Here is a 72,089-nt window from a genome sequence, read left to right as displayed (position 1 = left end):
AAAGTCAGCCTAAAACATCTTGGCGTAAAACGCCCAAACTGGCACCAGAATTGGAGTTAAACGCCCAAACTGGCACCCAAGCTGGCGTTTAACTCCAGGAATAGACTATGCACGTGAAAGCTTCAATGCTCAGCCCAAGCACACACCAAGTGGGCCCCGAAAGTGGATTTTTGCACTATCTGCACTTAGTTACTCATTTTTTGTAACCCTAGGCTATTAGTTTAGTATAAAAACTACTTTTAGAGATTTATTTTATATCTTTGGATCATTTTTGATCTTTTGGATAATTTTGGAACTTGTATGTTCACGTTTGGAGGCTGGCCTCACGGCCATGTCTAGACCTTTTTCACTTATGTATTTTCTACGGTGGAGTTTCTACACCCATAGATTAAGGTGTGGAGCTCTGCTGTTCTTCATGAATTAATGCAATTACTACTGTTTTCCTTTCAATTCACGCCTACTCCTTCTCCAAGATATACTCTCGTACTTAATTCAGTTAAGTCAGAATGAAGGGGTGACCCGTGACAATCACCCAATCTTCGTTACTCGCTTAGCCAAGATCGCGTGCCTGACAACCACAAAGCGGTCTACATGATGTTCAACGTAGTCATTGGACAACAGTCGGAGTATATTCTCTTGGGTTCACAATCAACGATCCACATTGTCTCTCCTGACAACAGAGCATCTGAATCTGAGATTAGAACCTTCGTGGTATAGGCTAGAACCATTGGCAGCATTCTTGAGATCCGAAAAGTTTAAACCTTGTCTGTGGTATTCCGAGTAGGATCTGGGAAGGGATGACTGTGACGAGCTTCAAACTTGCGAATGTTGGGCGTAGTGACAGTGTGCAAAAGGACAATGGTCCTATTCCGACGCTAGCGGGAACCGACAGATGATTAGCCGTGCGGTGACAGCACATATGGATTTGTTTTCATCTGAGAGGATCATACAGCTTGCCATGGAAGGAGGTAACGCATGGTTGGAAGAAGGCAGTAGGAAAGCAGAGGTTCTGAAGTAACAAAGCATCTCCATACGCTTATCTGAAATTCCCACCAGTGAATTACATAAGTAACTTTATCTTTATTATATTTTATTTATATTTTAATTATCAAAACCTCATAACCATTTGAATATGCCTGACTGAGATTTATAAGGATGACCATAGCTTGCTTCAAGTCGACAATCTCCGTGGGATCGACCCTTACTCACGTAAGGTATTACTTGGACGACCTAGTGCACTTGCTGGTCAGTTACGCGAAGTTGTGAAGAAGTGTTGAGACCACGTCACGCGCACCAAGTTTTTAGCGCCGTTGCGGGGAACAAACAATTCGCGTACCAAGTTTTTGGCGTCGTTGCCGGGGATTGTTCGAGTTTGGACAACTGACAGTTCATCTTGTTGCTCAGATTAGGTAATTTTATTTTATGTTTAAGCATTTTATTTTTAATTTTATTTTTGAAAAAAAATAAAAAAATATATTTGTTCTTCAGAATTTTTAAGAATGAATTCTAGAGTTTCAGATGATATGTGAAGCCTGGCTGGCTGCTAAGCCATGTCTAAATTTTTTGGACTGAGGCTTTCACTTATCATTGCAGTAGCTTTTTGATTCCCATCAATTTGGCTGTTGTATGTAATGCTCTGCTGAAGCTTGGCTGACCATTTGGCCATGTCTAATCTTTTGGACCGAAGCTTTCATATAAAGCTTGGCTGGCTATTTAACCATGTCTAAATTTTTGGACCGAAACTTTAGACTAACATTGCATGATTCTTGGAATTCCTATTAAAAAATTTGAATTTATTTATTTTCTCCTTTTCTAAATAATTTTCGAAAAATTCAAAAAAATTAATAAAACCATAAAAACAAAAAATTTTGTGTTTCTTGTTTGAGTCTAGTGTCAAATTTTAAGTTTGGTGTCAATTGCATGTTCTAACTTTTCTTAAAATTTTCGAAGAACACATGCATTTTCTTTATTAATCTTCAAGTTGTTCTTGATGATTGTCTTTGTTTGATCTTTACATTTTCTTGTTTTCTGTCTTTTCTTGTTTTTCATATGCATTCTTGAATTCTTAGTATCTATAGATTAAAAATTTTTAAGTTTGGTGTCTTGCATGTTTTTCTTTTCTTAAATTTTTTTTCAAAAACATGTTCTTGGTGTTCATCATGATCTTCAAAGTGTTCTTGGTGTTAATCTTGACATTCAAAGTGTTCTTGCATGCATTTTTGTTTTGATATTAAATTTTTATGTTTTGTGTCATTTTTATGTTTTTCTCTCTCCTCATTAAAAATTGAAAAATAAAAAAATATCTTTCTCTTATTTTGCTCATAATTTTTGAAATTTTAGATTGATTTAGTCAAAAAGTTTTAAAATTTAGTTGTTTCTTGTTAGTCAAGTCAAAATTTCAATTTAAAATTTCTATCTTTTTCAAATCTTTTTTAAAAATCAAATCTTTTTCTTTTTTTTTTTCAATATTTTTGAAAGTTTTAAAATTGATTTTCAAAATCTTTCTCTTATTTTTATTTCATATTTTCGAAATTAATGCTAACATTTAATGTTTAGATTCAAAAAATTTTCAAGTTGTTACTTGCCTATTAAGAAAGGATCAATCTTTAAATTCTAAAACCATATCTCTTAGTTTTTTATTAGTCAAGTAATCAACTTTAATTTCAAAAATTAAATCTTTTTAATTTCCTTTTCAAATCTTTTTCAAAATAAATTTCAATCATATCTTTTTCAAAACTTAATTTCAAAATCTTTTTCTAACTTCTTATCTTTTCAAAATTGATTTTCAAATCTTTTTCAATTAACTACTTGACTTTTTATTTGATTTTAAAATTTTTCTATTTCAATCATATCTTTTTCAAAACTACCTAACTACTTTTCTCTCTCTTATTTTCGAAAACTCCTCACCACTTTTTTCAAAATTCTTTTTAATTAACTAATTGTTTTAAATTTTAATTTAATTTCATTCCTTTTAATAATTTCGAATTTTAACTAATAATTAAAATAAAAACAAAAAAAAATTTTCTTTTCCTTTTAATTATTTTTGAAAACTCTCTCTCTCTCTCTCTCTCTCTCTCTCTCATCTCTTTCTATTTATTTATTTATTTACTAACACTTCTCTTCTTCTTATAATTCGAACCATCTCTCCCTCTCTATGTTCGAATTTTTCATCTTCTCTCTTCTTCATTCTACTATTCTATTCTTCTACTCACATAAAGGAATCTCTATACTGTGACGTAGAGGATTCCTATTCTTTTCTGTTCTCTTCTTTTTCATATGAGTAGGAACAAGGATAAGAACATTCTTGTTGAAGCTGATCCGAAATCTGAAAGGACTCTAAAGAGGAAGCTAAGAGAAGCTAAAGCACAACTCTCTGGAGAGGACCTGACAGAATTTTTTGAAAAAGAAGAAGAGATGGCCGAACCCAATAACAATGGTGGAGATGCAAGGAAGATGCTTGGTGACTTTATTGCACCCTCTTCTGACTTCTGTGGAAGGAGCATCTCAATTCCTGCAATTGGAGCAAACAACTTTGAGCTTAAGCCTCAATTAGTTTCTCTGATGCAATATAATTGCAAGTTTTATGGACTTCCATTGGAAGATCCTCATCAGTTCTTAGCTGAATTCTTGCAAATCTGTGACACTGTTAAGACCAATGGGGTTAATCCTGAGGTCTACAGACTTATGCTTTACCCCTTTACTGTAAGAGACAGAGCTAGGACATGATTGAACTCACAACCTAAAGACAGCCTGAACTCTTGGGAAAAGTTTGTCAATACTTTCTTGGCCAAATTCTTTCCACCTCAAAAGTTGAGCAAGCTTAGAGTGAAAGTCCAAACCTTTAGACAGAAGGAAGGTGAATTCCTGTATGAAGCTTGGAAAAGATACAAGCAATTGATCAGAAGGTGTCCTGGTGACATGTTTTCAGAATGGAGCATCATATGTATATTCTATGATGGTCTGTCTGAATTGTCCAAGATGTCATTGGACCACTCTGCTGGAGGATCTCTTCATCTGAAGAAGACGCCTGTAGAAGCCAAGGAACTCATTGAAATGGTTGCAAATAACCAGTTCATGTACACTTCTGAAAGAAATCCTGTGAATAATGGGACAACTCAGAAGAAAGGAGTTCTTGAGATTGACACCCTGAACAAAATATTGACTCAGAACAAAATATTGACTCAGCAAGTCAATATGATTTTTCAGAGTCTGTCTGGAATGCAAGCTGCAATAGGCAGTACTAAGGAAGCTTCCTCTGAAGAAGAAGCCTATGACCCTAAGAATCCTACAATGGCAGAGGTGAATTACATGGGAGATTCCTATGGAAACACCTACAATCCTTCATAGAGGAATCATCCTAATCTCTCATGGAAGGATCAACAGAAGCCTAATTAAGGCTTCAATAATAATAATGGTGGAAGAAACAGGTTTGGCAATAGCAAACCTTTTCCATCATATTCTCAGCAACAGACAGAGAATTCTAAGCAGAGCCACTCTGACTTAGCAACTGTAGTCTCTGATCTATCTAAGATCACTCTCAGTTTTATGACTGAAACAAGGTCCTCCAGTAGAAATTTGGAGGCACAAGTGGGTCAGCTGAGTAAGAAAGTTACTGAACTCCCTCCCAGTACTCTCCCAAGCAATACATAAGAGAATCCAAAGAGAGAGTGCAAGGCCATCAATATACCCAACATGGCCAAATACACAGAGGGGGGAGAGGCAGTGATTTCTAGTGAGGAAGACCTCAATAGATGTTCACTAGCCACTAAGGAGTTTCCTAATGAGGAACCAAAGGAATCTGAGGCTCATATAGAGACCATAGAGATTTTACTGAACTTACTGTTGTCATTCATGAGCTCTGATGAGTATTCTTCATCAGAAGAGGATGAAGATATTATTGAAGAGCAAGTTGTTCAGTATCTAGGAGCAATCATGAAGCTGAATGCCAAGCTATTTGGTAATGAGACTTGGGAGGATGAACCCCCACTGCTCATCAATGAACTAAATGATCTGGTTTAACTGAAATTACCTCAGAAGAAACAAGATCCTGGAAAATTTTTAATACCTTGTACCATAGGCACCATAACCTTTGAGAAGGCTCTGTGTGACCTGGGGTCAGGGATAAACCTCATGCCCCTCTCTGTAATAGAGAAACTAGGGATCTTTGAGGTTCAAGCTGCAAGAATCTCACTAGAGATGGCAGACAATTCAAGGAAACAGGCTTATGGACTTGTAGAGGATGTCTTGGTGAAGGTTGAAAGCCTATACATCCCTGCTGATTTCATAATCCTAGACACTGGGAAGGATGAGGATGAATTCATCATCTTAGGAAGACCCTTCCTGGCCACAGCAAAAGCTGTGATTGATGTGGACAGAGGAGAGCTAGTCCTTCAATTGAATGAGGACTACCTTGTGTTTAAAGCTCAATGATCTTCTTCTGTAACTATGGAGAGGAAGCATGAAAAGCTTCTCTCAATACAGTGTCAAACAGAGCTCCCACACTCAACTTCTAAGTTTGGTATTGGGAGGCAATCATTAAGCTCTGAGTCTCTGTGAAGCTCTCTAAGAGCTTCACTGTCAAGCTATTGACATTAAAGAAGCGCTTGTTGGGAGGCAACCCAATGTTATTTAATTATATTTATTTGTTTTCCTTTGTTATTTTATATTTTCTTTAGGTTGATGATCATGTGAAGTTACAAAAACAACAAAAAAATAAAAAAAAAACAGAGTGAAAAACAGCATTAAAAATAGCACACCCTAGAGGACAGACTTACTGGCGTTCAAACGCCAGTAAGGATAGTAGAATGGGCGTTTAACACCCAGCTTGGCAGCATTCTGGGCATTAAATGCCAGAATGGGCAGCACTCTGGGCGTTTAACGCTAGAAAGGGCTGTCTAGCATCTGGCTGGCGTTAAACGGCAGAAATGGGCATCTGGCTGGCGTTTAATGCCAGAAATGGGTAGCAGGCTGGCGTTTAACGCCAAGAAAGGTAGCAGAGCTGGCGTTAAATTCCAGGATTGACACAGAATTGGCGTTTGAATGCCAGATTGGTGCAGGGACTCAAATTCCTTGACACCTCAGGATCTGTGGACCCCACAGGATCCCCACCTACCCCACTTCTTCTTCTCTCCTCTTTACACCTTTCCATAACACTCTTCTCCAAATACCCTTGACCAATCCCATCATTAACTCTTCCCCAAATACCCTTCAACTATCAAATCCTACCCTCTTCCCCACATTCTCTTCACCACTCACATCCATCCATCATTAAACCCCACCTACCTCACCATTCAAATTCAAACCATTTCCCTCCCAAACCCAACCCCTCATACATGGCTACCCTCTCTCCCTTACCCTATAAATACCCCTCCTTACCACCTTCATTTCCACACATTATAAACACTCAACCCACCTTGGCCAAACCTACACCCCTTCCATCTCCTCCATTTCTTCTTCTTCTACTCTTTTCTTTCTTCTTTTGCTCGAGGACGAGCAACCATTCTAAGTTTGGTGTGGAAAAAGCTAAAGCTTTTTGTTTTCCATAACCACTAATGGCACCTAAGGCCGGAGAAACCTCTAGAAAGAGGAAAGAAAAGGCAATTGCTTCCACCTCCGAGTCATGGGAGATGGAAAGATTCATCTCAAAGGTCCATCAAGACCACTTCTATGAAGTTGTGGCCAAGAAAAAGGTGATCTCCGAGGTCGCCTTTAAGCTCAAAAAGAGTGAATATCCGGAGATCCGACATGAGATTCAAAGAAGAGGTTGGGAAATTCTCACCAACCCCATTCAACAAGTCAGGATCTTAATGGTTCAAGAGTTCTATGCCAATGCATGGATCACTAAGAACCATGACCAAAGTGTGAACCCGAACCCAAAGAATTGGCTCACAATGGTTCGGGGGAAATACTTTGATTTTAGTCCAGAAAATGTGAGGTTAGCATTCAACTTGCCAATGATGCAAGGAGATCCTCACCCTTTCACTAGAAGGGTCAACTTTGATCAAAGGTTGGACCAAGTCCTTAGGGACATTTGTGTGGAAGGTGCTCAATAGAAGAGAGATTCAAGAGACAAGCCGGTTCAACTAAGAAGGCTTGACCTCAAACTCATGGCTAGGGGATGGTTGGAGTTTATCCAACGCTCTATAATTCCTACTAGCAACCGGTCTGAAGTCACAATAGACTGGGCTATCATGATCCATAGTATCATGAATAGAGAGGAAGTAGAAGTTCATGAGATCATATCTTTAGAACTCTACAAGGTGGCAGACAAGCCCTTCACTTTGGCAATGTTAGCCTTCCCTCATCTCATTTGTCACCTATGCAATTCAGCTGGAGTTGTCATAGAGGAATACATCCTCATTGAAGAGGACAAGCCCATCACTAAGAGAAAGATGGAGCAAATAAGAGAGCCCACTCATGGACCTCAATAAGAGCATGAGGAAGTTCCTCATCATGAAATCTCTAAGATGCCTCAAGGGATGCATTTTCCTCCACAAAACTATTGGGAGCAAATCAACACCTCCCTAGGAGAATTAAGCTCCAACATGAGACAACTAAGGATGGAGCACCAAGAGCATTCCATGCTCCTCCATGAAATTAGAGAAGACCAAAGAGCCATGAGGGAGAAACAACAAAGGCAAGGAAGAGACATAGAGGAGCTCAAGCACTCCATAAGATCTTCAAGAGGAAGAACTAGCTGCCATCACTAAGGTGGACCCGTTCTTTAATTTCCTTGTTCTTATTTTTTCTATTTTTTGAATTATATGCTTTATATTTTGTCTATGTTTGTGTCTTTATTACATGATCATTAGTGTCTAGTATCTATATCTTAAAGCTATGAATGTCCTATGAATCTATCACCTTTCTTAAATGATAAAAAATGTTTTAATTGTAAAAGAACAAGAAATGCATGATTTTGAATTCTATCTTGAAGTTAGCTTAATTATTTTGATGTGGTGGCAATACTCTTCTGTTTTCTGAATGAATGCTTGAACATTGCATATTTTTGAATTTGTTGTTTATGAATGTTAAAATTGTTGGCTCTTGAAAGAATAATGAAAAAGGAAAAATGTTATTGATAATCTGAAAAATCATAAAATTGATTCTTCAAGCAAGAAAAAGCAGTGAATAGAAAAAGCCTGCGAAAAAAATGGCGAAAAAAAGAAAGAAAAAGAAAAAGAAAAGCAAGCAGAAAAAGCCAATAACCCTTTAAACCAAAAGGCAAGGGTAGAAAAAAGATCCAAGGCTTTGAGCATTAATGGATAGGAGGGCCCACAGGAATAAAATCCTAGCCTAAGCGGCTAAATCAAGCTGTCCCTAACCATGTGCTTGTGGCGTGAAGGTGTCAAGTGAAAAGCTTGAGACTGAGCGGTTAAAGTCGTGGTCCAAAGTAAAAAGAGTGTGCTTAAGAGCTCTGGACACCTCTAACTAGGGACTCTAGCAAAGCTGAGTCACAATCTGAAAAGGTTCACCCAGTTATGTGTCTCTGGCATTTATGTATCCGGTGGTAATACTGGAAAACAAAATGCTTAGGGTCACGACCAAGACTCATAAAGTAGCTGTGTTCAAGAATCAACATACTGAACTAAGAGAATCAATAACACTATCTAAATTCTGAGTTCCTATAGATATGCCAATAATTCTGAACTTTAAAGGATAAAGTGAGATGCCAAAACTGTTCAGAAGCAAAAAGGCTACAAGTCCCGCTCATCTAATTGAAGCTAATCTTCATTGATAAGTTTGGAATTCATTGTATATTCTCTTCTTTTTCCTATTTTGTTTTCAGTTGCTTGGGGACAAGCAACAATTTAAGTTTGGTGTTGTGATGAGCGGATAATTTATACCCTTTTTGGTATTGTTTTTACATAGTTTTTAGTATATTTTTATTACTTTTTATTATATTTTTATTAGTTTTTATTCAAAAATAGTATTTATGGACTTTACTATGAGTTTGTGTGTTTTTCTGTGATTTCAGGTATTTTCTGGCTGAAATTGAGGGACCTGAGCAAAAATCTTATTCAGAGGCTGAAAAAGGACTGCAGATGCTGTTGGATTCTGACCCTCCTGCACTCGAAGTGAATTTTTTGGAGCTACAGAAGCCCAATTGGCACGCTCTCAATTGCGTTGGAAAGTAGACATCCTGGGCTTTCCATCAATATATAATAGTCCATACTTTACCCGAGATTTGATGGCCCAAACTGACGTTCAAAGTCAGACTAAAACATCTTGGCGTAAAACGCCCAAACTGGCACCAGAATTGGAGTTAAACGCCCAAAATGGCACCCAAGCTGGCGTTCAACTTCAGGAACAGCCTATGCACGCGAAAGCTTCAATGCTCAGCCTAAGCACACACCAAGTGGGCCCCGAAAGTAGATTTCTGCACTATCTGCACTTAGTTACTCGTTTTCTGTAACCCTAGGCTACTAGTTTAGTATAAAAACTACTTTTAGAGATTTATTTTATATCTTTGGATCATTTTTGATCTTTTGGATCATTTTGGAACTTGTATGTTCACATTTGGAGGCTGGCCTCACGGCCATGCCTAGACCTTTTTCACTTATGTATTTTCTACGGTAGAGTTTCTACACCCCATAGATTAAGGTGTGGAGCTCTGCTGTTCTTCATGAATTAATGCAATTACTACTATTTTCCTTTCAATTCACGCCTACTTCTTCTCCAAGATATAATCTCGTACTTAATTCAGTTAAGTCAGAATGAAGGGGTGACTCGTGACAATCACCCAATCTTCGTTACTCGCTTAGCCAAGATCGCATGCCTGACAACCACAAAGCGGTCTACATGATGTTCAACGTAGTCATTGGATGACAGCCGGAGTATATTCTCTTGGGTTCACAATCAACGATCCACATTGTCTCTCCTGACAACAGAGCATCTGAATCTGAGATTAGAACCTTCGTGGTACAGGCTAGAACCATTGGCAGCATTTCTGAGATCTGGAAAGTCTAAACCTTGTCTGTGGTATTCCGAGTAGGATCTGGGAAGGGATGACTGTGACGAGCTTCAAACTTACGAATGTTGGGCGCAGTGACAGTGTGTAAAAGGACAATGGTCCTATTTCGACGCTAGCGGGAACCGACAGATGATTAGCCGTGCGGTGACAGCGCATATGGATTTGTTTTCATCCGAGAGGATCATACAGCTTGCCATGGAAGGAGGTAACACATGGTTGGAAGAAGGCAGTAGAAAAGCAGAGGTTCTGAAGTAACAAAGCATCTCCATACGCTTATCTGAAATTTCCACCAGTGAATTACATAAGTAACTTTATCTCTATTATATTTTATTTATATTTTAATTATCAAAACCTCATAACCATTTGAATCTGCCTGACTGAGATTTACAAGGATGACCATAGCTTGCTTCAAGCCGACAATCTCCATGGGATCGACCCTTACTCACGTAAGGTATTACTTGGACGACCTAGTACACTTGCTGGTCAGTTACGCAGAGTTGTGAAGAAGTGTTGAGACCACATCACGCGCACCAAGTTTTTGACGCCGTTGCGGGGAACAAACAATTCGCGTACCAATTATCCATAAGAAATGCTTTGGAAGAACAAAAAAGAGTTATGATAAAAGTTTACTATGTGGTAGAAAAAAAGAGAGTTAATGTTGATAAAAAAAGTGGGTGAATATCCCAGAAGACTGAAATCAAAGAAACAAAGCCTCTCTTTCATAAAAATTGGAATGACATTTATAGGGATGTAAAAGAGGTGATGTTAAATCTTTGGAGGAACCCATTGGAAGTGAAGCTTATTAATAAGACTCTACTTGTGCTCATTCCAAAGGTGGAGAAACTAGAGTTCTTTTCCCAATTTTGACCTATATCGTTATGTAATGTTTTGTACAAAGACTTTTCGAAGATCTTAGTGAAAAAATTAAAGTCCTTCCTCAAAAATAGAATTTCTCCCCATCAATCCATTTTTGTTCCTGGCAAAAATATTCAAGATAATATCATTATTGTTCAAGAAATGGTTCATACGATAAGAAAGATGAGAGGTAGCAAGGGTTTTATGACATTAAAATCGATTTCACAAAGGCTTATGACAGACTAGCTTGGAGTTTCTTAAAGTCCTTTCTGACCTAGTTCGGTATTCTCCCAGAGTTCTGTGCCATCATCATGAACTGTATGACTTCTACCAGCTTCTCCACTTTGTGGAATGGTCAAAGAACGGATGAATTTTTTCCCTCTAGAGGTATTAGGCAAGGGAATTCCTTATCCCCTTATATATTCATCATCTGTATGGATAAATTGTCGCACCTCATCTCTGAAGCTGTTGAAAAGAAAATCTGGAGGCCGATGAAGGCGGGTAGAAATGGTCCAAATGTGTCTCACCTTATGTTTGCTGACGATTTAATCCTTTTTTCAGAGGCTACGTCGGATAAAATGCAAAACATTATGAGTATCTGGAAGATTTTTATTAAGAATTTAGCCATCTTATTAACCAAGCCAAAACTAATGTTTTTTTTCTCAAGGAATGTGTCTTTGGAGATTAGACAGAATATCACTCACATAAGTGAATACTCAGAGGTCAGATAGTTTGGTAGATATCTCGGTGCTTTTATCCACAATTTTGGAAGAGAAAAGAATAGATTTGGTTACATTATTGATCGGATTACCTTGGCTCAATCAGTCATTGGTGTAATGGATTTTATCCTATGCAACATGATCCCCTCCCTTAGAGTACTTGTCTAGCTATTAAGAAGTCACAACGTGCGTTCATTTGGGGGCATGATAGCACCTCCAGAAAAACCCATCTCATTAGGTGGGAGATTCTTACCAAACCTAAAGGAGAAAGGGGGTTGGGAATAAAGAAGCTAGACAAAGTTAATGAAACCTTCCTAGTCAAAAGAGGGTGGCAATTGATCAATCAACAAAATCAACTTTAGGCACAAACTTTAATAGGAAAATACGGCAGAAATCAGAATTTGCAACAGACCATTATTGTTAAAGGTGGAGATTCTATCCTTTGGAGAAGTCTGGTTGAGATTTGGAATGTGGTATCAACAAACATAGGTCACTTGATAGGTGATGGGGAGAGTATATTTTTTTAGAAGGACCAGTGGATGGATGAAGGAATTATCGTTGCGAATGTAGCCTCTCCTATTTTGTCAGGTGAAGGAGGTGAACCAAAGGATGAGTGCCTCTGTGAATAGAGATTGGAAAATCTCTTAATTGGATCATGCTTTTTCAAATCATCATCTTTCAAAAATTTTGAACACTACTCCCCCATTGAAAGATGAAGGCGACGATATGCTGATTTGGAGGCCAAATCCAAAAGGGGTCTTTACGATAAAACATACCTACAGGATTCTCATGAACCAGACTCAAAGCCATAACAAAATGTGGCAGAGGATCTGGGAGTGGAAGGGTCTCCAAAGAGAAAAAAATTTTGTCTGGAAATTAACTCATGGAAGAGTTCTAACAGCGACCAAGACTATGAAATGGAGAAGAAGAAATAACCAAAATTGCTTGTATTATGACTCGGACATTGATACCCCTATCCATGTCATTAGAGACTGCCCTGGAGCCTCTGTTGTATGAACGTTGCTGCTAAATCCTCAAAGGGTGGGGAAATTCTTCAATCTTGGACTGCAAGATTGGATTCTAGCTAATTTCAGTGAGAATTTTGGTAACGATAGTGAAATAGATTGGAAGGACCTGTTTATGATTGCTACTTGGTCGATCTGAAAATTTAGGAATGAATTCATTCACTTGAAAGGCTCCATGTCGATCTGCAACGAGTTAACATTTCACTGGTTTGGCAACCTCCTCTTGACCAGTGGATCAAGCTAAATTCTGATGGAGCCTTGCGAGGTAACCCTGGGCCTACTAGTGGTGCAGGGGTGTTCAGAGATAGTGTCAGAGGTTGGATCTTGGGATATGGGTGCAAGTTGGAAACTGTCAAAGTGATTCAGGCAGAGGTAGAAGCCATTCTTATGGGTCTCTAGATAGCCAAGAGGAAGGGAATCTCCAAGACTCCAAGCTTATCGTTGAGAGTGACTCGCAAGCAGCCATTGAGTTAGTTAGAAATCCTCCGAAGTTCCATCTTAGTCTCACTCGTCCAATAAGGAAGATTGTGGCGCTCTTAGCAGAAAATTGGCAAGTGGTAATCAGGCATGCCTATAGAGAGGTAAACCAGGTGGCAGATGGGTTAGCTAACTTAATGTTGGATCAGAATAATAACTACGTGGAATGGGAACACCCTCCCTCATCGATCTCTTTAGCCTTCTTTGCTGACAGAAGTGAGGTTCATTTTTCCGTTTAGTTTAGTTTCTTTGTTTGTTCCTGCCCTTAGGCCCTCATTTTTACAAAAAAAAATCTCTCTCACATGGTACAAAAAAAAACTCTCTCTTATCTCTCGCCTATGTCATTCATCTCCTACACCACATAATGGGGACTTAACCTGAACCCTAGCGCCATCCATCCCCTCCGTTCTCCATCGGCGAGTTATTGCCATCCCCAGAAGGTGTCGTCACCACATAATGGTTTTTTGAGGATTTTTACTTTTGGCATATAGTCAGTAGTAACTAACTTTATAATTTTTAATCGCATTATATGCAACTTGAATATCAATTATCGCATTTTAATAAAATTTTTAATCACATAATGTTTTCTTTATCAATTATCGCATATAGTTAGTTTTTCTTCCTTTAAAGTTAACTTTAATTTTGATAATAAGTATAGTTAAAATTATTTTCTAATATGAATATTATAATAAAAAATCCCTTTCGTTATTATAACAAACGCCAATTATTAAAAAATTCAGCTCAATGTGTTCATTGTTATTGTAGGTACTGCTCATACGTTAATATAATAAATGGATTCTGTTTCCTATTACTCCATGCTATTCTTGGAGACTACATCCAGACTTCATATATGCAATTCTCGTATACACAATCCAAGTTCATCCATAAATTTTGTTCAACTAAAAAAAAAAATTCACTTTCAACCCATTCACTACCAATAGTCCTAGACTGTTACTCTAATATTCCAAAAAATATTAAATCTCAGCCCATTAACAATCAATCCATGTAGTCCATTACTTCATTAAACCTAAAAAGTTAGACTTCTTCTCTACATTAATGAATCTAGGTGAGTGGAGTAATTATCATTCACTAAACCAACCAACACTGTAAGGAATAGTACCTGTCAATCTTTTGAAACAGCAGTCACATCCAATTCTCCTCTATATGTAAGGTACTAGAGAGAAACATGTAATATCTATATGTGTGAATGTTTTGTATAACCACACCACATAATTTTTCTTGTAAAAAAATTTAAAGTTAATTCTTAAAAAACCATAACAATACATTCTAATTTAATGAGTCTTATTGGCACCTTAAAGTAAAGTTAAAGGACTCATGATTTTAAAAGAAAAAAAAGACTCATGATGGCAATTTTATCTTTTTCATTGATTATTTTGAAAATATTAGAGAATTGTTTTCTTAGGAGATTGGGAAGGCATTGAACGCCAGTGAAGAAGCCTTCACTGGGCGTTTAACGCCCAAAATACTAGAGGGGCTGGCGTTTAAAGCCAGTCAGGGTGGACAGCAAGGGCGTTCAACGCCCAATAAGATGACAGAGCTAGCATTGAATGCCAACTCAAACACACCCTTTGAGTGCATAAATTCCACTCAAAAACCCTCTAGCCCAGAACCAAAGGAAACATAAAGACAATTGAGGTTCCTTTAAATGCACTTCTGCCATGCATAAGTTCTGATGACTACTCATCCTCAAGGGAGGATGAAGACACTAGGGAAGAGCAAGTTGCTTGTTTCCTAGGAGCTCTGATGAAGCTGAATGCCAAACTATTTAGTACAAATCCTCTGGAGGAAGAACCTCCACTGCTTACCAAAGAACTCCATGCTTTGGTTTAGCAAGAGCTACCTCAGAAGCTTTCAGACCCTGGACGCTTTCTGATCCCTTGCACCATAGGCACTATGACCTTTGAAAAGGCTCTATGTGACCTAGGGTCAAGAAAACCTCATGCCACTCTCAATAATGGAGAGGTTGGGAATCATTGAGGTAGAAGCTGCACACGTCTCTTTAGAGATGGCAGACAAGACCATGAAGGAGCTATATGGCTTAGTAGAGGATGTCTTGGTTAAAGTTGAAAATCACTACATCCTTGCAAACTTCATTGTCTTAGACATAGGAGAGGATGAGGATGACTGTGTCATCCTTGAAAGACCTTTCCTAGCCACAGCCAATGCTATCATTGATGTGGCTAAGGGAGAACTAACCCTAAATTTAAGGGAGGACCATATCTTATTTAAGATACCTCACCCCAATTCTCCCTCTAAAAAAGAGATAATTGTGCAAAACCTAGTGTGCCAATCCTCTCTTTCTGTGCAGAGCTCTGCAGAGCCCCCAGACATCAATTCTAAGTTTGGTGTTGGGTAGCCCTCAACAAGCTTTAAGCACAAAGGTACTAAAAAGAAAGTACCTAAAGGCTGGAAGGACAAGAAAGTCCCAACTGAAGCCTTCTCACCTGGCATGAGAGTTGTCTTCACTAAGAAGCTAGTCTTACCACATACAGTGAGCCGTGTCCTATCTCTAGAGCATGTAGAGCTCATCCATGAGAGGACAGACAGAAAATTCACTGTCAGGGACAAAAATTTGAGCCCATACTGACCTCTGTAAGGAGCTAAAGGTCATGCTAGTGACTTTAAAAGAGCGCTTGTTGGGAGGCAACCCAACTTTACTCAACCATTTATTTTCATTTTGTTTTTCCTTTCAGTTGTCAGAGCCATGATCATGTGCATTAGTCAATAGACAGATTTTACAACAGTGAAAATGAAACACTCTGGAAAGAGTGTTAAAGTTGAACGCCAGTGAGGAAGTCCTCCTGGGCATTCAACACCCCAAGAGGGGAGCATTGCTGGCGTTGAATGCTAGCCAGGAAGTAACCCCTGGGCGTTCAAATGCCAATGTAGAGAAGTAGGAAATTTGGAAGTCCCTAGCCTCTCAGGACCAAGAGGTCCCACAGAAGCTCCACCTACCCCCACCTTATTCCCCATTGATCATATTTTCTCGAGGATGAGCAAAACTCTTAAGAGGATGGAGCAAACTAGAGAGCATGCACATAAGCCTGTGTAGCCGCCTCAACAAAGGCAAATGAGTAACATAGAAGAGATCAAGAACTACATGGGATCCTCAAGGAGGAGCACTGGCCACCATCATTCAGGTGGATTCGTTCTCTTTTACTCCTTTCCTGTTAATTTTTGTTTTCTGTCTGTTTATCTGTTTTTTTGTCCTAGTTGCATGATCATTTGCATTGATGTCTTAAAAAGTTGTAAAATGTTTCATATATCTGTCACCTGGCTTAAATGAAAATTTTTATTGAAAATAATTAAGAGGTGCATGAATTTCATGTTTAAAATATGATTAGTTTAATTAGTTTGATGTGGTGTCATTTGCTTTTGTTTTCTGAATGTATGAATTAAATAGTGCATATTTGAAGTTAAAATTTATGAATGTTGGCTCTTGAAAGAATAAGAAAAAAGGAAAAGTATTATTGGTGATCTGAAAAATCTAAAAATTGATTCTTGAAGCAAGAAAAAGCAGCAAAAAGCAACAGAAAAATCATGTTGCAAAAGAAAAAAAAATTACTATGCATGCAAAAAAAAAAAGAAAAAAATAATAAGCAGAAAAAGCCAATAACCCTTTAAACCAAAAGGCAAGGGTAAAAGGGTCCAAGACTTTGAGCATCAGTGGTTAGGAGGGTCCAAAGGAATAAAATCCTGGCATAAGCGGCTCAATCTAAGCTGTCCCTGATGAGCGGATAATTTATACGCTTTTTGGCATTGTTTTTACATAGTTTTTAGTATGATTTAGTTAGTTCTTAGTATATTTTTATTAGTTTTTAAATAAAAATCACATTTCTGGACTTTACTATGAGTTTGTGTGTTTTTTTTGTGATTTTAGGTATTTTCTGGCTGAAATTGAGGGACTTGAGCAAAAATCAGATTCAGAGGTTAAAGAAGGACTGTAGATGCTGTTGGATTATGACCTCCCTACACTCAAAATGGATTTTCTGGAGATATAGAACTTTAAATGGCGCGCTCTCAATTGCGTTGGAAAGTAGACATCCAGGGCTTTCCAGCAATATATAATAGTCCATACTTTGATTAAGGATAGACGACGTAAAGTGGCATTGAACGCCAGTTCCATGCTGCATTCTGGAGTCAAATGGCAGAAACAGGTTGCAAAGTGGAGTTAAACGCCAGAAACAGGTTACAAACTGGCGTTCAACTCCAAGAAAGACCTCTACACGTGTAAAGCTCAATGCTCAGCCCAAGCACACACCAAGTGGGCTCCAGAAGTGGATTTCTGCATCATTTACTCTTTTTTGTAAACCCTAGTAACTAGTTTAGTATAAATAGGACTTTTTACTATTGTATTTACATCTTTAGTTTCATCTTTAGATCACGTTTGGGGGCTGGCCATTCGGCCATGCCTGAACCTTCATCACTTATGTATTTTCAATGGTAGAGTTTCTACACACCATAGATTAAGGTGTGGAGCTCTGCTGTTCCTCAAAGATTAATGCAAAGTACTACTGTTTTTCTATTCAATTCAACTTATTCCGCTTCTAAGATATTCATTTGCACTTCAATATGATGGATGTGATGGTCGTGACAGTCATCATCATTCTAAACTTATGAACGCGTGCCTGACAACCACTTCCATTCTACCTTAGATTGGATGGATATCTCTTGGATATCTAATACAGGGGACCGAGTCCGAGATATTAGGATCTTCGTGGTATAAGTTAGAACCCATGGATGGCCATTCCTGATATCCGGAAAGTCTAAACCTTGTCTGTGGTATTCCGAGTAGGATCTGGGAAGGGGTGGCTGTGACGAGCTTTAAACTCGCGAGTGCTGGGCGTAGTGACAGACGCAAAAGGATCAATGGATCCTATTCCAGTATGATCGAGAACCGACAGATGAATAGCCGTGCCGTGACAGAGCATCTTGGACCATTTTCACTGAGAGGATGGGAAGTAGCCATTGACAACGGTGATGCCCAACATACAGCTTGCCATGGAAAGGAGTAGGAAGGATTGGATGAAGACAACAAGAAAGCAGAGGTTCAGAGGGACGAAAGCATCTCTATACGCTTATCTGAAATTCTCACCAATGAATTACATAAGTACCACTATCCTATTTTATATTTTATTTATCTTTTACTTATCAATTCATAAAATCAGTTGAATTCACCTGACTGAGATTTACAAGGTGATCATAGCTTGCTTCAAGCCGACAATCTCCGTGGGATCGACCCTTACTCACGTAAGGTTTATTACTTGGACGACCCAGTGCACTTGCTGGTTAGTTGTACAAAGTTGTGAAACAAAATTAAGATCATGAACGTGCGTATTGAGTTTTTAGCGCCGTTACCAAGGAAGTAATGATCACGATTTCGCACACCAAGTTTTTGTCGCCGTTGTCGGGGATTGTTCGAGTTTGGACAACTGACGGTTCATCTTGTTGCTCAGATCAGGTAATTTTATTTTTAAGCTTTTTTTCTTATTTTCTAAAAAAAAATTTCTTCTTTTTCGTTTTTCCAAAATTAATTTTCGAAAAATCCAAAAAATTTTAAAATCATAAAATCAAAAATATTTTTGTGTTTCTTGTTTGAGTCTAGAGTCAAGTTTTAAGTTTGGTGTCAATTGCATCTTTTTAATTTTTTAAAAATTATTTTCAAAAATTTCATGCATTGCATTCTTCATGATCTTCAAGTTGTTCTTGGCCAGTCTTCTTGTTTGATCTTCATATTTTCTTGTTTTGTGTCTTTTCTAGTTTTTCATATGCATTTTCAATTTGTTAGTATCTAAAGTTTGCAAATTTCTAAGTTTGGTGTCTTGCATGTTTTTCTTTTCTTGAAAATTTTCAAAAATAAGTCTTGATGTTCATCTTGATCTTCATAGTGTTCTTGCATGCATTAGTTGTTTTGATTCATAATTTTTATGTTTTGTGTCAATTTTATGTTTTTTTCTCTCTCATCATTAAAAATTCAAAAAATAAAAAATATCTTTCCCTTTTTCTTCTCATCAAATTCGAAAATTTGAGTTGACTTTTTCAAAAAATTTTAAAATCTAGTTGTTTTTATGAGTCAAGTCAAATTTTCAATTTAAAAATCTTATCTTTTTTAAATCTTTTTCAAAAATCAAATCTTTTTAAATTTCTTTTTCAAATCTTTTTCAAAATAAGTTTCAATCACATCTTTTTCAAAATCAATTTCAAAATCTTTTCTAACTTCTTATCTTTTTAAAATTGATTTTCAAATCTTTTTCCATCAATCTTATCTTTTTGTTTCAATCATATCTTTTTCAATTTCAATCATATCTTTTTCAAAAACAAATTTCAAATCTCTTTTAATCAATCATATCTTTTTGTTTCAATCATATCTTTTTCAAAACTACCTAACTAACTCTCTCCTTCTAAATTTCGAAAATTCCTTCCATCTTTTTCAAAATTCCTTTTTAATTAACTGATTGTTTTTAATTTTAATTTTAATTCAATTTCAATTTTAATTTTTGAATTTTAAATTTAATTTTAAAATATTCTTATTTTATTTTGTTTAATTTTCGAATTCCTCTCTTATCTCTAATCTCCTTCTATTTATTTATTCATCTACTAACACTTCTCTTCCATCCAAAATTCGAACCCCATCTCCCTTTCTGAGTTCAAATTTTTCCTCTTCTCCTTCTCATATTCTTCTCTTCTTCTACTCACATAAAGGAACCTCTCTCTACTGAGGCAAAGAGGATCCCTATTATTTTCTATTTTCTTCTTTTTCATATGAGCAGGAACAAGGATAAGAACATTCTTGTTGAAGCTGATCCTGAACCTGAAAGGACTCTGAAGAGGAAGCTAAGGGAAGCTAAAGCACAACTCTCTGGAGAAAATCTGACAGAAATTTTCGAAAAAGAAGAAGATATGGCCGAAAATAATAACAATGCAAGGAGGATGCTTGGTGACTTTACTGCACCTAATTCTAATTTACATGGAAGAAGCATCTCAATCCCTGCCATTGGAGCAAACAATTTTGAGCTTAAACCTCAATTAGTTTCTCTGATGCAACAGAACTGCAAGTTTCATGGACTTCCATCCGAAGATCCTTTTCAGTTCTTAACTAAGTTCTTGCAGATCTGTGATACTGTTAAGACCAATGGGGTTGATCCCGAGGTCTACAGGCTTATGCTTTTCCCATTTGCTGTAAGAGACAGAGCTAGAGTATGGTTGGACTCTCAACCTAAAGATAGCCTGAACTCTTGGGATAAGCTGGTCACGGCTTTCTTAGCCAAGTTCTTTCCTCCTCAAAAGCTTAGTAAGCTTAGAGTGGATGTTCAAACCTTCAGACAGAAAGAAGGTGAATCCCTCTATGAAACTTGGGAGAGATATAAGGAACTGACCAAAAGGTGTCCTTCGGATATGCTTTCAGAATGGACCATCCTGGATATATTCTATGATGGTCTGTCTGAGCTATCAAAGATGTCACTAGACCATTCTGCAGGTGGATCCATTCACCTAAAGAAAACGCCTGCAGAAGCTCAAGAACTCATTGACATGGTTGCAAATAACCAGTTCATGTACACTTCTGAAAGGAATCTTGTGAATAATGGGACGCCTATGAGGAAGGGAGTTCTTGAAATTGATACTCTGAATGCCATATTGGCTCAGAATAAAATATTGACTCAGCAAGTCAATATGATTTCTCAGAGTCTGAATGGAATGCAAGCTGCATCCAACAGTACTCAAGAGGCATCTTCTGAGGAAGAAGCTTATGATCCTGAGAACCCTGCAATAGCAGAGGTGAATTACATGGGTGAACCCTATGGAAACACCTATAATCCCTCATGGAGAAATCACCCAAATCTCTTATGGAAGGATCAACAAAAGCCTCAACAAGGCTTTAATAATGGTGGAAGAAATAGGTTTAGCAATAGCAAGCCTTTTCCATCATCCACTCAGCAAAAGACAGAGAGTTCTGAGCAGACCCCATCTAGCTTGGTAAATATAGTCTCTGATCTATCTAAGGCCACTCTAAGTTTCATGAATGAAACAAGGTCCTCCATTAGAAATTTGGAAGCACAAGTGGGCCAGCTAAGTAAAAGGATCATTGAAACCCCTCCTAGTACTCTCCCAAGCAATACAGAAGAAAACCCAAAAGGAGAGTGCAAGGCCATTGAATTGATCATCATGGCCGAACCTGCAAGGGAGGGAGAGGACGTGAATCCCAGTGAGGAAGACCTCCTGGGACGTCCAGAGATCAATAAGGAGTTTCCCTCTGAGGAACCAAAGGACTCTGAGGCTCATCTGGAGACCATAGAGATTCCATTGAACCTCCTTATACCATTCATGAGCTCTGATGAGTATTCTTCTTCTGAAAAGAATGAAGATGTTACTGAAGAGCAAGTTGCCAAGTACCTTGGTGCAATCATGAAGCTGAATGCCAAATTATTTGGTAATGAGACTTGGGAAGATGAACCTCCCTTACTCATCAATGAACTAAGTGATCTGGATCAACTGAGATTGCCTCAGAAGAAACAGGATCCTGGAAAGTTCTTAATACCTTGTACCATAGGCACCATGACCTTTGAGAAGGCTCTATGTGACCTTGGATCAGGGATAAACCTCATGCCACTCTCTGTAATAGAGAAACTGGGAATCTTTGAGGTGCAAGCTGCCAGAATCTCATTAGAGATGGTAGACAACTCAAGAAAACAGGCTTATGGACTAGTAGAGGACGTGTTAGTAAAGGTTGAAGGCCTTTACATCCCTGCTAATTTCATAATCCTAGATACTGGGAAGGATGAGGATGAATCCATCATCCTTGGAAGATCCTTCCTAGCCACAGCAAGAGCTGTGATTGATGTGGACAGAGGAGAATTGATCCTTCAACTGAATGATGACAACCTTGTGTTTAAAACTCAAGGATCTCCTTCTGTAACCATGGAGAGGAAGCATGAAAAGCTTCTCTCACTGCAGAGCCAACCAAAGCCCCCACAGTCAAACTCTAAGTTTGGTGTTGGGAGGCCACAACCAAACTCTAAGTTTGGTGTTGGGAGGTCCCAACCTTGCTCTGATTATCTGTGAGGCTCCATGAGAGCTCACTGTCAAGCTATTGACATTAAAGAAGCGCTTGTTGGGAGGCAACCCAATGTTATTTAATCATTTTTATTTTATTTGCTATTTCATATTTTATTAGGTTGATGATCATGTGGAGTCACAAAAACTACTGAAAAATCGAAAACAGAATGAAAAATAGCATTGAAAACAGCACACCCTGGAGGAAGGGCTTACTGGCGTTTAAACGCCAGAATAGAGCATGAAACTGGCGTTAAACGCCAGAAACAAGCAGCAGTCTGGCGTTTAAACGCCAGGATTGCATCCAGAGGAAAGCTGGCGTTAAACGCCAGAAACAAGCATCAGACTGGCGTTCAACGCCAGAAACATGCTGCAGTCTGGCGTTAAACGCCAGGATTACATATATGGGGCGTTTTACACGTCTAAAAGGTGTAAGGATGAGAAATCCTCAAACACCTCAGGATCTGTGGACCCCACAGGATCCCCACCTACTTCTTCTCTCTTCTTCACACCTTTCTATAACTCTCTTCCCCAAATACCCCTCACCAATCAACTCAATCACTCTTCCCCATCACCTCTTCACCAATCACATCCATCCTCTCTTTCCCAAAAACCCCACCTACCTTTAAATTCAAAATAATTTCCCTCCCAAACCCAACCCTAAATGGCCGAACCCTAAACCCCTCCCTACTCCTATATAAATCCCTCATTCCTTCTTCATTTTCACATAACACAACCCTCTCTTCACTCCTTGGCCGAAACCACTTCTCCTTCCATCTCCTCCATTCTCTTCGTCTGAGTCATGGGAGATGAAGAGATTCATCTCTAAGGTCCATCAAGACCACTTTTATGAAGTTGTGGCCAAGAAGAAAGTGATCCCTGAGGTTCCTTTCAAACCAAAAAGAATGAGTATCCGGAGATCCGTCATGAAATCCAAAGAAGGGGTTGGGAAAATTCTCACGAACCCCATTCAACAAGTCGGGATCCTAATGGTTCAAGAGTTTTATGCAAACGCATGGATCACAAGGAACCATGATCAAAATGTGAACCCGAACCCAAAGCATTGGCTTACCATGGTTCGGGGGAAATACTTAGATTTCAGTCCGGAAAATGTAAGGCTGGCGTTCAACTTGCCAATGATGGAAGAGAACGCACGCCCCTACACAAGAAGGGTCAACTTTGATCAAAGGTTGGACCAAGTCCTCATGGACATATGTGTGGAAGGAGCTCAATGAAAAATTGACTCAAAAGGCAAGCAAGTTCAACTAAGAAGGCTTGACCTCAAACCAGTAGCTAGAGGATGGTTGGAGTTCATTCAACCCTCAATCATTCCTACTAGCAACCGGTCTGAAGTTACTGTAGACCGAGCCATCATGATCCATAGTATCATGATTGGGGAGGAAGTGAAAGTTCATGAGATCATACCTCAAGAACTCTACAAGGTGGCTGACAAGTCCTCCACTTGGGCAAGGTTAGCCTTTCTTCACCTCATATGCCACCTCTACAATTCAGCTGGAATTGACATAGAGGGAGATATCCTCATTGAAGAGGATAAGCCCATCACTAAGAAAAGGATGGAGCAAACAAGAGATCATGGACATGAGGAAATTCCTCATCATGAAATCCCTGAGATGTCTCAGGGGATGCACTTTCCTCCACAGAATTATTGGGAACAAATCAATACTTTCCTAGGAGAATTAAGTTCCAACATGGGACAACTAAGGGTGGAGCACCAAGAGCGCTCCATCATCCTCCATGAAATTAGAGAAGATCAAAGAGCTATGAGGGAGGAGCAAGAAAGACAAGGAAGAGACATAGAGGAGCTCAAGAGCACCATTGGTTCTTCAAGAAGAGGAAGATGCCACCCTCACTAAGGTGGACTCATTCCTTAATCTCCTTGTTTATTTATTTTCCTGTTTTTCGATTTTTGAGCTTTATGTTTTATTTATGTTTGTGTCTTTACTATATGATCACTAGTGTCTAAGTGTCTATGCCTTAAAGTTATGAATATGAATCCATCACCTCTCTTGAATGAAAAATGTTTTAATTACAAAAGAATAAGAAGTACAGGGTTTCAAATTCATCATTGAAACTAGTTTAATTATTTTGATGTAGTGACAATACTTTTTGTTTTCTGAATGAATGCTTGAACAGTGCATATGTCTTTTGAAGTTGATGTTTATGAATGTTAAATATGTTGGCTATTGAAGAATAAGGAAAAAGGAGACATGTTATTTGATAATCTGAAAAATCATAAAAAATGATTCTTGAAGCAAGAAAAAAGCAATGAATACAAAAGCTTGCAAAAAAAATGGCGAAAAAAAAAGAGAAAGAGAAAGAAAAAGCAAGCAGAAAAAGCCAAAAGCTCTTTAAACCAAAAGGCAAGAGCAAAAAGCCAATAGCCCTTAAAACCAAAAGGCAAGGGTAATAAAAAAGAATCCAAGGCTTTGAGCATCAGTGGATAGGAGGGCCTAAAGGAATAAAATCCTGGCCTAAGCAGCTAAACCAAGCTGTCCCTAACCATGTGCTTGTGGCGTGAAGGTGTCAAGTGAAAACTTGAGACTCAGCGGTTAAAGTCGAGGTCCAAAGCAAAAAAAGAGTGTGCTTAAGAACCCTGGACACCTCTAATTGGGGACTTTAGCAAAGCTGAGTCACAATCTAAAAAGGTTCACCCAGTTATGTGTCTGTGGCATTTATGTATCCGGTGGTAATACTGGAAAACAAAGTGCTTAGGGCCACGGCCAAGACTCATAAAGTAGCTGTGTTCAAGAATCAACATACTGAACTAGGAGAATCAATAACACTATCTGAACTCTGAGTTCCTATAGATGCCAATCATTCTGAACCTCAATGGATAAAGTGAGATACCAAAACTATTCAAGAGACAAAAAGCTACAAGTCCCGCTCATTTGATTGGAGCTAAGTTTCATTGATATTTTGGAATTTATAGTATATTCTCTTCTTTTTATCCTATTTTATTTTCAGTTGCTTGGGGACAAGCAACAATTTAAGTTTGGTGTTGTGATGAGCGGATAATTTATACGCTTTTTGGCATTGTTTTTACATAGTTTTTAGTATGATTTAGTTAGTTTTTAGTATATTTTTATTAGTTTTTAAATAAAAATCACATTTCTGGACTTTACTATGAGTTTGTGTGTTTTTTGTTTTGTGATTTCAAGTATTTTCTGGCTGAAATTGAGGGACTTGAGCAAAAATCAGATTCAGAGGTTAAAGAAGGACTGCAGATGCTGTTGGATTCTGACCTCCCTGCACTCAAAGTGGATTTTCTTGAGATACAGAACTCCAAATGGCGCGCTCTTAATTGCGTTGGAAAGTAGACATCCAGGGCTTTCCAGCAATATATAATAGTCCATACTTTGATTAAGGATAGACGACGTAAACTGGCGTTGAACGCCAGTTCCATGCTGCATTCTGGAGTCAAACGGTAGAAACAGGTTGCAAAGTGGAGTTAAACGCCAGAAACAGGTTACAAACTGGCGTTCAACTCCAAGATAGAGTGCTCAGCTCAAGCACACACCAAGTGGGTCCCAGAAGTGGATTTCTGCATCATTTACTCTTTTCTGTAAACCCTAGTAACTAGTTTAGTATAAATAGGACTTTTTACTATTGTATTTACATCTTTAGTTTCATCTTTAGATCACATTTAGGGGCTGGCCATTCGGCCATGCCTGAACCTTCATCACTTATGTATTTTCAATGGTAGAGTTTCTACACGCCATAGATTAAGGTGTGGAGCTCTGCTGTTCCTCAAAGATTAATGCAAAATACTACTGTTTTTCTATTCAATTCAACTTATTCCGCTTCTAAGATATTCATTCGCACTTCAATATGATGGATGTGATGGTCGTGACAGTCATCATTATTCTCAACTTATGAACGCGTGCCTGACAACCACTTCCGTTCTACCTTAGATTGGATGGATATCTCTTGGATATCTAATATAAGAGACCGAGTCCGAGATATTAGGATCTTCGTGGTATAAGGTAGAACCCATGGATGGCCATTCCTGAGATCCGGAAAGTCTAAACCTTGTCTGTGGTATTCCGAGTAGGATCTGGGAAGGGGTGGCTATGACGAGCTTCAAACTCGCGAGTGCTGGGCGTAGTGACAGACGCAAAAGGATCAATGGATCCTATTCCAGTATGATCAAGAACCAACAGATGAATAGCCGTGCCGTGACAGAGCATCTTGGACCATTTTCACTGAGAGGATGAGAAGTAGCCATTGACAACGGTGATGCCCAACATACAGCTTGCCATGGAAAGGAGTAGGAAGGATTGGATGAAGACAATAAGAAAGCAGAGGTTCAGAGGGACGAAAGCATCTCTATACGCTTATCTGAAATTCTCACCAATGAATTACATAAGTACCACTATCCTATTTTATATTTTATTTATCTTTTACTTATCAATTTATAAAATCAGTTGAATCCGCTTGACTGAGATTTACAAGGTGACCATAGCTTGCTTCAAGCCGACAATCTCCGTGGGATCGACCCTTACTCACGTAAGGTTTATTACTTGGACGACCCAGTGCACTTGCTGGTTAGTTGTACGAAGTTGTGAAACAGAATTAAGATCATGAACATGCGTATTGAGTTTTTAGCGCCGTTACCAAGGAAGTAATGATCACGATTTCACACACCAGTCCCTAACCATGTGTTTGTGGCGTCAAGGTGTCAAGTGAAAAGCTTGTGATTGAGTGGTTAAAGTCGTGGTCTAAAGTAAAAAGAGTGTGCTTAAGAACTATGGACACCTCTATCTGGGGACTCTAGCAAAGCTGAGTCACAATCTAAAAATGTTCACCCAGTTAAAGTGTCTGTGGCATGAATCTATCTGGTGGTAATACTGGAAAACAGAGTGCTTAGGGTCACAGCCAAGACTCAGAAAGCTGTGTTCAAGAATCAAAATGAGCTTAACTAGGAGAGTCAATAATATCATCTGGATTCTAAGTTCCTAAAGATGCCAACATCTCTGAGTTTCAATGGATATTGGATAGTGAGATGCCAAAACTATTCAGAAGCAAAAAGCTACTAAGTCCCGCTCATCTGATTTTTAACTAAGCTTCATTTGAAAAATAGAAATTTATTGTATCTTAATTTTCTTTTTATCCTATTGTGTTTTTAGTTGCTTGGGGACAAGCAACGGTTTAAGTTTGGTGTTGTGATGAGCGGATATTTTATACGCTTTTTGACATCACTTTCATATAGTTTTGTGTGTGTTTTATTTAGTTTTTATTAAGTTTTTATAGGGTTTAGTGTTAAATTCACATTTTTAGATTCTACTATGAGTTTTTTTGTTTTTGGGCAATTTTAGGTAATTTCTGGCTGAAATTGAGGAGCTAGAGCAGAAGTCTGATTCAGAGACAGAGAAAGCACTGCAGATGCTGTCCAAATCTGACCTGCTTGCATTTAGAAGAGCTTTTCTGGAGCTACAGAAGTCTAAATGGAGCGATCTCAATGACTATGGAAATCTGACTTTCAGAGCTTTCCAGAAATATATAATAGTTCATACTTTATTTCGGATTAGAAGGCCCAAAACTTGCGTCCAACGCCAGCCTCCTGCCATCTTCCAGGTGTCCAACGCCCAAAGAGTAGAGTCCAGCATCCAAAGGCCCAAAGAGGACCCCCTAGCTGGCATTCCATGCCCTAGAGACCTCATGGCACGTGGATCTCATCAAAGCTCAGTCCAATCACTCACCAAGTGGGCCTCAGAAGTGAATTTTAGCACTAAATAGACTGTTTTACCCTTACTAGTCATTTGTTTAGTATTTAAGGGATTATGTTCATGTAATTTTAGGAACCATCATCAAGAATCATCACTCTCCGATTTAGGAGAGCTCTATACACATTTTTATCTTTGTTTTTATTTTCAATATGAGTTTCTAAACCTCCTAGGTTGAGGGGAGGAGCCCTGCTGAGTCCTATAAATTAATTAAAGTACTATTTCTTCTTCTTCGATCCGTGTCTGATCTATCTCTAAGATGTATATTCTGATCTTCATCGTGATGAATAGGACGATCTGACAAATTGGCTCTGTTCATCACATTAAGACGAACATGCCTGACAAACACCCGCGTCTACTTCGATTCGTGTGAATACTTGGCCAGAAAGCACGAACCAACAGCTATGTTTATACATCTCTCAGACGGTTAATCCACGATTTCGTTGGGGACTTCTCGAGACACCAGTTCATCCGATCTCCAGGGAGATTAGGGTCTCCGTGGTATAGGCTAGAATCTATAGAAGCAGCGTTCTCTGATCCGGAAGATTCGACCTTGTCTGTGGCATTTTGAGTAGGATCGCCAAGAAAACGATTTGCTAAGAGCTTCACCCTCCATCGGATTGAATGACCACGGGCAATGGCATTCAACCTGTAGCAGAGGAGATCAAGGACCATTGGTGTGACTTTGTTCACTTACAACCTGCCATAGAAGAAGATCATTCACAAGCAAAGAAGATAATAGTACCAGAGTTACTTCAGAAAGGAAAAACAACTCCAACTCCCGACTCTATCCCTATCAGCATTTTAATTCCCAACATATAATTCCTAATAGCCAACTTCTTAATAGCTAATTTATAAATCCAACTCCTTCTGATTTTGCCTGACTAAGACCTGCAAGACAATCATAGCTTGTTTCAAGCCACAATCCTCGTGGGATTGACCCTGACTCGCTCAAGTATTACTTGGATGAACCAGTACACTTGCTGGTATTTCTACTATTGTACGAAATAATGTAGGTTATGCATACACACGCAACTAGCATCCAACGCTAGGAATAGGGTAGGTGGCTGGCGTTGAATGCTAGTTTTGGGCCTTCATTTCCAAAGAAAAGTATGGATTATTATAAATTTCTGGAAAGCCCTGGATGTTAGCTTTCCATACCCGTTGAGAGCACGCCATTTGGACTTTTGTAGCTCCAGAAAAGTTCCTTCGAGTGCACGGAGGTCAGATCCTGACAGCATCTGCAGTCCTTTCTCTGTCTCTGAATCAGACTTTTGCTCAAACTCCTCAATTTTCAGCCAGAAAATACTTGAAATCACCATAAAACACACAAACTCAAAGTAGAATCCAAAAATGTGAATTTTTCACTAAAACCTATGAAAACATAATAAAACCTATACAAAATATAATGAAAACTATATGAAAATAATACAAAAAAGCGTATAAAATATTCTCTCATCAACCTCCCATAGAATCCACTTATGGTGATCACGACAAGGATTGGCACAGGCCTAGTTAAACGAATCCTCGTTGACACGGGAGCTGACTCAAACATCATGTTCAGAAATGAATTTGACGCCCTAGGGCTCAAGGAAGCTGACCTCAAGGTCCACCATCACGAGGTCATAGGCCTAGGAGACAACTACATAAGGCCTAACGGAGTAATCACACTTCCAGTCTGCGTAGGATCCAATGAAGCAAAGAAGTCGGTAATGGCAGAGTTTGTCGTCTTACGAGACTCCACAGCTTACAAAGTCATTATGGGAAGAAAGACGATTAATGAGTTCTCAGTTGTGATATACACCAAGTTCCTGGTGATAAAATTCGTCACAGATGACGGGACTGTTGGATCCATAAGAGGTGATGTGGAAACGACCGTTGCATGCGATAACACCAGTCTTTTCCTGAGGAAGAGATTGAAGGATGTAGCCGGTGTTTTCTTGGCCGATTTAGATGCGAGGCTAGATGAGAACCCAAGGCCAGAGCCCCAGGGTGACCTAGAGAAGTTTCGAGTTGGGGACTCAGAGGAAAAGTTTACCTTCGTGAACAGAAATCTCCCCCACACCCTAAAGGAGCCTCTGATGAAGACTATAAGAGTGAATGACGATCTCTTTACCTGGACCCCAACCGACATGCTAGGAGTGGACCCCAACTTCATGTCCCACCAGCTGGCCATCAAGCCGAATTCTAGGCTCGTGGCTCAGCGGAGGAGGAAAATGTCGCAGGAGAGAGCTAGCGAGGTGGCCAAGCAGACAGCCAGCCTGCTAGATGCTGGGTTTATACGAGAACTCGAGTATTCGACATGGCTGTCCAACGTAGTCTTAGTTAAGAAAGCCAACGGGAAGTGGAGGATGTGCGTCGATTACTCGGACCTCAACAAAGCCTGCCCCAAAGACTCCTTTCCCCTACCAATCATTGACGCCCTAGTCGACGCAGCAGCGGGATATCATTTCCTGAGTTTTATGGATGCCTCTGGGTACAAAATACCTATGCAGTAAGACGAGGTGTATAACGCCATTTATAACGCCAACTGGTATGTATTGTTACAAAGTAATGCCCTTTGGACTGAAAAACGCTAGGGCAACCTATCAAAGGATGATGAACAAAGTCTTCGCCGGCCTCATCGGCAAGTTGGTCGAGGTGTATGTTGACGCTATCCTGGTAAAGACCAGTGAGCCAACTGATCTGGTAAGAGACCTCAAGACTGTCTTCGAGTCTCTTCGGAAGCATAACATGAGGCTCAATCCTCTTAAGTGCGCTTTTTCCATGGAAGCTGGGAAGTTCCTTGGCTTCATGATAACATAGAGGGGAGTAGAGTCCAACCTGAACAAGTTTGAAGCCGTCTTGCGAATGAAAAGCTCGGGTTACGTTAAGGACGTGCAAAGGTTGGTAGGAAGGCTCACTGCTCTATCTCACTTCCTCGGCGCGTTGGCAACAAAGGCCCCCCTTCTTCAATCTGATGTAAAAAGGAATCGCCTTCGAATGGACCCCATCATGTGAAGAAGCTTTTGACCACTTCAAAAAGATACTATCAGCACCCCCTTTCCTCGGTAAGCCGAAAGAGGGAGAATCGTTATTCTTATACCTGGCAGTTACGGATCAAGCCCTAGCGACTGCACTCATCCGAAAGGAAGGCAAGATCCAATAACCAGTATATTTCGTCAGAAAGGCACTTCAAGGAGCAGAACTGAGGTACACCAAGCTAGAAACGATGGACTATGCTCTGTTGATCTCATCCAGAAGGTTGAAACAATACTTCCAGGGGTACCCAGTCACTGTCAAGACTGACCAAGCCATCAAACAAGTTCTCCAGAAACCTGATTTAGCGGGCCGCATAATGGTGTGGGCAATCGAGCTATCCTAGTATGATTTGCACTATGAACCCAGGCATGCAATCAAGGCCCAAGCAATGGTGGACTTCCTGTTAGAGGTAGGTAGGAGACCGGGCTGAGGACTCGAGCACACGGTGGAAGCTCCATGTGGACGGAGCTTCCAACCAGGCGTTCGGGAGGGTGGGGGGAGTAAGAATAATACTCCAAAACCCGACCGGAATGACTTATGAGCAGTCAATCAAAGTTTGAATTCCCGGTATCCAACAACCAGGCGAAATATAAAGCCTTGATAGGTGGCCTACCCTTGGCCAAAAAGGTCGGGGCTTCATGGGTCGAGGTCAACAGCGATTCTCAGATTGTTACCTCCCAAGTTAATGGGACCTATTAGGCCAAGGACTCCCTGCTCCAGAAATTCCTGGAGACGGTGAAAAAGTTGTGCGAAGATTTTGAGGAAATCATGGTTCAACATGTACATAGAGAAAGAAACGCGAGGGCCGATCTCCTATCAAAATTGGCAAGCACAAAGGCAGGAACGGGAAACTGATCCCTGATCCAAGGACGGATAAAAGAGCCATCGGTAACCCTCTATATGATGCAAGCGACGCCCCTCCCCCTTCGTGGGTTGACCCAATCCTCCACTTCTTAGAAAAGGGCCAACTCCCTGAAGACGAGCAAGACGCCAAGACAGTAAGGCGGGAAGCGACTAAGTACGTAGCAATACAGGGCCAGTTGTATAAACGAGGACTAAATCAGCCACTGTTAAAGTGCCTACGTTCCGACCAAATGGATTACGTCCTAGGCGAAGTCCATGAAGGATGCTGCGGCCACCATATTGGGGGAAAGGCATTAGTCAGAAAGCTCGTCAGAGCCAGATATTATTGGCCCTCTATGATGTCGGATGCTCAAGAATTTGTTATAAGATGCAAGAAATGTTAGGAGAATGCTAACTTCTACAATTCCCCAGCGATAGAGTTAAACTCAATGCTAGCACCGCGACCTTTCGCCTAATGGGGAGTTGACCTTTTAGGTTCGTTCCCAGTGGGTCCCGGGAAGGTCAAATATCTAATCGTGGCGATCGATTACTACACCAAGTGGATTGAACCGGAGCCGTTGGCCAATATATCCTCAGCCAATTGCCAGAAGTTCATTTGGAGACAAGTGGTCTCCAGGTTTGGAATCTCGAAGGTCGTCATCTCGGACAATGGGATACAGTTCGCAGACAAGGAGTTCGGGGAGTTCCTCTCAGGACTGGGAGTCAAGCAGAAATTCTCATCAGTAGAACACCCACAAAGTAATGGCCAGGTGGAGGCTGCGAATAAAGTCATCCTTCATGGCTTGAAGAAACGACTGGATCAGAAGAAGCAGTCTTGGGCAGACGAGCTTACCTCAGTGCTATGGTCGTACAGGACAATGCCCCAATCATCTACCGGGGAAACCCCATTCTGACTTACCTACGGGGTCGACGCGGTCATTCCAGTCGAAATCGGGGAACCTGGCCTAAGACTACTCCTCGGGGGTGTGGAAGAATCGGTGGAGAAGGATCTGGTTGATGAAACCAGAGAAATGGCCCACCTGACAGAAAATGCGCTGAAGAAGAGGTTGGCTTTAAGATACAACGCCAGAGTGCTGAAGAGGAGCTTCCTGTCAGGGGACCTGTGTTGCGGATGAATGACATCGGACTACCCAGCCCGGGAGAAGGCAAGTTGGCAGCAAATTGGGAAGGCCCATACAGGGTAAGAGAAGTACTTGGCAAAGGGGCTTACAAGCTGGAATGCTTGGATGGAAGCGAGGTGCCAAGGACATGGAACGTAGCAAACTTAAAAAGGTTCTACTCTTGAAAGACGGCCTGACGACCTAACGGTTTTCCGCTCTTTTGATTCACCTTGACTCTAATCTGTCATCTAGCTTTTATTATTTCATTTGTTACCTTAGTTTATCTCACTTGCTATCATGTTTTGTTTCATTCCATAAACTTTCACTTGTTACCTTGGTTTATCTCACTTGCTATCATGTTTTGTTTTACTCCATAAACGCTGCATTATGCCATTTTGTTGATTTTTAGTTATACCTTTACTTTTCGCACGGCTAACCGGGACTGATCACCCCAGAAGCTCAAATCGGCGTGAAGTACCATAAGCGAAATATGCGGCCTACCGGCCCAACGACAAGGCTAGCAAATAGCAACACCCAAATATTTTTCAAAGGTAACTAATCGGCCTACAAAAAGCCTACCGGCTCGACGATAAGGAAAACCGCGTTTTCAATTCCAAAAATAATTAATCGGCTAGAAATTATGTATACCACGAGCCAGCGCAACAAAACAAGGGCAACACGTCGGCCCGATAAGTCAAAGTTACAAAACAAGCGAAAAGACAAAGTATTACAGCAAGGAAAAATTCGTTACAGAAATAAAACAGGTCATAACTGCTAAGGAGCTCCCGCCTTCTTGGGGATGTCCACGATCTTGCCATCCTGGACTTTCTTGAAAGCCCCAATCAAAGAAGTGTCGAGGTCAGGAGCCAAGAGGGCAATCTGGGCCTTGATCCCCTCCTTGGTAGCCCTGACGACCTTCTTCGCATCCCTCATAATATCCTTATTCTTCTTATTCAAAGCAACGACCTCCTGCTGAGCGGCCTGGGCCGACCTCTCGGTCTCACCCTAGTTTTCCTCTAGCTCCTTCAGTTTTTTCTCTACGTTCTTCACTTTGGCTTCAGTAGCAATAGCCCTACCCTGAGCCACGTTCAAGTCCTTGGAAAGAGAGAGCTCGCGATCTACCAGCCTGTTGATCTCGGAGGCGTCCTCCCCTGCCTTCTTCTCTCTCTCTCTCTCGTCAAGCTGACTCTTCAGAGACGCCTCCTAGGCCGTCAGGTCGGTGATGTCCTTCTGAGCAGCACGTAACTTCCCTTCTAAAGTCTGACGCTGTGCCAAGACATGTTCCACTTTTCTCGGGACAACGGCAGCTCGGAGAAGGCTGCGGTAAGTCCACTTTGCTTGGACAGCAAGGTCCTCCTCTAGGAAGAAGTCCTCAGTACCCGAAAGGAGGTGGGAGTCGATGAAGCCTCCAACATCGAAGCTCCTCTCCATCACAGTTAGGGCCTTCCCAGAATCCGTCTTTCGCTTCTGAGGGATGGGGACGATTGTCAGTTCAGGATCTGCCTCAAGGTCGACCTCTTCCTCCAGGATCGGCTCTTCAATGGCAGTGCGTAGATGGTCCTCGGGATGAATGTTGCCTGAAGGCTGTGAATCAGTCTGATCCCTAGCAACACCCCGACCACTATTCTCCGCGACGGCTTCTTGACCCGGGATCTCAGAGTGGGTTGCGGAAGAATCGTCGTCGTCGCTCCCACCGAGGAAGTGGGCCACCAGGTCCTCCATGGTCGTCTTCCCTTTAGCCATGGCAACTACAAAATAAACACAAGTGAGGGAGTGAGGAACTAGGATATCAACGAAAAGGAAAAACTGAAAGCAAGGAAATGACCTACCGACTTGGGCTTGCCCAACCTCTTGATCCCCTATCACGAGATGGGGATTTAAATTCTTCGATCCAAAAATCGCCAACAATACGTTGGCTATCCGATGGTTCTCCTCACTCATCCCCTCATATGTCTCTTTTATTAAATAATCTGAGCCTGCCCCGAAACTCCAATAAGTCAGGATCCTCCTCTCCCCCTCCAGAGTAAGCCAGAAGGGGCAGGCCTCACCTTAAAGAAGGTGCTCTTGAAATGATGGAAGGAATCCTCAAAGAGACCAAATATGCTGCAGCCTTGGACAGCCCGGAAGGACATGTAACATTTTTTCGTTTTCCCCTCGCGGGAAGGGTTCGTTAAAAGGAAGAGATAGAGGAAGACGTTCACGGAGGTCGGGATCTCTAAATACTCGCACACCAGTTCGAAGCACTGGATGGCGGCCTAGCTGTTCGGATGAAGCTGTGACGGGGCGACATCACAACGGTTGAATAGTGACATTACGAAAAGGGAGAAAGGGAGCCGAAGACCCAGCGTAGTAAACATGGGCTTATACAGCCACAGCCAGTTGACCACCCGAGGGGAAGCCATATTCTTAAGGCATACCCTCTCATGATCGCTGGGGACATAGACTTGATAGTGCGCCTCCTCGAGACCTCCCCCGCATAGAGAACCCGTGTCACGGAGAGCTTGGAGCTTCTCTCTGGTCACCCAAGATGGTGTGTCCTTCACATCCGAGGTCACCCAGGCATAAAAGTCAATAACGTTTGGAGCCGGTGGTCGCGCCATACCTATAGTAGGGGCACCACTCAAGTTAACCCGGGAGATTGCTAAGTCAGAAAATAAACAAAACTGATCTGCAGCTAAGCATATCACTAATCTATGATACCTACGCCAGTACCTAAAGCCTAAGTTCATTACAAACACCTGAATGGTACCCCCTAGCAACTATCTAACATGAACTGTATCTATCGAACTTAAACCAAAGTGAAAAAGGAGAAGGGCATGCACTACAAAGGTGACAATCACAGAACAGAATAAAAGAAAACAATGGGATAAACAAAAGGAGCGTGAAACACTTACAGGAAAATGTGCAGAAAGGAGGCAGAAAGGAGGTAATGTGCAAGAACTACGCGCAGAGGTTCCCTCGAGAGTAATCCCGAAAGCAGAGCAATAAGCGGATGTAGGCGAGAGAGTGAATGAAAATGTGGAAGCAAATGGAAAGATGGTGGTTTTGTGAAAATCAGAATGGTAACCGTCAAAAGAGGAAGCGCGAAAAGGCAGGGGTACGATGGTCTTTTCCCCTGGGTTTTCAAATCAATCATTATGAGCATTAAATGCTCAGCATGAGAGTCGAAGCGACACGCCAAACTACGCGTAGGGGCAAAATACGCGCACGAAGTCACGTCCTCCGCCAACGGATCCCCCGATCTGCAGGGCGCTCGAGTAGAAAAGAGGCGAGCTACATTAACGCGCCAATCACCTGTGATTAACGCGTTGGGGGCCCTGTTTTAGCCTAGCCCAATGAGTTGTGGATCCATGGCTCACGGTTAGCTGACCCGATGGTTTGTCATGCCCGAACCGGGAGGTGACCCGCACGTCACCTCCCTTACTGCGTGAACCTGGACAGCTGGAAAGGAAGTTTTCAGGAAAGAGGGTCTGTGCATGTGGGACCCGCTGAAGTACAGACTATATAAGGGGACCTTAGCCTAATTGCTGCCCCTCGTACGGACATTGACTTGAGCGTTGGAGTCCTTGCAGGTGGCACCCCCTCCTCGTCAGCTCGAAAGAGTTTTGCTTACCTGCCCTCCAGAGCTCACCCAGGCCAGACGTCCAACAACCCACCAACCCTCAATCTCCACCACACCAGATCCGCTTTGGAACCAAGCAACCGAACACATGACATGCTCATGGATGCATCAAAGGCCCAAATCCCCCTTTAATTGGCTAACTCGGTAACTCCATACATGTGGCTTGCTAGCTTCAAAGCGTGCAGACACTGAAACTGAATAAAGACTGAACAGGTTGCGCCATTTGTGCTCCTCCCAATTTTTATATGCACAATATAATTCCTTAACCCAATCTGGACCATATGTATTCTTTATTATAAATCTCATTGGTTAAAACGATGGAAACAGGGATGTTCCGCAAGTACAGCGGTACACGTGAACCGCTTCCAATACATTAATACTATTAATCTATTATATTGTCACTGAGATAATGTCATTTGCTGCTGTTGCTGTCTTGTATACCTTTTTAACATTAAAATCTTCTGTGTATTTGATATCAACAATTTCAATACTTCAAAATAATACATAACTAGGTATATGTGCATGTTCAATAATACTGTAAAAGCAATAGGTAGCCTTACTATAGCATCAATCAATTTCTCTTCTTTCACAGTTTGAATCAAACGCAGTTTCTAATGTCTTTACATGGTCTGTTTTAAACACCTTACCAAAAATCCTTGCAAGAACACACACCATTTATGAAATGATGATAGCGCGCACGGTCTCTCATGATAATATTGCGGCTATAAACGCGAGAAACTAGCTTGAATGCAGAATGGCAATCCTCACACACCCTTAGATTCTTCACAATGCGCAGCGTCGTCCCTGGTTCTGTATGAATTAGTCCAAAAGCAAGCGCAATCTTTTCGCTATGCTGCTTAAGTGCAGTTTCCTTCTCTTCCTCTTCAATGTCAAAGGACACCATTGTGGTGTTTGGTGAATACCCTTCATTCCTCAACTTCTCCATCACATTTTCTAACATAACATAAATTTCCTTCATTTGTGGGTGAGAACCTTCTCCCATCTTGAATTCATGAACCGTGCCATGCAAATCTATCATGCTACTTCCAGGAATAGTCTTAATTCCTCTTTCCTTCATCAACTTTCTAACTCTAGTTACATCGTCCCATCGTCCTGCTTTCGCATAAATGTTCGATAGCAGCGAGTAACGGCCGCTGTTCTGAGGTTCCATGTCGAGTAAAATCCACCCTAATTGTTCTCCTAACTCAACATTTCCATGTATCCTGCAAGCATTCAAAAGTGCTCCCAAAACAGCTGCATTAGGCTTCATTGGCATTGATTCTATTAACTTCTCTGCCTCATTTACAAGTCCAGCTCTTCCCAGGAGGTCAACCACAGAGCCGAAATGCTCCACCCGAGGCTCAATTCCATACACTTCCTTCATTGAATTTAATAATCCTATTCCTCTTTCAACCATTCCAGCATGCGCACAAGCATTTAGAACACCCAACAGAGTCACCTTATTTGGCTTCTGCTTCTCCTCTTGCATCTTGGTGAAGAGCTGAATCGCATCCTCGGCTCTTCCATGGATCGAGAGCCCCCAAATCATGGCATTCCAAGTAGACACTTGTTTCATTCTCACCTTCTCGAACACTTCCCACGCCATGTCAAGACGGCCACATTTTCCATACATATCAACCAAAGCAGTGCCTAAAACTCCATCCAGCTGAAACGAATTCCTTTCCACATATGAATGAATCCATCTACCTTGATCTAGAGACCCCAAATTGGCACAAGCTGCTACAACACTTGGTAACAAATACTGTTTTGGCTTCACCTTTTCTCTCTGCATTTTGTGGAAAACTTCCATTGCCTCCTTGAAACACCCTTGTTTGATATAACCATCAATGATGGCACTCCAAGATATCTCATTTCTCTCATCCATTTCATCGAACATGTTCCTTGCATTCTCAATCTTCCCACACCTAGCAAACCCTGTTATCATTGTGTTCCATGAAGCAACATTCTTCTTAGGCATTTTCACAAACAGCTCATGAGCAGCTTCCACTTCACCACACTTAAAATATCCGTCAATCACTGCGTTCCAACAAATCACATCAGTTTCACCATTCTCATCAAGCATCTTCCTTGCCTCTTCAACAAGTCCAAATGATGCATACCTATGTTGCACCCATACAGAGACAAGTATTAGAAAAATATATTAAGTAACATGTCATAAATTATATAATGAAAGCTGAATTATGATAGAAAATTATCTTAAGAATAATTGAGTCTAGTTTTTGGTGTTAGCTCCTTCAAGTAAGATAAGTTCTACTATTCTAGCAACTAGCATACCATAAATTAACCAAAAATAATATTTTGAGAGATATATAAAAAAAGTTGATAGTTATAGTGCCTAAAATTTTGTACTTAATTTACCAAACATGTATTAAAAGTTAAATATTTATTTTTAAAGATTAGTCTGGCAAATTCAGCACCAAATTAAAAGGCACTAAAATTTCGTCATAAAAAAACCTTTTAAAAGTTGATGCATAAATAAGTATTTATGTTGCACAAATATGAATAAAAGTACTTGATACAATATGATATGATAAATAAATACGACAACTTTTTCAAAGTGTTTATATAAAGTTGATACTTGATAGGTAAGAATTGATAAATGATAATTTTGTCAAACATGTTAAATTATCTAATAATTTTCAATTATCAACTTCACCTAAAAATATCTTATGAATTCCCACCTACATTTGAATGGCAGCACTCTTGATGTGATTATCAGCACCAAAGCCAAACTTGAACACATGTGCATGAAACTGAAAACCTTCCTTAAGAGAACCAGTAATGGCACAAGCCTTAAGCAAGGTTGGGTAAGTGAACATGTTAGGCCTAGAGTCCCACAAGAGAAGCATGTTGTGATAACAAGTTATGGCCACAAGTGGGTCCCCATTGTCCAAGGACCCTTTGATGAGGACATTGCACACAAACACATTGGGTTTTTGGATTGTTTCAAAGACTCTGATTGCAGTGTTGAAGTTGCTGAAGTGAGGGTTGGAGTAGCACTTGAGTAAGGTGCCTGATACATAGTGGTCTTGGAAGTGACCATTTCTTAGTGTGATGGCATGTAACTGTCTTAGATGTTGGAGCGAGTTGAAGCACTTTTTGTTTAGGATTTCTAGGACTGATTTCTGTGAGAGGGTTGTGGTTTCTGTTGTTGTTGAGAGGTTGCATTGTTTGAAGGAGCAAGAAGGGGAAGTTGTGGCTGTGGTGCTCATCTTATCCAATATCCAATGTTTCTATGGAAAGGAAATAAAAGGATTACGGCTAAGTGTAATTGAAGTCAGTGTTTGTAAGTTACAAGGTGAGTTGAGACTTGAGACCATAGTTGTGAGAATCGAATCGGTGATCGAACAAGTATTTTGTTAATTTTACTCTATCATAAATATTTTATTTTATTTTTATATTAAAATAACTATTATTTTTAAATTTTAATAATTCATTAATTAATTTATATCTATTATACTATTATGTACTACAAATATTTATTAAAAAATAATATTAATAGATATTATATAATTATGAAAAGAAAAAATAAGTGAGTTTAAAATATTTTACACTATCAATACATTAAAATAAAATTTTACATAAATATTTAAAATATTTTATATTTATTTTAATAATTGTATAAATTTTGAAAAAATTATAAATTAAAAAAAATTATAAAACTAAAGTTAAATTATATAAATATAAATATAAAATAATTTAATTGTGTATATATGTATAATATATATAATAATTATAATAATAAAGAACTAAAGAACGGACAGCCTGGTGGTATATAATGCTCCTCTCTTTTTATGGATACAAATCGTCATTTTATGGCCGGGTCCTGCGGAAGGGTGGGAGCACCGCAGGACCCGGCCAGTTCACCGATTTGTATTGAACCGGCCGGTTCTTAATGATTTAATTGCGTATACGGTCTAAACGTCTAACCAAACCATATAGACCATCAGTTCACCGATTTTTCGGTCGAACCGACCGGTCCGGTCCGATTTTGACAACATTGTTTGAGACTATGCGAGCTTGAATTTTGTCCATATCTCCAACTTACAGCCAACATCTAGAACGAATTGCTTCACTTTGATTCTGACTCTATCAACAATTCAAAAATAATATTTGTACACTAAAATTAATTAATTATTATGTATTAATATATAAATACATGTATAGTTTAATTTATTTTTAATATATATTTATAATATAATAATATTTGATATTAGTGATTAATTTTAAAGGTTAATTTTAGTGTATATCTAATAGAAATAAAGAATATTACCATCTAAGTAGAATGCAAAGGTATAAGATATCGACAAGAGTACAAAAATTTTAGAAAAAAAAGTATGGATATATAGTATATAAAAAAATAAAAATATTATTTGCATATTAAAATTAACTACTAAAATTAATCACTATATATTTGTGTAATTTAATTTATTTTAGGATTAATTATGGTTTTGGTCTCTAAAGTAGAGTTTGAAAATATTTCTTGTCCCCAACCCTTTTTTGCTTACAAAATTGTCTCTAAGTTTTAACTTAGTTTTAAAATCGTCCTTTTTACCAAAATTTTAATTTTTATTACCAAGTTACCTCTAATTAAAATATATATATATACAACAGGTTAAAGGGAATCACGCTGGGGGTTCAGGGAAGAAGAGGGGGAAGGGAAGGTGGAAAAGGGAAGGTGGAAGGGAATCCGTCCGCCGCCGCTGCTCCTCGCTGCTCGCCGTCACTCTTCGTTGTTCGCGTCCTCGCCGCTGGATCTGCCCGCCAAATCTCGTCGTTGCTCCTCTTCCTCGCTCGACGTTGACACTAGCAGATCCGCGAGGGCAGACATCGTGCACCGCTCGCCGTTTCTGCTCCTCCTCCTCAGTCGGTCGCCGGTTGTCGTCTTTGATCATGTATCGTTCTCTCTCTTCGATTCTCTATGTCCATGGATCTTCTCTCTTTTCTCTCTTCACACCCAAACCTTCACGGTCTCTTATCTCTGCCTTCTTCTCAAGATCGTTGCAAAACCACATCGGTAATTTCTTAGTTCTTTTTTTTGCTTTCAATTTTTAACCCATTCATGGATTACAACATTTCGATCTTATTGGTTAGAAATTTTGATTATTGATTAGTGGTTTAGGATGAGTGTTCTGGTTGGTTGGTGAATTATATGTTTAAAAGTTTATAACCTGAGTTGTTTGATATGGATCTGTGCAAAATGTTATGATTATTGTGTTTTTAGTTGAAGTTTCAATTGTTATTTGTTATTGTCGAATTGGAATGCTCAAATGGTTGCAAATTAAAAATAGATGTCTTGGATAAGTTTCACTCATGTGTATTGCTTCTGCTTCTTGCGTTGTTTATCTACTTCTGGTTGCTTCTGCTTCTACTTCTATGAGGGAGAAGAAGAAAAAGAATAGAAAATGAGAATTTTGGGAAAGAAGGGGAAGGGTATTTTGGTCCGAATGACAATTTTAAAACCAAGTTAATCTTTAGGGATGATTTTGTAAGTAAAAAAAAGTTGGGGACGAAAAAAATTTGTAGTCCCTCTCTTAGGAACCAATATCGTACTTAACCTCTTATTTTATATTCTAATATATATTCTATTTTAGTATTTGATTTGGTACACATGTAATATAGTTAATAGAAATATATAAATTTCTTACATTTTTTAAATTAAACAATATTTTTAATTAAAAAATGTTTTATATTAAATTTAATTAATTTTAAACTAAAAAATAATTATTTAAATAGTTAAAATAATTAACTTAATGTTTTATATTATAAATCTAAATACTTTTATGATATAAAATTAAAAAAAATAAAACTCACTCAAAATAATGTTATTTTAAATAAAAGAAATACCCAATCATATCAATACATACTGCAAACAAAAAAAGAAAAAAATCTACCCACTTGAAAAAAAATTGTGAACACTCTTTTCATTTCTGTTAACCATTCTTCTGCCATATCTGGGACGAGGGCTCCATGAAATTCAGGCAGGCCAATTTTCTTGAAGTCAACAAAGATTGTATGGACTTGTCCTACATCCAATCTGTGAGTATTGGCATCTTCATTTGCATTGGATAGTTATTGAGCCATCAGAGCAGTAGTTTAGGTTTGCTCTTTCATTGCTTTTTTCCATATCCTTTATGTGCTTTGCAAGGTTTGCGGAGCTCGAGCTTGAGCCATGTGGGCATCCACGACTTGCCATAATTTTCCTGTTTATGGGTAGCCACAAAAAGAAATCTTATTAGTCATACTTCCTATAATAGGGTCCCTAAGGATTGACTTTCCTCTGATACCAATAATGTAACACTCTAATTTAAATGATATCCTTGAAAGACTTTTGGATAGGGTGTCACTTATTTTGGGAAGGACCCTATTTGAATCCTTTAGTACTCTACGAATCTGGATACCAGCAATCCTCTTCCAACACTTTTTCACGGGTAAAGATCTTATTCCACTGTGTGGTATGAAATAGAGTCTGACGTGGCGCTGAATGGAAGAATAGGACACGTAGTCCACCTTCGGGCTCCCATAAAAGGTTAATTCCTCCTCCGAGTCGTCCTCTATTGGATCTTCCTCTTGGCTAGGGTTGTTGGACTCATCCTCCTCTGCCTCGAAATTTGATTTGAGGTAGACCACTTTGGGTGACCGTTTCTTGGGCGCTGAAACGTTCCTATCTAAAAAGGTTATGACAGACAGTTGAGGATTTTTCTCCACAAAATTACGACCTAAATAGATAATTTGAAGTACGATAGTAGTGGTCATAACTACCCACACATGCTTTGAGGAGTCATATTCAGAAGTCACCCTCAAGGGCGCTGCGTCATCTCCACCCAATGCACCATACTCCTCTGGAGATAATATGGAAAAAAGAAAGGGGTGAGATCGTAAAAAGATCTCAGTGGGAATACTATGTAACTCCTCCATATCGCCAGCCCGTTTATAGAATTTTCAAAAGAACATAGCATAGCATGTATTATGATTTTTCTTGTGGGGCATAAGTAGGGGTGCACATGATCCGGCCTGACTCGGTCCCGAACACTTTAGAAGCTAATTTGGTGTGATTTCATCGGGTGGCCGGGTAAGGGTCTCAAAAATAGACCCAGTCATTATTTCGGGTCGGGTCCGGGCCATAGCTCGGGTCACCCGAAGTCGGCCCGGTGGCTCGGTAATCATACACAATTAATATTTTGTGTTATTAGTGATGGATCATAACTATTCTTATGTAGAATTTAAGTATTGTAAACCTTAATATTTTGTGTTATTAGTCATTATAAGACTATAAATTAATGTTTTATATTTAGAATGCATAAGACTTTAGACTAATGCATAATATTGTGTTATTTGTATTAATTTAAATATTTTATATTATTAGACAATATTAGTATTGATTGTGGTTATACTTTAGTATTGATTGTGGTTATGTTTTAATTTTGAAGAAGGGTTGGTTCTTGTTATATTTTTCTAAGTGAATTTTACCATGTTAAATAATGGTTGGAGTTTTGAAAATTTGGATATTTTTACATGCTAGCTTACAAGAAGGTATCAACGTAATGTAATGTTAACGGCCCGGTTTTCACCCGGTATAATTGTGGCCCGAAAGTGTATTAGTTTCATCGGGTCTAGGACCGGGTTCGGGTCTAATAAATAGACCCGGTGTATATTTTAGGTCGGGTCTGGGTCACATCCGGCTTCACCCGGCCCATGTGCACCCCTAGGCATAAGGCAAAATACATAAAAGAAGAACATGTAACATCGATATAGATAAATCAAGCAAAGAGGGTAATAAATTAAGAATAATAAACATAATCATAACTTTAAACAAAAAGAATCTTTGAATAAAAGGAGAATAATAACATAATCACACTTTTCTTTGTACTTTTCATTACTTATCTTGTAGCTTTTATGGAAAGTATTAAGCTCAAACTGGTATAGAAAGGTGGGAGTCCTACGAAGATTCTTATCCCAAATATTTTGATGATTACCTTCCTTTACTTAAGGATCGTCTCGATCGATCACTTTCTCTTACTGAAAGATCATATTGATATCTTGTCTTTGAGGGTCATCTCCCCTGACTGAAGGATCATTCCTTTGGCAATGTTATTTAAGACATACACAAGAAAAGAGTCATGCCAAAAAAAAGGAACGTGTATATATATTTTTAACATAAGAGTTATGCATGTGTATTTGTAAAAGAAATAAAGAGGGAATGTAAAATTGTGGTAATAATAATAATAATAATAATAATAATAATAATAATAATAATAATAATAATAATAATAATAGATTTACATGTAAGGATTTGTAACATAATAACAACATTAATGACATACATAGCATGTAGTATCATACCTTTAGAAAATACTATAGTAATGGAATATATTAAACAACTCTACAGAGTTTATATAATACACGTATTCTTAGCTTAAATGACTCGAAATACAATGATAATAATTATAGGAATGATATCAATCAAGAAAGTTACAGAAAAATGAAGGTACTCTTAATTAAAAAGCCTTATATAATGATAAATTTGTATGATAAAAAATTTGAAAAGTAAACCCATCATATGTATGCGAAAAGAGGAAGAATTAATGCCATAAAACAGATATTAAATATGAGCAAACAGAGCATTGGATATATGGTAGAGACATAGATGACAAAGATTTGGCACAATAATAAGAGAAATATAATTCATGCCAAACATATAAAGTTAAAAAAAAAACCACAATTTCCTACACTTTCTAACGTCTCTTGATTGATTATGGGGCTGACTCTTGTATTTGCATACGGAATATTTTTTGTAGAAGAATGAGGAAGAAGATTAGTGTTGAGAGGGGTGATCTTTCACCTATTGGTCTACCCCTATTTATATATTTTTTGTGGCAGGTGTGACTGAGGTGTTTCAAATTTAAAAGAAGGAAGTTGGAGTGGTTGTTAGACTTCTATCCAAAAAATTAAAATTCTAAGTCTATCTTCTAATTGGCTTTTGAATTTCAAATTGAAATTTTTAAAGAGGATGAGGAGGGAGGGACGGTTGTTACAGATAACATGGTTGCAGGGATGGTGGTTTGTCCCACCCACGGTGAGGACGGTGGTTTTATCTCGCTTATGAGTTTGAGTATGATTATGTGTGATAGTGATTACAATTATTATAATTGAAAATATAATTAATGATTATTGATTGCCTGTCTGGGTAGATGCAAGGATTGCGGTTTGTCTCACTTGCTCTGGGTTACAGTTTGAGACACCTGGGTAGACGCAAGGATTGTAGTTTGTCTCACTTGCTCCGCATTGAGATTTGAGACACCTGGATAGACGTTAGGGTTCTAGCTTAGTTCTACTTGTTTCGGGTTGAGATTTTAAACACCTTCCTAGAGAGATGTAAGGGTTGTGGCGTTGTCTTACTTGCATCCAGGATTGTGCTGAAAAACACCTACCTGGATAGATATAAGGATTATGGCGTGTCCCACTTGCATCCAGGATTGTGGTAAAAAGCACCTACCTGGATAGATATAAGGATTATGGCGTTGTCCCACTTGCATCCAGGATTGTGGTAAAAATCACCTGCCTTATGGTGTTGTCTCACTTACATCCAGGACTGTGGTGAAAGGAATCTGTCTGGGTAGATATAAGAGTCTGTGGTGTAAGAATCGAGATTTAATAAGTTGTTTAATTAAATAAAATAATAAATTAGAAATCGGTTCGAAAATTTAGAAGTGTTAATTTTAAAATTTGTGAGATTGAATAGTTTTGATAGTTACATGATTGAACAATGGTTAGGAAGTGCTTGTTATGGATATTTGGGTTGTTTTGGGCATGTTTGAATTGGTTTAGTTTTGAAATTTTAGAAACTACAGAATTTTGTGGAATTTTGTAAAACCTTATTTTTAATAAACTTTGGTGAGGCATAACTTGGCCTCCGGACCCTCATTTTGAATAAAAATTGATTAAATAAAAGTTGAGTACGAGAGCTTTAAGACGTTTGAAGAACGGATGGAAAATATTTTAAAACGAAAAAGTTATGCTCATTTAAAATTCGGTGCAAAAATCTGAATTCTGCAACTTTTAAATTTTTCTAAATCTGTTAAAGCATGCGTACACGGACCTGTACACGCGACGCGAGCATTGACCACTACTAAGTGCTTTTACGTACGTGGACACTAGCATGCATACACGGGAACATGATTTTGAGGCATGCGTACGCGAAATTTTAACACACGACGCAAGGATTCCATTCGAGTTGGGACACTCACGTACGCGAGGGAGGTGTCGCGTACGCGACCACCCATTTTTGCAACCATGCATACGCGGGACAGGGCATGCATACGCATGATCTCTGTTTTGCTGAAAACTTGTTTTTCTTCATTTTTAAGGGTTCATCTAACTCTCCAAACTTCTTTAACTTCCATTTAAGGCTCTTAGCTAGTAATTAGACTATAAGACTAGTGAAGATGAGTTAGTTGATTTAAATTGGTATTTTCTATTAGTGAGTTTAAAAAATGGTGACTTAGGCTTGGTATGTAAGTTGGGTGAAATTATTATGTGAGTTGATGGAGCTTCGAGTTGATGATGAACTTGTGAAATTGAGAACTAATAATGGTTAAGGCGAGTTTAGAACTCAAAGTTGAATGATGAATTGTTGAGCACTGAAAGTGATCACTGAATATTGTTATTCCCTGTTATATACTGAGATTGTTGAGTTGCTATGTGCCTGGCAAGGACAGTGGTTAATCCCACTTGTCAAGGTCACAGCGCCGGCGTAAGGACGATGGTTAATCCCGCTTAAGTTGAGATGTGAGGTCTATGGCAGAGTATCCCGCTCGCATCCTTTTGAGTCACAAGAGTGAATTGGGCACTATATCCCTGGGAGAGTGAGTCAGACACTATATCCCTGGGGGTACCCATTTTTATTCGTGACTGAAAGGCGACATTTCCATAGGGATGTGTCGGGTTGGCAGTTGAACCGACAATGTGATATCACAGCCAATAGGATAGTCATTCATCATGTGCATTTTCTATGTGTTTGCTTGCTTTGCCTACTTGCATCTTTTGCCTAAATGTATAACATGCTTACTTGCTTTCTGGTTTACTTGCTATATATGCCTATTATTTGTATTTTACTTGTTTGCATATTCTTGTATTTTCTACTAGGATTGAGGAGGATCGGTAGGCGGTGGCGATGGAATTGCATGGAGGTTAGGCTAGCGAAGGCTGTGTGATAGTAGCGTTACTGTTAGTTTAAAAATCCCCTAAGATAGATGACCCCTTTAGGGATTTATTTAAAATTATTTATAAGTTTGAATCTTATGGTTGATATGAAATTCTAGGATTACCTTTAGCATCCCAGAATCTTATATCTTATATATTAGGCACTGTTACCATACTGAGAACCTCCAGTTATCATACTATATGTTATTGTTATTTTTCAGATGCAGGTCACAACCCACCTCGGTGAATTTGTAGGATGGTGGCAGAATGGAGGATCATTTGTCATCTTTTGTATTTTGGATATTTTGTTATAGATATACTCTCACTTTTGTATCTTATACTTTGATGCCTTGGAGGCTTACTTAGAGAGACAGGTTGTATACTGTTTTAACTTTCAAAAACTCTGTTATATTTGTATTAACTAGTTGATCTAAACTCCACTAGCTATGCTTGTATTCTTTTGGCTATTAGACATATATATATATATATATATATATATATATATATATATATATATATATATATATATATATATATATATATATATATATATATATATATATATATATACCTTGTGATCTTGTATCTTTACCTTGTATATCTTATCCTTTGCACTTTAGTTAGTTTATGCATAACGTTTCGCGCTTTTGTATCTCTGTTTTCTACATCTTTGAGCTATATTTCTTCATCGGCCTTCTCGTATTATTATTTTCCTTCTATATATGTTACTGTATAAACTTTAGAACTATCATAGCACTTTGTTATCCTTTGCATTATGGCATGAGGTAAGACTTAGGGTGATACGGTGATACGGTGTTACATGTGGTGTTGTCCCACTTGCATCCGGGTTTCGGTGTGAAGCACCTGCATAGGTAGACACAAGGATTGTGGTTAGTCCCACTTGCTCCATGATAAGGTGTTCTATGTCCGAATTAGCTACCAGATGTGTCGGGTCTGACGTTATAACCAACATGTGAGCTCATGGCCTGTAAGACAGGCATGCATCATACTATATTTATGTGCATTTGCTTAGGTCTACACAATTACTTGGCTTGCCTAATTGACATCCTGTTAATTGCTAATTGTACTACTTGTCATACTTGTTCTCTATGTATGATTGTTTGTTTGTCTGTTTGATTGCTTGTGATTATGACTTGTTGGTTTGGAGTGTGGTGGCATGTAAGTGATTATATGTGGGGCTGGAGGGCAAGATTTGATATTCTTTGGGGCCGAAGGCCGAGATTTGATTATTTTGGGCCGGAGGCCATGACTAGTTGGACCGAAGGCCATAATTTGGTAAGTTGGTAAAGGTTGATATGCACATTGGCTTGCGGTAGTTTGTGTGTTGATTGATTTTGCTTGAGGCAGAGGTCGTGATTGATTTGTGTTTAAGATTTAGTAAAGTATGAAAGATCAAAGTAATTCAACGTAGACTTAATGAAACTATGCTTGGAACAAGTTAGTCATTCATATAGTTTAAGTAACTTTTAAAATTTTATAATAGAAATATGAATTTGGGTTTTGAATAAATAACTGCTTGTTTTTGAAAAGATGTATAAGATGAGCGATGATCACTGTGGTTGAAAATAATTTTCTTTTATATATCTTCTTATGACAATTCTAAGCCTTCTCTGGTGAGACCGTGTGGTTAGGTTGTTACCCCTTATAGATTTCTCTTTTTAGGATGAACGAGGAGTTTAAGGAGTTTCTTCTGTGCTCTGATTGTGTTGTATATATCTTAGTTATATTTTTTCCCTTGCCTTGTTATATATTTTTGTAAGAGAGATAGAAATCGTAATTTGTAATGATATGTATGTCTGGTATATTTGTAAGTTATTTGTATAAAAAGTCTTGTATGTTTATATATATGAAGATTGTGGTTGAATTTGTTTATATATACATATTTGTAAAAAGAAAAAAACTTTCAATTTTTCAAAGGAAACAACGATACGGTTTCGAGTTAAAGGCTCCTATTTTATTATTAAGTATATAGAAGTCCTTGTAATATCTCGCTATCAGAGTGGTGCAGCTGAAAGCGTGACATTCTGATAGTAAGGATGTTAGAAACACAACCTTAGGAGAGTGGGATTGGCATATCCCTTTAAGGTTCTGGATTATTAGCGGTCTCCCTAAATCCTGACAATTCTAGCTTAAGAGTTTCATGGTTCTTTGGGTGCCAAATGATGGCTGGCATTCACAACCCCCAAGTCAGTAGAAACATTCTCCTCTAAACAGATCTTCTTGTTCCTCTCAACGTTCTCTTTTCTGGAAATTGTTCTTTTACTGCCCGCTACCCCCACCACGTACCTGGGCCCTTCTCGGGCTAATTATTTTAAAGTCAGCCCTTTCAAACAAGAGGCTAATTTATTAGTATTAATTATCATTTTTTTCATATTCATTGGTATCGGGCTTTCTTCCAGCATTATAGCTGAACCATTATTTGTGCTGGCTAGCAACGCTTCCCGGATACTCTTTTTAACACATCGTTGAGCATCTCTTTAGCTGTCAGATACTCTTTATTTTTTGACTTCGGGTTATCATTCATTGAGAGGCTAGATAGGTCATCTAGTAGCCAAGAATACATATGCTTCTTCCTTGGTTGAGGAGAGAGGAGCTCGAATTGCTGCCATGACTAGTATTGGAGTGTTGTTTCCTCTCTACACGTCTCCTGGTGTAATCCGCTTTAGTCCATTTCCCTAAACATTCTATTTTAATATACTTTATAGTAGAATCATCCAAAAATTTCTGGAAGTTTCTAGATTCATGCCCTAACAAGGCACAATAGGTGCAAAAGATCCCAATCTGTTCATACCTCAGCCCCACTTCTATCATCTTACTATTAGGGCCAGTGATCTTCAGATTATCTCTCACTTTCTTTTCATCATTTAGCTCCACTCTAGCTTTAATAATCCTTGATTCCTTTCCACTTACCTAAAAAAAACTAGGTCTGAGATGGTTCCAATTTTGTTTCCTAATTTGTGACCAACCTCTAGGATTTTAAACTATTCTGGTAAACCCCAGAATTAGACCCAAATAGAAAATGTATAGATTATATTATTTGATGCCCCATATATTTTCATCCATTGTTGGATATGAAGAACATAATTCTTGAAGAGCCAAGGAGAGCCATGTTCAATTCTTAAAGCATCAGATTTATGGTTGAAGAAGAATCGAAAAAGATTTTTACCTTCCTCCACAACAAAAAGGCCATCCAATTTGCCCCCAAATAGCATGCATAACACCTTTCATGGTTCCTATAAAGAAGGTTCTTTCGGCAAAAATTCTCCCCTGCAAGCTTTTTGCACAAGCGTGGACACCCTCTGCAATGTCTTCTTCCTCAAGTTTCACTATATCCTCTTCCTCACTATTACCTCTTGTACTTCTATGTTCATTGTCCTTTCTTAGTTCCTCCATCTAAGTTAATTAGAGAAAGGCCAGATCAGAGAAAACGTAGGTAATTTACGTTGAATTTGGTCACTAAGAGAAACCCTAGTGGACAATCAAGAAAATCCTATCAGAACACTTTTGAAATCTTGGTGGCACTTTTTGAGTAAATGTTGCATTGTTCTTTTTTTCTGTTATTATCATTGCTAAATTGAATTAACATACATATCTTTTGATCACCTAAAGTGTGATAAAAAATTTATATAAAATAAATTTTACATCTCATCTAATAGTAAAATTGTTGAATAAAAAATAGATGTGTTAGATAAAAAATCATATAAAATAGGTTTTATATATCATCTAATAATAAAAGTATATAATTATCGAATAAAAATTAGTTGTGTTAATTAAGTATATAAGACAAAATCAATATAAAAAAATTTCTCTTTATGTTGATATTTACCCTATGCTGTGTTGATATTGTTATTATAATTATTATTGGATAAAAAATTAAAACTTTTTAGATGCTTATATAATTAAAAAATAATGGTTTTTTTTTACTTTAATCAATGGTTTTGTATTATGTGGAAACTATGTACATTAGTATCAAAATAGGTAAAAGAAGGCCTATCACATGAATTGTGAATATTAGAACTCCATTTTGAAATGTATAAAATTTTTAAATTTTCTTGTAACATTTCTCAACTAGAGTGTTCATAGGTATGGGATAATTTAATAGGTAATTTACACTAATAAACTTAATAGAGTTTAAAATTATGCAAATGTCCTAAATTCATTACACGTCTATCTTAGAATATCTCTAGATAAATCGAATTAATTGGATTCGATTTACTACTTATACAGCTTATTGATATTTCTTACTTTTAAGTTAATTTATTAACTTAAAAACATAAATGTCAATAAGAAAATACCCTCCATTTGGATTCAAATAAAATATCAAAAAATCAAAACAAATAATAATAGAAGTCCAATTTTTTTATTTTAGTTCAAATTTCAGAAAATTCATATTTTTATAAACTTGTGAATTTAAAACAGAACAATAAATAATTTTTAAAAATTTATTAAAAATCATTCTTTGATTCATTAGCATCTAAAAAATCATTACCAAGACTTTTGATGTTGAGAAAATTAATATAGGAGTTAAAATTTGAATTTTTTTCAGAGTCAGAAGTAATGAATAGTTATACAATATAAAATAACTAACTATATTTATACAATATATAATTAATTTGTGAAATTAAGTATAGAAGTTATTGCTTTGATGATGTTACTTCTAACTCAAACTTATTTTGTAGAGCATAACGTGGCTCTATGCACAAAACAAAGCTAAATCAGAAGGTTCTATAGCTGAGGGATATGTAGTTGAAGAAGCTCTTATGTTTTTCTCTTGATACTTAGAAGGAATTGAGACAAGATTGAATAAGCCACCACGTGTTGATGATCGTCTTGATGATAATTGTAGTACACACGTGGATTCCCTTTTTCCACAAATGGGTAACTCTAAGGGAGCTTTCACAATATTTGAGTTGTCACCTATGGAAAAAAAATAACCACATTGTTACGTGGTTCTAAATTGTCCGTATGTCAAGTCGTTCATTCAGTAACTGCTTAAAGATTTTCGTACATGTTTTTTATTTACTTGAAAATGGTTGTTTAGTTAGAGTTAAACTTTCATATTTGACAATGATTTCAAAAATTTTGTACGAAGACGATCTAAGGGTAGAAAGCCTTCAAAAATAGATATAGAAAAAACAGTCAGTAAAAATTTTGTTACTTGATTTCCTGCATAGGTAAATAGAAAAGTGATAAATTTTTGCTAATATTGAGCTAGTATTTACAGATATAATAACTAATGTGTCGTTCTATCATAATAGCTTATGAATCCAGACATTATAATATTGTGCTGAGGATTTGAGATACCTAACAAGGGGTTCATCATGATGTGCCAAGAGGTTTTTTACATTTAGTATAATGGGTTCTCCTTTTGAAATATCAATCGAGATAATGGGTTAAAGACCTAGAATAGTAGAGTTTTCTTAATGTTCTCAACTCCTTGTGTTGCTAGCACTTGTAATGCTAATGTTAGGAATATTGATTTGTCATATTATGGCAAACTAGAAGATATTATAGAACTAAACTACAATGACCGATTTTAGATTACTTTATTCAAATGTAAATAGGCTAACACCACTAGAGAATAGAGGTGTAAAAAGAATAGTTGGATTTTACTTCTGTTAATTTTTCATGAGTAATACACAGTGGTGATCGTGAGGAGGATGATCTATATATTGAAGCCTCACAAGTTCAAATGGTGTATTTTGTCAATGAGAAAGTGAATAAAGATTATAGTATTGTCGTGCATTTGAAGCCAAGAGACTCATATGATATGGGGGAAATAAAGATGATGAAGCATGCGAGAATGAGCCATGGTCAAAGCAAAACTTAGATTCTTTATTTGAAAATGGTGATAATCTATCATTGTTAAGAGATGAGGTAGATGATGAACTACTAGATGATGACATTGGAGAAGACAAACACATGTCAGAATAGTTAATAGATTAAATTAATTTATGGTATGAAATTTATATTTAAGTTTTTCATTTAGTTATAATTCACATTTTATTCTATATTTATTAATTGTTAATTTGATCTATTATGCAGATATGCCAAAGCAAAAGAGATACAAGAATCTACTTAAAGTAGCAAATGCTGCAAATTCTTCACAAGACAAGTCGGCAATAGCTGCAAATGCATCCCAAGACAAGTTGGCAGCTGCAAATTCATCCCGAGACAAGTTGGCTGCAACTGCAAATTCATTCCGAGACAAATCAGTAACTACTACATCTAAAAATTCATCTCATGACAAGTCAATAGCTACTAGAAATGCTTCACTAGAGAAATCAGCAACTGCTACATCTAGAAATTCATCTTCATCACAGACCTTGTATTATTCCAAGCCATCATCAATTGCTCCAACTACTTCTGAGCATCCACCCGAAGCTAGACATAAATGCGGACGTGAGTCTAAGCATTATTGGACTATTGATGCCATAGGTATGTATAGATATTTTTTAAAGTACTTTACTAATTCTTTAGTCACTCAATTACTCATTTATTTTAGATGAATACGAAGTTAGTACACGCCTTCATTTATTATTGAAGGATGTGCATAATTTTCCAGAAGGTTTGCACATAGTTGTCAATTTTGATAAACTACATGCAACAATAGGAGAAGCAATTGGACTCCTTACAGGAGTTTGTGGGCAATTGGCTACTGATTGTGTAGCATTTCCAATCAATTTTGAAAAGTGGTTAGCCATTCTAGAGAGTAAAACCGAGATCATAAATAATGCACAAGAAGATATTGCTCCTTATCAATGGACTTTACTCGTAGAATATCGTCTTAAACCTGAAACTCAGGTAAGTACTTACTCTCCTAGTTAATATAATTTTAATTATGAACAAATAGTTATAAAAGTGCAAGTAGCTGATTTTTTTTTTTTACAATAGATCATTAAAAAAAAAGAACATACCCTAGTTTGTGGGCTGATAGCTAGATATCATTAAAAAAAGAACATACGATAATAGCTAGATGTCTTTTGAATACATGTTTGACTTTATTTAATTGTGTCAAAATTTATCTTATAGAATCTTTGTAAGAGGAATCAAGAAATTTGACAAAAACAAACAATTCTTCATACCTCAGGTGCTAAATCAATTGCAAGAAGAAGGGCTAAAATGGTAATTTTTCTAATATATGTACTTCAAGTGATAAATTTTATTTTTTAAACTTATTTTTACCCTCATGAATATATATTTTAAATTTTAGACGGAAGATACTGAAAAAAAAGTTAGTAGAGTTCAAATGTGGGACATCACTCTCAAAATGATATGTAATTTGAAATAGTTTCCATACATTTAGGCAATGCGCAGGCATGCATCACGCGTACGCATGACCTTGCGAAAGTTCAGCAACGCGTACGCGTAGGCGACGCGTACGCGTGACAGAGCCACGTGCTGGACGTATCAAAAATTGCTAGAGAAGATTTCTGGGCTATTTTTGGCCCAGTTCGAAGCCCAAAAACACAAAATAGAAGTTGCAGAGTGGGGGAATCAACGAGAGAACTTTCATTCACATAATTTTAGGTTTTAGATGTAGTTTTCTAGAGAGAGAGAGGCTCTCTCCTCTCTCTAGGTTTTAGGGTTCTTAGGTTTAGCTATTTTCAATTTTAGATTTCTACTCTATTTCAATTTAGTTTCTCTTCTACTTTTATTTGTTCTAGCATTTTAGTTTATCTATTTCCCTTGTTGATTACTTTATGTTTCCAATTTAGTTTATGAATTCTCATGTTAGATTTGATTTTCTATTTAATGCAATTTGGGGTATTTCATGTTTATTGCTTCTTCCATTATTTGTTATCATTGATGCTTGTAATTGGTTGTTTGGATTTTATTATCTCTTATTACTTTTCTATACTTTTATGTTGTGTCTTCCAAGTGTTTGATAAAATGCTTGGTAGGATTTTAAATTAGATTTTTCTTCTATTGGCTTTGGTAGAGTAATTGGAGACTCTTGAGTTATCAAACTCTTTTGTTGATTGATAATTGAAAGTTGCTAGTTGATTTGAATCCCTCTAAAGCTAGTCTTTCCTTAGGAGTTGACTAGGACTTGAGGAATCAAATTAATTCATCCACTTGATTTTCCTTTATAGTTAGAGGTTAACTAAGTGGAAGCAATGGACAATTCTCATCACAATTGATAAGGGCAACTAGGATAGTACTTCTAGTTCTCATATCTTGCCAAGAGTTTTCTTAGTTATTAATTTAATTTCTTGCCATTTTATTTTCTTATTCCTTATTTCAAAAACCCAAAAAGATACATTTTCACAACCAATAGTAAAAACATTTCCCTGCAATTCCTTGAGAGATGACCCAAGGTTTGAATACTTCGGTTATTATTTTTTAGGGGTTTGTTACTTGTGACAACCAAATTTTTGTATGAAAGGATTCTTTGTTGGTTTAGAAACTATATTTGCAACAAGATTTCATTTGTGAAATTCTTTATCGACAAAAATCCGTTCATCAAGCACATGAAGAAAACAAAGGAGAAGCACACACTGAAGTGTGCGTACGCACAACCCCCTGTGCGTATGCATAAGTGGCAAAATCAGCATGTGTGCGTATGCACACATTGTGCTATGCACAGGTCCCAGCGTGTGACTTCATTATTGAAGTACGTGACTCGCAATTTTTGGGGCTCTTTGGCCTAATTTTGGGAGTTACTGAAGCTAAATTGAGGGCTATATGAAGGGTACATCATTCTATATGAAGGGTGCTTCCATTACATACATGAGGGAGTGACAAGAGGCTTTCTTGTATGGTTTGGAATCAATCAAAACAAGAATCAATTTGTTGGTAGCATAGTCCAAACCAACAATGAATTCTCAAGATCAAATATTAAATCCAATACATAATAACCGAGAGTCTTTCAACCTCGGGTCGATCTCCCTAGTACGCAATTGAGAGTGTTGCTCTTTCGGTTGTGGAGGCAAAAAGGGGTTTGCAATCAAAGAACAAAAGATTAAAAGAACTTAAGAAATAAAACTAAGGAATGAGCAAAATTGTGAATTAATGCAAGTAAAGAGAAAATGAGATCAAAACTAGTGAAGATGCTATAAATGCAAGAAGAGCCTTGACTTAGGAATGAGGATCTAAGGAATCCTATCATCACCATAACCACAACTACGATAATTATCATGAGTCAATCTTGCCTAGTTAACCCCAAACATCGAGGAGTAAGTCAAGCAAGCATAATTGACCTTAATCCATAAGTCCTAACCAACTTACCAAACTAGTTGATAAAAGGCTAGCTTTAATGGAAACAAGAGTCAACTAACTCCCTAAGAATTACCACTAAATGTCGGACATTATGATTCTAGTATCCTAGGAACTCAAATCCCAAGCCAAGGTGTGAAAATCTACTCAAATTCTAAGGTTGGCATTTTTACAAACACCTTGTATGCATAAAAGTAGAACATGGGAATTTGCAAATTAAAGAAAAATAGAAAACTATAACCAACTATTCACAAAATCAAACATAAAAAAGCAATCAAACATAAACAAAGCATGAAACATAAAATTCATTGATCAAAACTTCAAGAAACACAAAATTGCAAATATGAACAAAGTAACTTGAACCAAAGGAAATTGAAGATAAAGGCAATGTAATTAAAGAGGAATTAAAGAGTACTTACAATTAGAGTTGAGCAAAATCAAAGATCAAAGCTTCTATAAAATGCTACATGAAAACTACATAAACCCTAGGAGAGCTCTCTACTCTACACTACTCCTACTCCTACTATGTAAAAACTGTTGAAAAAAATAAATCTAAGTCCTAATAATAGCTAATGTCTTGATATATGTTGATATCCCCTTCATATAGCACTTCAATTCAGCATCCAAGCCTTCCAAAATGGCCCAAAAGGCCTCATAATTCGCAAAGCACATGTTTCATTAATGAAATCACGTGTTGGGTCCTGTGCAGACGCACAGATGTGAGCGTCCGCACACTTGGCTGAAAGCTGACCTGTGTGTACGCACAGGTGCTTGTGTGCATGCACACTTCGCTGTGTGTGCTTTTCCTTGTTTTCTTCATGTTTTCTCCCTTGCACATGCTTTCTTCCACTTTTGGCTATCCATTCTTGCCTCCAAGGCCTGAAAACACTTAGCAAACATGTCATGGCATCAAATGGAATAAAAGTGGAATTAAATTGCTCATTTCAAGCACAAAATTACATGTTTTCACATTTAGGATCAAATTGGGGACAAAACACAAAAGTATGCTATTTTGGTGCTTAAGTGTGAGTTCTTGTGCTAGAATCTATCCAAATTGAGTCAAAATATACCATCAAATATGGACTCATCAGGGAGATAATTAGGAGTAGGAGTAGTGTAGGGTAGTGTTCTTTCAATTCTCTCTTAGGGTTTTACTTAAATTTCACTATAGCATTTATAGTTTCAAGTTTGATCTTGGATTTTTGCTTATCTCTTTTGTAAGTACTCTTTAATTTCTCTTTAATTACATCACATTTACTCTTATTTTCTTATGGTTCAAGTTATTTTGTTAATATATGCAATTTTGATTTCTTGAATCTTTTGTTTATGAATTTGGTCTTTTATGATTCCTATTTGCTTGATTGAATGTTTATGGTTAATTTTGTGAATAGTTTGGTAATAGTTTTCATATTCCTTTGCAATTTTCCATGTTTTGTTTTTATGCCCACAAGGTGTTTGTGAAAATGCCAACTTTATATTTTGAGTAGATTTTCACACCTTGGCTTGAAAAATGAGTTTCTAGGATACTAGAGTCATAATGTCCGACATTTAGTGGCAATTCTTGGGTAGTTTCTTCACTCTTATTTCTATTGATGCTAGCTTTTTACCAAGTTAATTGGTAAGTTAGTTAGGACTTATGGATTAAGGTCAATTATGCTTGCTTGACTTACTCCTCAATGTTAGGGGTTGACAAAGTGAGATTGACTCATCATAGTTGCCATAGTTATGGTTATGACGATGATAGGATTCCTTAATTCTCATTCCCAAGTCAAGGCTCTTTTATGCAATTATAGCATTTTCACTAAGTTTTGATCTTGCTTTCTTTTAATTTACTTTTATTTCCTTTTTCATCATTTCTTAGTTATTTTATTTCTTAGTTCTTTTAATCTTTCGTTCTTTGATTCAACCCCCCCTTTTTTTCCTCACAACCGAGAATGTGCACCTCATTTGCATTGTCTGAGGAAAGATGACCCGAGACTTCAAACTCCCGATTATTTTGTGTTGATTGTGACATCTTTTGAATTAAAATTTGATTGAGAGTTAATTGTTGGTCTAGACTATGCTTAGAACGAGATTCTATTTTTGTGAAATTCTAGATTAACAATAATTCTCACGTCAAGTTTTTGGCGCCATTGTCAGGGAACATACAATTGGTGTCATATTTTAGGTTGTTGTGAATATGTTAATATTGTAAATAGCACTTTTTTTGGTTGTTTGTTTACTTTTGTTAGTAAATTTTGTTTATATTTTTCTCTATAACTTTTTCACACCATTACCACAATTCACCCCCATGGAACCCAAACACTTATCCTTCTAGTCACAAATTCTACACACCACCACCTCACTATATGCAAAACCAAAGTCCTTGCCCTCATGAGTTCAATTGTCAACCTTCATCACTTCAAGTTTCATCATCATAAATGGATCAATCCACACAAGAAGCACTCCAAGTGCTTATTCAAGAACAACAAGCATTCCGGAAGAAGCAAGAGCAAGTTATGTCCACTTTAGCAAAGACCTTAACCCGGTTAGCTTCATTGTGTTTATGCCACAACCAAGAAATTCACGTGAATGAATGTGTGGAACCAAGAAGTGAAGAGTATGGAGTGAAGGAAAGTTTGCACAATCAAGTAGAAGATGTAAAGTTACAACATGAAGCACAAGAGGAGGTAAATGAAGAATTGATGGAAATTGATCAAGTGGATTCCATCATTCATGATTTTTTGTCCAACTTGGTCAATCCCTTTAATGATCTTCATGAACCTCCCTCCGTTGAATTTGAAGGAGATGTTGATGTGGACTTCACACGACCTCCAATATTTGACTTGAGTGATGATATGGAAGATTTAAAGGAGGTTGAGAAAGAGTTCAACTCCCAAGAAGTGAAGGAACATGTACAAGAGCAATTTGAGTGGGTTACAATTTTACCAATAAACTTCATAGGCCCACATCAATATGCCATCTTGGACATGGATTATCAATTTCAAACCCTTCTTAGAGTACTAGATGGTGGAGAGAAGAATGTCAATTGGCAAGGAAATAGTAAGTTCATCAAAGAAGCCAATCCAACATTTGAAGTTCAATTATGGTGTAAGATTCAATCGAGTGGATTCCGGTGAGTGTTCAAGTGTTCCAATGGTGATTCAAGAGGTTGTTCATCCAAGTGCAAAAATGAAGATCAACAAGAAGATGAACAAGAGACTAGAGTATGGGATCCAGGCATTAGTTTCAAGAGTCAACACTTGAGGATCCTAACCACTTGCTTGGAATTGCTTAAGAGTTTGATGCATTTCATATGGGACCCCAGAGGTCAAGTCAAGAGCAAACTTGGGTCGCAATTCAAGGAGGAGTGGAAGCACAAGCCACCATAACACAAGCTTCACTCAAAAATGTCCAACTTAAGGACTTTAAACCAAAGTGCTAGGTGGGAGACACGCCACCATGGTAATATCCTTCTAACCTTTCCCTCTTTTAACTTTTGTTTCTTGAATAATTGCTTATCTTGCTAAGTAGTTTAGTTGCATTTTGGTATTTACTAGGTAATTTTAGTAGAATAATATATTTTTGAGGCTTTAAAATGTTTTAGGGCTTGAATGGATGTCATGTTTGGTGCCTTAGAGGCATTAAAATTGTTGTAGAAACAGAGCATTGTGTGTACGGACACATCCCCCACTTTTCGTCATATGTGCGTACGTACAGCCTTGTGCGTACGCACACTCCTTATCACCCCTTCTGTCCAGGGCATTCGCACCTGCTTGTGCGTGTGCACCCTACCCTTTTTTCCTTTCGTGCGCACGCACACCTTTGTGCGCACGCACATTTTACCCTTTTGCTCTGAAAAAAAAAAAGCTTTTTGTGCGTGCACACAGCATTATGCGTATGCACAGACCTTGACACCCCTTCTGTTGGCAGCGCTCACACACGTCTGTGCATGTAAACAAACCTTTGTTTTCCCATGTGTGCGTACGCACACTTCCTTGTGCCACACGAGGTGAATTTCGAATGTTAATTCGAAAAGGGAGACCATCGCGCCCTAACAGATACCCCCCAAACCCTCTTTTCACTTCTTCTCTTACCCTTTGCCCAAACCAACCCAGCCCTTGACCCAGACCACCTCCGTCTGCCACCTCCGTCTGACAGCTACCACCACCACCGGCGACCACCGTCGCCTACCCTCTCTCTCTCTTCTTTCTTCCCTATTTCTCCATTTCTTTCTGTCACTGTGTGCGGACCCTGTTCACTGCACCAAGCCCGAGCCAGCTCGTGAAGTCTAGCTCCGGCGAGACCCCAGCAGCGGTGAAGCTCTGTGCCGCTGCAACACCACCACTACCCATCTCTTTCCTTCTTCTTTCTTCCGTCAACACAGGTTCTTTCCCCTGCTTCTTGCTCTGTTCTTTCTTTTATTTATTACTATTTTTATTGCTTTTTAATTCTGCTTTTAACAATCTTGTTATGTTTAGGTTAGTTAATTTGTGCTTCTGGATTGAATGTTTGTTGGCTGAATTTTTGTTGGCTGAATACTGCTTCTATTGAACTGAAATCTCTGTTTGAAAATGATGCACACCATATGCTCGATAAATTGCCTGAGTGAAACTATTTGTTTAATTTTTATGTTTGGCCAGCATATGTCTTAAATTTTGTTATCCTTAGGCATTATAATTCACACTTGTGTAGTTTTATTTGATTTTGGATCATGTTTGAGCTTGAATTTTTCTATGCACTTGTTTGTAATTTTATTGTCAAAACACCAAATTGGTTTGAAATGTCAACTTTGATCATTTGTTGGGTGTGAATTCAATAGTGCATATCCTGTTTGTTAAGTGAATCGACTAAAATGGCTTATTCATGTTGGTTTTGAACATAAATGATCACATACATAATCACTTGTTCTTTGAAGTTTTTGAGCAATTAAAATTGATTTTCATCAAGTTATTGCTTTTTGAATAAGGGCTGTATTTGTTTGATTATTTTTCACTTTTAACATGAATAAGTAAGCTCATCTAGTGTTGAATTTAAATTTTACACTTTTATTGCACAATTGCAATAACCAAGTTGTGATTCAATTCACTTCCATTGCTTTACCTAAGTTGTTTATGCTCTAATTGTCATTCATGCATTTATTTACTACTTAGGTTTCTTGATTGTGGAAAACCTTACTTTCTTTTGAGCATATTACACTTTTCAACTTGTTTTCCTCAATTAAGTTTTGGTTTACCTTATTGGCTCTAATTTGCATTTTTATTATTCCATCTTTTGTTTTTGTGCCAATTATCTGTTTCTCCTGCGTTGTATTATGTTTTTCTTCTTTTTCAGGATGGGTCATAAAGGCAAAGCACCGGCTTTTTCATCGGCTACCGCCGATGTCAATCCAAGCACTCAGCCGGATACTTTTGTCAATGAAGAGACCCTAAACCAATATAAGAAGCTAGAAAAGAAAGCCTTCCATTTATGAGAGGAAACTGGATATACCGACTAGATATGCGGATGCTATCCATGACCGGCTTAATTACTATCAGTGGAAGTTCATAGAACTCGATCCGTTATAGATAAATGAACAACTGGTTAAGGAGTTCTATGCAAATCTACTGAAGGCAGACACTGAAATAGTTTTCCTCCGAGGGGTGCAGTTAGACACCTCAACGCATGCTTTTGAGGCTCTCCTTCAGCTTCCACACCGAGCCGTGATGCTTATATCAAGATAGCGATGGATTTGATTCAGGGGAAGATTTCACTAGACATAGTTCTGAAGAAGATTGGCCGACTTGAGGCCTGTTGGGAGTACAGTAAGGGAGAGAATGCCATCCACATTAGCATTACATGCTCTCATCTACACCCTGAGGCGAGGATTTGGCAGTAAATCATTGCCGACTACATATTGCCGAGTACGCATGCTACACATATTAGAGTCCGACTGGTGGTGCTTCTTTGGGCTATTTTGGAGGGTAAGAAGATTTCTGTTCTACCCCTTATTAGAGAATCAATGTGGAAGGTAAACCAGCAGTAGAAATACAACATTCCCTTCCCGTCAATGATTATGAGATTAGCTATGGCATCTGGAGTAGAGCGGAGGCCGGGCGACCGGATGTCTACCCTCACGACTAACTTTTCGTTTTTGCCATTTGGAGAATAGAAGGAGCCGACATAGAAGAAGATCAGAGGAAGACTACTGAGCCGTCATCGTTATCAGCACCACCAGCGCCTTCAGCACCTGCACCGGCACCTCGGACCACTTATGAGTTGGTTCACGATATTCTTCAGGAGCTCCGCCTCCACGAGCGCCACAGTGAGCGTCGTTTTCAGTGGATATTGACGAGACTTAGCGGTCGAGACCCTGGACCACCTCTTGCACACACACCAGAGCTAGAGCCTAAGCCTGAGCCAGAGACTGAGACTGAGCAGGCAGCACAAGAGCCGGTAGCACAGGAGCTAACAGTTGAGGCAACTGAGGAGGCAGCTTTAGAGGTCATTGTAGAGCCGACCAAAGATATCATCGTGTATTACCCACCACAGCACCCACCACTGCCAGACGGTGGAGCATCATAGAGCTAGTCATCCCCATTCTGGTTTTTTGGCACGGAGGACCGTGCAATGCTTAAATGTGGGGGAGGATTCGCTACTTTTGAGTGTAAAAATTCTCTCCTAAATACTCTGTTATCCAGTTATTCTAGTTTTTATTATGCTTTTGTGGATATTTTTAGTATTTTGACTTATGCACTATATACTCTTATTTTGATCATTTGTATATATGTTAGTTTGCTTCTAGCTTGTCTTTAGTATTGCATTTTCATTTGGTTTATATATATATATATAGTAATGTGATTGGATGATGTGAATGGTATAGTGCTTAGTTCAATTTTGTCCTAATTGTTCATATTGGTTTTTGGATATTAAAAATTAGGAATAGAATTAAGAAAATTTTTGAAATTTGCATCTATCACAACATACATACATACATATAGGAAATAATTTTGGTAAAAAAATAACAAAAATTTTCAAGAATTTTATTTTGTGGGCATTCTATTGAATTTTGGAAAATCCTTTTTAAACTTGCTTGAATGAATTTTGGTGGAACATATAAGAGAGATAGAACAAAATACCTTGTGAGTTGTTGAGCTTTTAATGAGTGATTACACATTCTAACCACAAATTTTGTTCATTGTGTGATATGCTCCTTCTATGATTGTGATCTTGGTTTTGCTTAATTCTTTATTTCCAATAGTTGATATTTGAATACATTGAGCATGATTATGGCCATCTTTGAATTTAAGCTTACTTAACTATATGGACATACCCTTGCATCTACCATTGTTAACTCCCTTAAGCCTTATTGACCCCATTATTTTTAATATCACCACATCACAACCTTAAGTAAAAAATCATGATTTACCTTGATTTGTATCCTTGACTAGCTTAGGTTGAGAAGTGTGTTGTATTTAAGTGTGGAGGAATTTTGGAGGAACTTTGGTAGAAAGAGTACGAGTATTTTGGGTATGCATTGAAAACAATTTTGAAAATGGGTGTATTTATGTATAAATTCTTAAACCATATGCATTTGATTTCTTGAAAAAAAAAAGGGGGGGACAACAGTTACCCCAAGGAGAAAAAAAATGAATAAGGAATGCATATGTGATGTGAATGAAAGAGCGTACATGAATGTGTGTAAAAAGAGATGATGGGAGGTTAGGATTGCATACTTTTGTTATTGGATTGATATAGGTTGAGTTGGATACCTAAACTAATCAAGGATTCAATCTTTTAGTCCACTTAGCCATATTTATGTAACCTTAACCCTAACCCCATTACAACCCTAAGAAGTCCTCATGATTTTTGCATTCATGCATCATATGTTTGTTGATTGTTAGATGAAGAGCAAATCCTTGAAAGCATGATTAGAGAAAACTTGAGTGATTAAACCCTTAGACACTGAGCGTTGAGAGTGTATACACATCTAGTGAGGGTTCGATTACTCAATTCTATCTTTCCACACCTCTTGTCATGCATTCTTGCAAGTTGTTTCATTTTGATGAGTTGAATCAATTCTTTAGATTTTGATTGCATTGAACTACTTCTTTGCTTAGCCCTATATGTTCATACACTTGCTTGAAAATTTGTTGGTTTGTTTTCACCAAATTAATAGTAAACTATAGTATAGATAGGTATAGATAGTATGTAGTATACTTGCATGCATATAGATAGTTGCATTCAATAAGTTGTTACCTTTTGATGTTTATCATGAGAACATACTATTGTTTAAGTGTGGGAGAGTTGATAAGTCCATATTTGACCATATATTTTGGCTTGATTTGGACGGATTTCATTATATAAACTCACCCTTAATCACCAAAATAGCATACTTTTGTGATTTTTCCCTAAATTGAACCTAAATGTGAAAACATGTGTTTTTGTGCTTAAAATGAGCAATTTAATTTCACTTTTATCCCATTCGATGCCGTGATATGTTTGTTGAGTGATTTCAGGTCCTAGAGGCAAGAATGGCTGGGCAAAAGTGGAAGGAAGCATGCAAGAAGGAAGAGCACATGAAAAAAAACAAAGGAGAAGTATACACTAAAGTGTGCGTACGCACAACCCCCTATGCATATGCACAGGTCCCAGCGCGTGACTTCATTAATGAAGCACGTAGCTCGTGATTTTTTGGGCTCTTTGGCCCAATTTTGGGAGTTGCTGAAGCCAAATTGAGGGCTATATAAAGGGTACATCATTCCATATGAATGGGGCTTCCATTACATACATGAGGGAGATAATTAGGAGTAGGAGTAGTGTAGAGTAGTGTTCTTTTAATTCTCTCTTGGGGTTTTACTTAAATTTTATTGTAGCATTTTATAGTTTCAAGTTTGATCTTGAATTTTCACTCATCTCTTTTTTAAATACTCTTTAAATTTCTCTTTAATTACATAACATTTACTCTTATTTTCTTATGGTTCAAGTTATTTTGTTAATATATGCAATTTTAATTTCTTAAATCTTTTGTTTATGAATTTGGTCTTTTATGATTCCAAGTGACTAAGGAATTGGCGGTTAATTGAGTTAGAGGAGGATTAAATTACCAAGGAATTAGAATCTAATTCATTTAAAATTACTATGAATTAAATCCTTGCATAATCAAAGTGATTAATAAGAATTATTAATCTAGAAAAGTAAATATCTCCAAAACCTTAACTGTTTTCTCATATTACTCTCACAATCCGTTTATTATTTGCTTTCTGAAATATTTTGAATTACTGTTTAATGCAATTGAACTCAAAACACTCCTTTTTTCTTGTCTGACTAAGTAAATCATTCAACTATTGTTGCTTGGTTCATCAATCCTCGTGTGATCGACCCTCACTCACTGATGAGCGGATAATTTATACGCTTTTTGGCATTATTTTTAGGTAATTTTTAGTATGATTTAGTCAATTTTTATTATATTTTTATTAGTTTTTAAATAAAAATCACATTTCTGGACTTTACTGCAAGTTTGTGTATTTTTCTATGATTTCAGGTATTTTCTGGCTGAAATTGAGGGACCTGAGCAAAAATCTGATTCAGAGGCTGAAAAAGGACTGCAGATGCTGTTGGATTCTGACCTCCCTACACTCGAAATGGATTTTCTGGAGCTACAGAAATCCAATTGACACGCTCTCATTTGCGTTGGAAAGTAGACATCCAGGGCTTTCTAGCAATATATAATAGTTCATACTTTGCCCGAGTTTTGATGATGCAAATTAGCGTTTAAACGCCAACTTCCTACCCTATTCTGGCGTTAAACGCCAGAACTGAGTTACAAGCTAGAGTTAAATGCCCAAACTGGCACCAAAGCTGGCATTTAACTCCAAGAAGAGTCTCTACACATGAAAACTTCAATGCTCAGCCCAAGCACACACCAAGTGGGCCCCGGAAGTGAATTTCTGCACTATCTGCACTTAGTTACTCATTTTCTGTAACCCTAGTTACTAGTTTAGTATAAAAACTACTTTTAGAGATTTATTTTATGTCTTTTGTCCACATATCCAGTTTTACATTTTTCGAAACTGAGACCATTGTACACATTGGGAGGCTGGCCTCACGGCCATGCCTGGACCTTCATCACTTATGTATTTTCAACGATGGAGTTTCTACATTTCATAGATTAAGGTGTGGAGCTCTGCTGTTCCTCATGAATTAATACAAAGTTCTATTGTTTTTCTATTCAACTCAAGCTTATTTTTATTCTAAGATATTCATTCGCACACAAGAACATGATGAATGTGATGATTATGTGACACTCATCACCATTCTCACCTATGAACGCGTGCCTGACAACCACTTCTGTTCTACATGAAAACAAGCTTGAATGCATATCTCTTAGCCTCCTGGTTCACGATCAGAGTCTTCGTGGTATAAGCTAGAATCAATTGGCAGCCATTCCTGAGATCCGAAAAGTCTAAACCTTGTCTGTGGTATTCCGAGTAGGATTTGAGATGGGATGACTATGACGAGCTTCAAACTCACGAGTGTTGGGCGTAGTGACAGACGCAAAAGGATCAATGGATGCTATTCCAACATGAGTGAGAACCGACAGATGATTAGTCGTGCGGTGACAGCGCATTTGGACCATTTTCACTGAGAGGACGGACGGTAGCCATTGACAACGGTGATCCCCCAACATACAGCTTGCCATGGAAAAGAGTATGAATGATTGAATGAAGACAGTAGGAAAGCAGAGATTCAGAAGGAGCAAAGCATCTCCATATGCTTATCTGAAATTCTCACCAATTGATTACATAAGTATTTCTATCTTATTTTATATTTATATTTTAATTATCAAAACCTCATAACCATTTGAATCTGCCTGACTGAGATTTACAAGACGACCATAGCTTGCTTCAAGCCGACAATCTCCGTGGGATCGACCCTTACTCACGTAAGGTTTATTACTTGGACGACCAACTACACTTGCTGGTTAGTTGTGCGGAATTGTGAAAAAGAGTTGAGATTATGAACGTGCACACCAAGTTTTTGGCACCGTTGAGATCACAATTTCGTGCACCAAGTTTTTGGCGCCGTTGCCGGGGATTGTTCGAGTTTGGATAACTGACGGTTCATCTTGTTGCTCAGATTAGGTAATTTTATTTTAATTTTAAGCTTTTTATTTTTAATTTATTTTTATTTTCGAAAAAAATTCAAAAAAAAAATTATTCTATGTTCTTCAGAATTTTTAAGAATGATTTCTAGAGTTTCATGAGATAAGTTGAATCCTGGCTGGCTGTTAAGCCATGTCTAATCTTTTGGACCGAGGTTTCACTTATCCTTAGAAGAGTTTCTTTGTCTTTCTCATCAATTTAGCTGTTGTATGTAATGATCTGCTAAAGCTTGGCTAGCCATTGGCCATGTCTAGTGTTTTGGACCGGAACTTTCACCGAAAGCTTGGCTGGCTAGTAAGCCATGTCTAATTCCTGGACTGGAGCTTTAGACTAACATTGCATGATTCCTGGAATTCTCATTAAAAATTTTGAAATCCTTATTTTTCTTTTTCCAAACAATTTTCGAAAAATACAAAAAAATTTTAATAAAATCATAAAACCAAAAATAATTTGTGTTTCTTGTTTGAGTCTAGTGTCAAATTGTAAGTTGGTGTCAATTGCATCTTTTTAACTTTTCTTAAAATTTTCGAAAACTCATGCATGGTGTTCTTCATGATCTTCAAGTTGTTCTTGATGATCTTCTTTGTTTGATCTTTTCATTTTCATATTTTGTGTTTTTTCTTGTTTTTCATATGCATTTTCAATTTGTTAGTGTCTAAACATTGAAAATTTCTAAGTTTGGTGTCTTGCATGTGTTTCTTTTCTTAAAAATTTTCAAAAATATGTTCTTGATGTTCATATTGACATTCAAAGTGCTCTTGGTGTTCATCTTGACATTCAAAGTGTTCTTGCATATTTTTCTTGTTTTGATTCATAATTTTCATGTTTTGAGTCATTTTGTTGTCTTTCTCTTTCTTCATTGAAAATTCAAAAATCAAAAAAATATCTTTCCCTTATTTTACTCATAAATTTCAAAATCGTATCTTTTTCAATTCTTTTTCAAAAATCAAATCTTTTTCATTTTTTTTCTTAATATTTTTGAAATCTTCAAAATTAATTTTCAAAATCTTTTTCTTATTTGCATCTCATATTTTCGAAATCAATTGCTAACATTTCATGTTTTGATTCAAAAAATTTTCAAGTTGTTACTTGCCTATTAAGAAAGGACCAATCTTTAAATTCTATAATCATATCTTTTAATTTCCTTTTCAAATCTTTTTCAAAATGATTTCAAATCATATCTTTTTCCAAAATCAATTTCAAAATCTTTTCAAACTTCTTATCTTCTTAAAATTGATTTTCAAATCTTTTTCAATTAACTACTTGACTTTTTGTTTGATTTTAAAAGTTTTCTATTTCAATCATATCTTTTTCAAAACCACCTAACTAATTTTCTCTCTCTAATTTTCGAAAACTCCCCCCACTTTTTCAAAATTCCTTTTAGTTAAATAATTGTTTTAAATTTTAATTTAATCTTATTTCTCTTTTTATTTTTGAATTCTAACTAATAATTAAAATAAAAATAAAAATATTTTTCCTTTTATTTTAATTTAAATTCAAATTCTTCTCTCTCTCTCTCTCTCTCATCTCTTTCTATTTATTTATTTATCTACTAACACTTCTCTTCTACTCAAAATTTGAACCCTCTCTTCTTCACTGTGTTCGAATTTTTCTCTTCTCCTTCTTCTATTCTTCTCTTCTTCTACTCACATAAAGGAATCTCTATACTGTGACATAGAGGATTTCTCTTCTTTTCTATTCTCTTTTTTTTCATATGAGCAGGAACAGGGACAAAGACATTCTTATTGAAGCTGATCCTGAACCTGAAAGGACTCTTAAGAGGAAACTAAGAGAAGCTAAAGCACAACCCTCTGGAGAGGACCTGACAGAAATTTTCGAAAAAGAAGGAGACATGGCCGAACCAAATAACAACAATGCCAACAATACAAGGAAGATGCTTGGTGACTTCATTGCACCTTCTTCTGACTTCTGTGGAAGAAGCATCTCAATTCCTGCCATTGGAGCAAACAACTTTGAGCTTAAGCCTCAATTAGTTTCTCCGATGCAGCAGAATTGCAAGTTTCATGGACTTCCATTGGAAGATCCTCATCAGTTCTTAGCTGAATTCTTGCAAATCTGTGACACTGTTAAGACCAATAGAGTTGATCCCGAGGTCTACATGCTTATGTTTTTCCCTTTTGCTGTAAGAGACAGAGCTAGAACATGGTTGGATTCACAACCTAAGGAAAGCCTGAACTCTTGGGAAAAGCTGGTCAGTGCTTTCCTGGCCAAATTCTTTCCACCTCAAAAGATGAGCAAGCTTAAAGTGGAAATCCAAACCTTCAGACAGAAGGAAGGTGAGTCCCTCTATGAAGCTTGGAAAAGATATAAGCAATTGATCAAAAGGTGTCCTACTGACATGCTTCCAGAATGGAGCATCATATGTATATTCTATGATGGTCTGTCTGAGTTGTCAAAAATGTCATTGGACCATTCTGCAGGAGGATCTCTTCATCTGAAAACCCCTACAGAAGCTCAGAAACTCATTGAAATGGTTGCAAATAACCAGTTCATGTACACTTCTGAGAGGAGTCTTGTGAACAATGGGACGCCTCAGAAGAAGGAAGTTCTCAAAATTGATACTCTAAATGCCATATTGGCTCAGAACAAAATATTGACTCAGCAAGTCAATATGATTCTCAGAGTCTGAATGGATTGCAAGCTGCATCCAACAGTACTAAAGAAGCATCTTCTGAAGAAGAAGCTTATGATCCTGAGAACCCTGCAATGGCAGAGGTGAGTTACATGGGAGAACCCTATGAAAACACCTATAATCCTTCATGAAGAAATCATCCAAATTTCTCATGGAAGGACCAACAGAAGCCTCAACAAGGCTTCAACAATAATGGTGGAAGAAATAGGTTTAGCATTAGCAAGCCTTTTCCATCATCTTCTCAGCAACAGACAGAGAATTCTGAACAAAGCCATTCTGGCCTGGCAACCATAGTCTTTGATCTATCCAAGACCACACTAAGTTTCATGAATGAAACAAGGTCCTCCATTAGAAATTTGGAGGCACAAGTGGGTCAGCTGAGTAAGAAGATTACTGAAACTCCTCACAGTACTCTCCCAAGCAATACAGAAGAAAATCCCAAGAGAGAGTGCAAGGTCATAACCATGACCAACATGGCCGAACCTGGAGAGAGTGAGGAGGACGTGAGTCCCAGTGAGAAAAGCCTCATGGGACGTCCTCTAGACAGAAAGGAGTTTCCCTTTGAGGAGCCAAAGGAATCTGAGGCTCATACAGAGACCATAGAGATTCCATTGAACTTCCTTCTGCCATTCATGAGCTCTGATGAATATTCTTCCTATAAAAAGGATGAAGACATCACTGAAGAGCAAGTTGCTAAATATTTAGGAGAAATCATGAAGCTGAATGCCAAGTTATTTGGTACTGAGACTTGGGAGGATGAACCCCCTTGTTCACCAATGAACTGAATGCATTAATGAGGCATACATTACCTCAGAAGAAACCGAATCCCGAAAAATTCTTCATACCTTGTACCATAGGCACCATGACCTTTGAGAAGGCTCTATGTGATCTGGGGTCAGGGATAAACCTCATGCCACTCTTTGTAATGGAGAAACTAGGAATCTTTGAGGTACAAGCTGCAAGAATCTCACTAGAGATGGCAGACAAATCAATGAAACAGGCTTATGGACTAGTAGAGGACGTGCTAGTAAAGGTTGAAGGCCTTTACATCCCTGCTGATTTCATAATCCTAGACACTGGGAAGGATGAGGATGAATCCATCATCCTTTGCAGACCCTTCCTAGCCACAGCAAAAGCTGTGATTGATGTTGACAGAGGAGAGTTGGTCCTTCAGTTAAATGAGGACTACCTTGTATTTAAGACTCAAGGTTCTCCTTCTGTAACCATGGAGAGGAAGCATGAAAAGCTTCTCTCAATACAGATTCAAATAAAACCCCCACATTCAAACTCGAAGTTTGGTGTTAAGAGGCTCCAACCCTGCTCTGATTATCTATGAGGCTCCATGAGAGCTCACTGTCAAGCTATTGACATTAAAGAAGCG

General features: G+C 37.9%; 2 protein-coding genes and 1 non-coding gene across 3 annotated transcripts; 1 reads left to right on the top strand and 2 right to left on the bottom strand.

Annotated features, from left to right (window-relative positions):
* Positions 1-20,360: 20,360 nt before the first annotated feature.
* LOC148544185 (small nucleolar RNA R71) lies at positions 20,361-20,468 on the bottom strand. Its single transcript, XR_015901048.1, has one exon. It is a non-coding gene; the product is annotated as a small nucleolar RNA R71 (small nucleolar RNA).
* An 8,875-nt stretch (positions 20,469-29,343) lies between these two features.
* Positions 29,344-33,032, top strand: LOC148544184 (uncharacterized). Its single transcript, XM_088498888.1, has 7 exons — positions 29,344-30,215; positions 30,442-30,550; positions 30,668-30,858; positions 30,955-31,126; positions 31,672-32,125; positions 32,234-32,583; positions 32,754-33,032. The coding sequence occupies exons 1-7, from the start codon at positions 29,344-29,346 to the stop codon at positions 33,030-33,032; spliced, it is 2,427 nt and encodes an 808-aa protein (XP_088355014.1).
* A 3,879-nt stretch (positions 33,033-36,911) lies between these two features.
* On the bottom strand, positions 36,912-40,618 carry LOC107619469 (pentatricopeptide repeat-containing protein At5g48910-like). Its single transcript, XM_016321768.3, has 3 exons — positions 40,490-40,618; positions 39,176-39,751; positions 36,912-38,589 (listed from the first exon to the last, which is right to left on the bottom strand). The coding sequence occupies exons 2-3, from the start codon at positions 39,700-39,702 to the stop codon at positions 37,113-37,115; spliced, it is 2,004 nt and encodes a 667-aa protein (XP_016177254.1). The 5' UTR covers positions 39,703-39,751; positions 40,490-40,618; the 3' UTR covers positions 36,912-37,112.
* Positions 40,619-72,089: the final 31,471 nt, after the last annotated feature.

Source organism: Arachis ipaensis, chromosome B9 (assembly GCF_059453495.1).
Source record: "Arachis ipaensis isolate K30076 ecotype BB chromosome B9, ASM5945349v1, whole genome shotgun sequence".
Classification (NCBI taxonomy): domain Eukaryota; kingdom Viridiplantae; phylum Streptophyta; class Magnoliopsida; order Fabales; family Fabaceae; genus Arachis; species Arachis ipaensis.
Note: the sequence above shows the minus strand (reverse complement) of the source record. Positions and strands in the feature narration are given on the sequence as shown.

Bases quoted from the DNA above. Each gene is read 5' to 3' on its own strand.
- LOC148544184 (XM_088498888.1), top strand. From the start codon at position 29,344: ATGGTGATCACGACAAGGATTGGCACAGGCCTAGTTAAACGAATCCTC. The intron at 30,551-30,667 runs GTAAGAGACCTC...ATGATAACATAG, and splicing joins CCAGTGAGCCAACTGATCTG to AGGGGAGTAGAGTCCAACCT. The intron at 30,859-30,954 runs GTGAAGAAGCTT...TATACCTGGCAG, and splicing joins CTTCGAATGGACCCCATCAT to TTACGGATCAAGCCCTAGCG.
- LOC107619469 (XM_016321768.3), bottom strand. From the start codon at position 39,702: ATGAGCACCACAGCCACAACTTCCCCTTCTTGCTCCTTCAAACAATGC. The intron at 38,590-39,175 runs GTAGGTGGGAAT...GGTGCAACATAG, and splicing joins AAGAGTGCTGCCATTCAAAT to GTATGCATCATTTGGACTTG.